This window comes from Pteropus medius, unplaced genomic scaffold, assembly GCF_902729225.1.
Source record: "Pteropus medius unplaced genomic scaffold, Ma_sr-lr_union100, whole genome shotgun sequence".
Lineage (NCBI taxonomy): Eukaryota > Metazoa > Chordata > Mammalia > Chiroptera > Pteropodidae > Pteropus > Pteropus medius.
The window spans coordinates 4,158,895-4,230,983 of NW_024351729.1; positions in this window are offsets into that span (position 1 = coordinate 4,158,895).

Genomic DNA, 72,089 nt, shown 5'->3' on the forward strand with positions numbered 1-72,089 from the left:
CAGTTCTAATATTGAAGGAAGTTTATCAGTTAAGTAAGTCATCACTTCCTTGGGTTGAAAGAGGGTCATTGATGATGTTAGACAGGATTAATTCAGGATGATCATTGAAATGTAATTACTTGAGAAGTAAATAGTATACGGGAATTAGAGATTATGAATGGAAATAATAATATAGGTAAGTAGATAGAGGAATATATCATTCAATTATTATAATTATTTTAATTTGAGAAATATGTTCAGGGCATTTAGAGAGAGAAAACAAAGTAAAAGTGAATCCCATTTCCATTAAGATAAGCATAAATAAGAAAGTAGGAGTATTCAAATGGAGCAGGAGACATGGAGCTAACTAAAGGAATATCTTGTCAGATGGCCTCAATTTTCAGTGAAGACAGACACAAAGAAAGTTCTAAATATGATAGGTGAAGATTATGAAGGTATATCATATTATAAATTTAATAAGAGTTTAATTTAATTACTGAGAAAACAGGGGGAAAAAATGACTAGAGTCCTCTGGAAAGATTGCTTGGTATAAGAAAGTCACATGAATATTTAATTGTATTTGAAGACCATGGATCAATATTGTCGGAAACCAGCCGACCAAGTCAAACCGGGTACCTGAATGGGGGAACGGGGACTGAGAAAAAAGAGAAGACAGACAGGGTGCAGGAGGGAGAACAGATCTCACAACTGTCTCTCCGAGTTTATTTCTTATGCTTCTTTTTATACATAATCTGTTCCTTTGTGTATCCCAAGATAACATAATTAAAGTAACATCCTGAAGATCGAGGTACAATCGACACTCCCTTTGACACTCCTTTTGACACTCCCTTTCCTTTTTCTATACTTAATCTTCTTCCTCCTGGAATTCCACAGAACCAGCCTTTTCCTTTTTTTATGCAAGCAGGCCTCCCCGAGATAATCCATGCACTCTTTTGAATTTTGGGAGCTTTAGCTCCCTACACAATATTGCCTATGTGGTATCTAGCTTTTGTTATTTTTCTTTTATTTGTGATCATCCTTCAGGTTAATTATTTTAGCCAATTTTCCTGTGTGTGAATGGTTTAATTGATGTAGAATGAGTGTTCGGTAAAGGCTTGTCTAGAATGAAAAAAAAAAAAAGGCAGGAGGATGAAGAGTAATAGCTAACATGGAATCTTGGATGCATAGAGATGCCTGTGGAATAATAAACTGGTTGTTCCTACTGCATCTTAAGGTTCTGTTTGAAAAATAAGAAGATGAAGAAGAAAAACAAAGAAGAAAAGCAGGAGATTGTAACCAGAAAACAGAGCACAAAATATTAAATTTCAGCGTATATATAGTTCCAGGTTATAACAATCTAGCATGTAAGTAACATTGGATGAGAGTTACAAAAAAGAAATAAAGGTGAATTCTTCATCTGTAAATTTGGATATTATTATTGACTTCATAAAATTATGGAAATGATCAAATAATAAGACAGTTCATGTAAAAAGTTAGAAATAGTGACTGGCATGTAGTATGGATGCCAAATATATTAATATTTTGATATCTGTAATTACTTTTATGGTTTCTGTTACCATTTACATATTTAGTAATTGCTAGTCTTGATGGATATCTACCATCTCCAAAGGTAACTCCAAGTAAAATACAGAAAGATAATTTGTGATACAAGACTGTTCACTCAGATTTCTGGAAAGGAGAAAATGATGGAAAAGAAATATGCTTCTGTAAAACTTATTCCCAGAAGGAGATGATGGCAATGTTTTACCTGAGTCAGCAGGAAAGCTACTATTCTTCTGGGAAGTCAGAGTCACAGAAGAAATCATGTGGTCATGGAAAAAATAAATGCAGCACATACAGTACGTGATTAATGTTAAAAGCAAATTACTATATCTTCCAAATATTTATTGAGCATATTGTGCAAATCAATATGGAAGTGCCTAGTGGGTGCTGAATAAATACCAGAGAGAGAGAGAGAGGGAGGGAAGGAAGGGGGGTGGGGAAGATGGAAATAGGTATGAGGAAATTACTAATGGAGTAAATGAACAAATCAAACACACATATAAAAACCAGAGAGATGTATTCCACTGATTTTAAGCTAACAAATACTTATACCTCTCTTTTGTTTTATATAAGACCACCTTTGTTTTATGGATCTAGGAGGGCACAACAGGTTAGGCAACCTATCTTAATGACTCGACCATTTCAAATGCTAATCTGATCTAGAAACACCCTCACAAAACCACTCAGAAACGTTTAATCCTGGCACCCTCTGGCCCACTCTGGTAGACACATAAAACTAATCATCACAACCAGCAACATAAAAAGTCAGAGTATGATTAGAAATGTTGTTTTTAATAAAGTTTAAAAAAAAAACACCATGGAAGATTCTAGATTATCCATCTTAAAATAAGTTTTAGATTTAAGGTTCTGCTACTTTAAAAACAAATTACTAAGTGAATAAACAAGGATCCCAAAACAAGACAAAAGTAGCCATTTTTCTGGAACAGTATCAAATATTACATGCTTGACTTTAATTATATGATAGGCTATATGGTAATGGCATACATTATCTTCCTATGTATTTTAAGTGACTAAGATATTGATTGCAGTTGTGCATGTATATATAGAATAGTTATATGTATACATATACATATTAGAATAGTTTTAAATTTACAGAAAAAAAATTGTGAGAATAACATAGTGTTGCCACAGTTTCTCTTGTTATTAACATGTTTCATTAATATGGCACCTTTGTCACAATTAATGAACCAATATTAATACATTATTAGAAACTAAATTTCATTCTTTATTTGTATTTTATTTTTTCATTTCAAGATTCCATCCAGTATAGTGCATTACATTTAGTTGTATTGTCTCTTCAGGCTCTTCTAGACTGTGATAGTTTCTCAGAATTTGTTTTGGATGACTTTGACTGTTTTGAGGAATGCTGATCAGGTATGTTATAAAGTGTCCTTCAATATTAGTTTGATGTTTTTCTTGGGGTTAGACAGGGGTTATGGTTTTTTGAGAGATAGGCAAGAAGGTTCCATTCTCATTACATCATATCAAGGGTACATGCTATCAATATGGTATCACTATTGATTAACCCTGATCACCAGGTTAAAGGTAGTATTTGTCAGCTTTCTCCACTATAAAGTTCTTTTCCCTCCCTACTCCCCTTGGATTACTCTACTCTTTGGAAAGAAGTCACTCTGCATAGCTAAAATTTAAATTATGAGAAATTATGTTCCATCTCCTTGGAGGGGAAGTATTTGTGTAAACTATTTTGGAATTCTTCTCCATAGGAGGATTGTCTATTGTTCCTCATTTATGTATTCAATAATTTATCTCTGAATGGATTTATGGATATTTATTTTATACTTTGTGATATAATCCAAGAATATATTATTTATTTTGTTACTGAAACTTTTTCCCTTTTTAGCAATTCCTGTGCCCCTTGACATATGTCAGCTATTGTTGGGTTTGTATTATTATTTTTAATATCTTTTAAATTCTGGCACTACTAGACGCTAAGATGCTCCAGGCTTATTCTGTGTGTTCCCTGTCCAAGTCCTGGTGTCAGTTTTTCTCTAAGGAGCTCTTGGTTCCTCTTGTTGGAGAATGGTATCTGAAACTAAGTTTGGTCAGAATGTGCTCCTTGCTACTAAGGATGTGATTGCTTCTAGGCTCTCTTAGCTGGCAGAACAAGGAAACACACATGTGCACACTAACTTATGAATATATACATAGCTTTAAATATATTTGTTATGTCCATCTGTATCTATGTTAAGCTAAATATAAGTTCATATTGATGACTCCAACTCTAGCCCATTACCACATGAATCATTCTAGCCTCCTCCCTTGATTATAACCTCCCACTCTAGCAGTGAGTAACCTGGCCCTCACCATTCACCCACTATCAGTTGTTTTATTTTAATATAGAACAATTATATGTATAATAGTTTCAGAATTGTTAACTTGTACCCTGTGGCAAAAAAGAAAAAAATAACGTTACCAAGTACCCCATAGTTCTTATGTAAAATAACTTTTGCCTTTAGTCTTACATTCTCTACTGGCTATAAAAGTCACATAAGTCAACATCTTCCACTCTCACCCCATCCCCAGCACCTTCTTCTATGAGAAAATTTCATAAATTTGTAATACAGATAGTCTTTTGTCACATTCTGAATTCCACCAGGGATCCCTTTGCCAACTAATTTTTTTTTGCTTACATTGTTTCAAAGAGAGATTACATAATTTGGCCAAAGGTATACAGTCAGAAAACAGCAGAGTATGTGTGAATGTTAGAGATATCTTAACACACACACACACACACATGCACACATACACACACACAGATAGGCTTCATGACAAGTTATTCAAGAAAATAGGGGATATAAACTTAGAAACAAGAAAGAGATTAAGCTACGAATATAGAAATAATTAAAATAAAGGTAGAGTGTTGTTTCAACTCAACATTAAAATATTATGTTTATATAAAGATGTAGGTAAAAGCTTGGGAGATATAAATTACCAAATAAAAATCAAATAACCAATACCCATGGATCATCTTGGCTGTTTTTTCTATTTGAATGGAGAAATTTGGAAATTATTTAGATAAAAAACAAACGTGGAGGAATTCCATAAAACAAATAACTATTGGTTTCTATTAATATAGTAGTACTGTTTACTTATTTATCTTAACTTTAATGATGAGTCCTTACTCTCGAATTTAGTGATTGTTAGACTTGAAAATTCTAGATTACTTTCTGTACTACTTTATTAGGTTTGCCATAACAAAGTACCACAAACTGGTGGCATAAACAAACAAACAAAAACAGAAATTAATCCTCTCATGGTTTGTGAGGCTAGAATTCTGAAAGCTTAAGTATTGGCAGAATTGGTTGCTTCTGAGGAACTGTGAAGGAAAGATATGTCCTAGGTCTGTCTTCCTGGCTTTGTACCTTCCTGTGTCTCTTTACATCTTATTTCTTCTATGTATATCTGTCTGTGTCCAAATATCCCCCCCTTTTTATATAGACACCAGTTATGTTAGAATAGAGCCCACCCTAAGGACTCTATTTTAACTTTATTACCTCCACAAAGGTAATATTTCCAAATAAAGTCACATTTTGAAATACTAAAAGCTTAGGACTCCAACATTTCTTTTGGGAGTACATAATTCAACCCACAGGGATTTGAAACTTTATATACTGAAAAATAGAGTACAGATGCTTAGGATATTTATCTTTGAAATAGTTTAATGTTTTGCACCAAATCATAATGACATTTACGCAGATACAACTTATCCTATGCTTTTCAATCATTTATTTTTTTTTTTTAAGAAGGGGTGGGTGAGGTAGGATTATATATTCTTTTCAATTGTGGTAGTGAATTAACTATAATGTTATCAGTTTATATTTTAAATTTTGTGAATATGGAGTTACATGTAGAATATATTACCGTCAGAAAGGGTTGTTTCAGAGTCCCGGAATTACAGATTATTACTATGCGAAGTTTCTTCAGTTTTGCTTTTAATTGACTCTTGTAATCTGGTTATTATAGAGCTGGGCATTCACAAATTTTTATGGTCAACATTGAACTCATTGGGGGGATATTATTTCAATTACAGTTATCATAATTACTTCCCTATTTTTTTTTTTTTTTTTTTTTTTTTTTTTGCTTTATTTGGCTTGTTAAACTATGATCAGGTTTATTTTGAAAGATTTGATGATTTCAAACCAAATAGTATTTAATACACCCGGGGTCTACTCATGAAAAGAGAGACAAGAGAGAAAATAGCCCAGAGAAACTCAGTATTAGAAAAACATTATTTTTTTCACTAGTTTTACCTAAAATATTTGGCTCTCACAAACAATGATTAGAACAAAGCAGCTGTTTTGGTTTTGTTTTATTTCTGTTTTACATGTTGGAATTAAAAGAAATATACTTCTAGGGTATCTCTGTGCAATAAATTGAGAACTTTACAATATTTCTCATTAACAGGGCCCAGACTCCCTGAACAAAAGCCAATTCCTATTTCTGGGATAATGAACACAGAAACTAGAGAATGCAGATACTATTAATTGTACTCTAAGAGCTATTGAAAATGGCTTGTTGAAGGATTCAATAAGCCAAGTGTAAAGACCAAAAACAAAAGCAATTTAATTTAAGAAAAATGAACAAGCAAACACAAATCAAAATAATAAAAAAATATAATTCAGACTAAGTGAAAAACATTTTTTTGGTTCACTTAAAAAAAAAAAAAAAGGCTAAAAATTTTTACCACAGACAAGGCCGGATATTTTTTAACTTATTAGTTTGAATGACATGTTTGGGGATTCTCTGTATAAAACATATTTGATAATACTGTCAATTAGGTCTTCCTGCCCAGTAATATTTATATAGAATTGATCATAAATCCCAGGCCATCCTATATAAAGATCTACATAAGATTACAAAACATCCCCAAGTGTCCCAGGATCTCATGATCACCTATTACTTTCATTTCTTACTTGTACTGAGTTAATTTAAGTATTAAATTATTATACATTTTTCTACATCTGTCTGTTTTCTTCACTCTGTCAGCCTGAGTTTGTAAAATATCTGTTGGTTTCTCATTATTACATCCCTCCTCAGATACACACACTCGATTCACATACATACATATGTTGGGGTAGGGAAAGGATTCACTTTGCTAAAATGCAAAATAATTAAAATATAAAAAATAGACAAGACTTTGCTTAAATTCCTTTAGATCCTTTAATCATACTACTCTTTTATATTTATTCTTATCTCTTCCACACCCCAAATTCCTGTTCCTTTGAAGAACATTGTTTCTACCACTAGTATTATCAATCTTTAATATTCCATGCCATGTTTGTCCTAGCCATCAGCCATCAAATTTGTCAATATAATTTTGTATGCAAAGATTTTTGTTCCAAATGTAATTTCTATTCCAGAATATTAAGATGCAATCTACTCTTCCCAGCACTCAAGGATCTCGCTATATTATTTCTAAATTGTCACTCATCTATAATATTTGAAATTGCATAAAACCTGAATTAGGTGAATGTTGGAACCGATGTAATAGGATGCTCCAAGAATCAGTTCTTTCAACAAAACATCTATTGAATTGGTAAAAACTGTCAAAACTCAACTCCTATTGAAATCTAGATACTAGCCAAATTTTTGGAGCACCCCAGAGAGTGCCTGATAAAGGAAGAGGTGGGTACATTTTAGTGATTTTGGGTCTTTTGCATAGAAGCTATCACTCCCCAAACCCATCCTCAAGTCCAGTATCAGGCAGTGGTAGTACAGTGACCCATGTTCCTGGAGTGGCTTTCTAATACCAGAGTAAGTAATAAGGACACCTTTATTATTTTTTTTCTTGTTGGATCCAGCCATTCAAGGAAATCTCAGTGACATCACTGACTGACCGTAAAGATAACTAATAGAGGTTTCAGTGACTACACCTGACAAACAATATAGAATTTGCAAAAATAATCTTGTTAACTCACTGAACAGACAACTGAAGTAAAAGTAAAAACAACAAAAAAAATCCCGGGGAGGGTGTGAGAATCTGATTTCCAGAGTTACCACTTTATGATATTCAATATATCTAGTTCTCATTAAAAAATTACAAAGTGTGCAAAGAAGCAGGAAAGTGTGACCCATTCACAGGAGGGAAAAATGACAGACACCATCCCCAGGAAGCCCACATGCACACAAATGTGAATTAGACTCAGTCCTTCGATCTGAAGTTTTAGGCATTTTAAACTTCTGGGGAAAAAAAAATAGTGTGGTTGAAAAATATGCTTGCTTTTCTGAAATTACGAATTGAAAATATAAGGTTAATCCAGTTCTTGTTTTAGAATTTATAGAAGTAAAATATATATCCAGCACTAATATGCCTGTGACACATCTCTATATTATTTCCTTCAATTTTTCAACTAATTACTGATGAGAAATAGCTTCATTTAAAATTCGGTTAATAATCTAACTAATCCTAGGATTAGTTAATAAGATATTTTTGACCTTCCGTATTCAACTTCTGAAAATATGTATGTTTTCCTTGGGTACAGAGTGAAATAATTTATTTGTATCTTCTAATTTTGCCATTATCAATAATTCAACTAACAGCCTTAAACACAACTTGTCTTATTCTCTGATTTGCACACACCTATTTGAGGGTTGATGTAAATGATCTATTTAAGGCTATTTTCTGAAATAACTATCTTATGGTATCTTCAGCTTCTTCTCAGGAATGGTATGGCAGTTTAGGGAGTTGCTTGCAATGCAAAGTGAGCAAGAAGGTATTCTGTCTTCTTTGTCTTGTAAGCGGATAGGGAGCTTAAGAATGAACACCAGGTACATCTTGTGGTAGGTTTTTGAGTACTGCTTCCCTTTACTTGGAACAATATGACAAAGTCGAAATGCACTAAATACTTTATGATAGATACTGACAGAAATCAGAGATTTTTTTCTGAAGAAAAGAAAAATAGTGTAAGGAGAAAGAATTTACAATGAGTAGCTGAGACGGATTGCGAGAGAGAATGTTAACCATGATCTTGACTTTTTTCCATAGGATTTCTCACACTTACAAATACCTTTCCTTCAAGATTGTTTTAGAAGGCTGTGGTATTTGTGACATAACACATATCAGGGCAAGGTCACACATAACAGGATGCCTGAAGAAGTACCAATGGACTGGGGAATATAGATTTTATTATCAACAGGTTCAAGTTGTTGACAGATTGGACATACTTGCTAAGACATCTGATCCCACAGGAAAAGCACATTTCAGAAATTGATAGCTGATCTGACTGTTACAGTGTTCTGGGAAAAGGAAAGGAAAATGTGTTAAGGCTGGATGAACTTGTAGTTTTCTGATTAAATTTTGTGATATTGCTAGATTATAATCAAACATGTATTATAAACTAAGATAAAAATTAGAGCTAACTTTTTTTATGGAACCTGATTATATTTTATTTATGGAGCTGCTCACATAGAAAAAAGAGTATATAAATATATTAGTTCAGAATTTTTATTTAATTCTATGACAGAATTAAAATTCTATGCAGTCCCTTTAAAATATACATATATTTAATATATATAATGCTTAGATATATAGCAGAAAAAATTAGATATTGTCATATTTATATCCAAGAATAGTGTCACCATTACGAGGAACAGGTAATGAAAAAATATATTAATAATGTTCTCTCGAATGTAGTAAAACAAATTAGATATCGTGTCTTTAATAGAATTTCCAGTATGTGCCTGAAGATGTTTCTAATAGCAAGAGAGACTCCATATAAAACAGCAAAGATGAGAGCTGTCCGTCACTGGGAATTAGTACTAATACAAGGTTTCAAGTGAGATATTGATTAAGATACAAGAGGAAGGAAACTACTTTTAGATCATATGACAGGATATTAAGAGATTTTCTTTGAGTCTTTATATTCAAGAGCTAATTATTTTTCTCTTCTTTCTCTAGAATTTGTAAAAATCCAAAAATAAAAGCACATAATAACATCAGTAGATTTTTATAAATTCGAATGACAGAATATTAAACATTTACATTACAGTTATAGAGTTTGTCCTGTTTCCTTTATAATTAGATACAGATATGGATGTAAATGTGTGTATGTATACCACACATACATGTATACATAATTAGATACAGATATGGATGTAAATGTGTGTATGTATACACACATACATGTATACATATATTTCTATGTATACACGTATACATATATAGAAAAATTTAAATATATGGTAAATTTTATTTAAAATAAATAAAAGCAGTCTTTTTAAGCTAAAATATAAAAACACCTCATATCAATGTTTTAGATCTAAATGCTTCGTTAAGACAATATTTAAAACAATGCAATGTTTAAGGCTAAAAGTAAAAAAAAAAGAAAGAAAAGGTTGGCCATTTTTGTTATATGGTGGAACACATAGAAAACCATATTATAAAATCAATCATTTTAGTAATCTCCATGATTCAGAGACAATTGCCTGGACCGCACTTCTGTACTTCTTACAGTGAGCAAATCAGAATAAACCTTAAGATCTTGTTTCAACTTTACTGATTCTGTCTATATGTCTTATATAAAGAAGGTCATCATTTTTATTTAACTCACAAATTTTATAAGGGTAAATATTACCTTAACCTTCCAGAGAAGTACTCTCTATTTCAAAAGTCTTCCCTACCCCCTGCTCCACTTCAATTGTTTTGATTTTTCCATACTTATATAGGATACTTATATGAACCTAGTTATAGCACAGGAAACTGTGTAGTGTGGAAATGTGGATATGTGGATAGCTAATGTAGACAGTTGTGTCTTAATTCTCCCTCAAAATTACACAAATAAGTTTGGAGGGAAAAAGGAAAGGAATTTTAATCAATTTAATTATTTGCAGACTGTTCTCAGAACTTCTTTTGGGAACCTCTAAATCTGGACCACAGTAAACATTTACCTCTCTGTAGCTATCAGCTACTCCAATTATTTCTCACATTATTTAGAAAAGATATATAATTGGAGAGAAGAGACCATTTTCAATTTCCAAATAATGAGGGCAAAAATAAAGTATTTCCTTTCTTAACCTATAACCAAATTTTAAACTTCACCTGGGAGCTATTTATAAAAACTCGTTTTAAAATATTACAAAAGACTTTTAAAAGAGTTTTTAAAAATAAATGCATTTTTATTTCTATTTTTTCACTTTGCCCCTTGCTCCTCCCTATTTAATGTGATGTGACTTTCTTATCTGCTTTTTTCTTTTCTCTGGCTTTCATGAAAAATATTTTACATGGTGAGAGGAGTTTAAATATTTAGTAAAATATAAAGGTTAATATATGTAATTTATATACATATATACATATTATTTCATATAGTTTATGAGTAAATCTAGAAAAAAAAAACACCTTATAAAACAAGTAGTTGGGTTTTGTATCTTAGATAATAAAAACAAATGTCAATAGAAGGAATTAACTAACATATTTTTGTTTTTTACCCTATCATCTTCCTCCTAAATACCAACCAAAAATAACAATAAATCAGTAAATCAGAATAGCCTTACTGCGAATGCTGACTTCCAAAAATAAGTTTCTTAACACTTTTACCATGTTTCCTAATCTACTAATTTATTTGTGTAACCATTTTTTTTCTTAATTTTTCAGATTTTTAATGACATCTCTTATCTACTTTCATTCTCTTCAATTTCCTGTCACTATGGAGGGAGGAGCAGGAGAAAGATGAACTCAAGGATCAAATCTACCATATTTTAAATAACTTTTTAATTAGTGTCTCAGTTCTTGATACTCATAAGCAGATTTTATATGTTTTGTAGTACATATCCAGTTGTTGAATGAATGCATCTAACATTAGGGTCAACATAAGTATGTATAGTTTATTTTACTTTTATTTTTTATATGTAATGTGTTACTTTATTATTTTAAAGGCACAATAAGAAGTTCAATACTATATTTTATCTAATATAGTAAATATTATCCCCCCTCCCCCAAAAAAATCTCATAAAAAAAACAAAAATGATCAAAAATATATTTGGAAATACATAAGTTGTTTAAAGTTTTTGAAAAACTCAATTTCTTTCTAAAAGTTTAATGTGTATAGCTAATTAAAAGTAATGATCATTTTTACAACAAATTGTTTTAGTTTTAGACAAAGAACCGTGATATTTGTTCATTATTTTCCCCTCAAGATTATTTCCGTTCCTTTTCAATTACCGTGAAGAAAGCATCCTTTAACAATAACAAATCATCTGAATGTCCAGGTTATATTTTCACACATTTAATAATTGTACCTCTAGCTCAAGGAAAAGAATGCCCAAAACTTCTTCTTAACCATAGAGATACACATATTTATTTTATTTTTATGTTAGTAATTATTAAAATGTATGCAATAATCTTTTGTTTCAGAAGAGATTTTGGGATATATATGTTATGAAATTAAAAAATATCATATGCAGATTTACGAAACATATTCATATACAAAACATTAGCAAAAAATTAACCATTATCATGTTTAAAATATCTGATAATTTAAAAGAGCATCTTGTTCTCTGAAATTGGTTATAGATCATTCATGAGATGTTGATTCCAGCATCTCCTTATAAAGGCCTTCTTTTATTTAAGTATAGACAGATATTTAGCACAAATAGAATGAGATCTGTAAATACTGACAGTAGCTGTAGTGGACAAATTCACATGTTACTAGTCTCAGTCTTAAGGGTAGATTTTTTTTTTTTAATGGTAAGACTTAAGAACTATGGGAATTTACAGGGCTCAAAAGAGTACAACAAATATGAATGAGGAATTCAGACATTTGTTTTTATTTTGGTGACAAATTATGAATTGAAGTTCTAAGATGTTGTGAGAAGAATTTAGGGAAAATAAATTATTTGACCTGGGAAGTTCATCGAGAGTTGCTTGATGGTTGATGTGTCTTATTGGCAAGCTCAGGCATGAGCCTCAGAGTTTTACTTGTTTGTGAAAAAGCATTAATACCATTGCTGTTTTATTCAGTGAGACATAATTTAATTAACTAAAGTGTTAATCTAATTATTTGAGAAAAATTTAAAAAGTTTCGAGTTTATTAAAACAAAAGTGTAAAAAAGCATACATTATATTTTGCACCAAGAGGAAATATCACATAAAAACTGAGAAATATGTTTTCATTTAGACACTTACCAAATAATGCCGTGTAGTGAATCTACCTTCTGTACTATCGCTAAGTCTCATTTGTCATTTTTCTAAGATAAAGACTAGTTTCTTTTTAGAAAAAAAATTATATTTATGTATCTCCTGTTTATAGATGCCAAATAATATTTAGAGGACAATTTTCACTCATTTCAATTTTAAAAATAGCTATTAAATCTCTAGTCATACTTTTTCAAAGTAATGCCTAAAGAAGCATATATATGATGCTATTATTTATTAATAGAACTAATGCAATCTAAATATCAAGATCAATAGAAGTATAAGACAGACAAAAACCAATCAACCACAAAAGCATGTGGAGCTAGTTGAGGATACTTATTCCACATATGTTGTTTAGCAGCAACTCCTTCCTGAGGCTGATGTTAACTCTAGGAAGCAATTAACGTTGAAATGACTAGAAAAAATGCATAAGAAGGCAATGAATCATGTTCAGAAAAAAAGCCTCATTTTTAAAGATGCTTAGTAGGATATACAGTTTACTGTATAGCTGGAGTAATTTCAAAACAATCGTTGGTTCCATTAACAGAAGTTTCCAGTTATTTACAAAAAGCTTCAAATATGATTTTTAAAAAAATGCATAGCAGATCTGTGTCATTCTTCACAATATGATTATAAGGATATAACATTCTATCACCCTATGACAAAGGTAGTGTTGCTTTAATCTGAAAATAATGTGTTTCAAAATACAATCATGAGTAATATGTAAGCTTATATTACATTTTATCAACAGCACCATCTTTCATTTTAATTATTAATTCAAGAATAGTTCATAAAATTTAATTAATATTATAAACAATATTTCCTCATAGAAACATAAACATAATAATAAAAATGACAATATTAAGCTTCCTCTTTTTATAAGAGAAGAAAATGGTGAAAAATGGTGCATAATGAGAAAGGAATTTATAGATTCTCCAGTTCAGAGTAACAATATCCAGAGTCAATAACTGAAGCAGTATATTCTGAGAAGAAGCATGATCTGAACTTCCTAGAGTGAATAAGACATTAGTATTGTTCACTAATGTCATAACAATGTTGTTATGAGTGAATACTAAAGAGCAAATTGAACTAAATTATTTTCTAATAATTTCATATCAAAAATATTAATAATTTCCTCCCTACCCACAAACTATCTGAACAGTTTAATGCTTTTTAATAAAAATTGTGTCTGTGAAAATAGAGATAAACCAGTCATCTGCAATCTAAAAGCTATCTCATTGGATTAGGGACTATTTTTTAAACTGTGCTACGTAGCACAAGAAATGTTCCTATTAGTAAAGCTGGGAGAAAAAAAGGAATTATAAATGCAAAAAAAAAAAAAAAAGAATGATGAGGAATGTGAGTCATTGCTAGATGGACAGGGAAAAGAGAGGGCAAGCCATATGTATTTTTAACAAACCAGCTCTATTTCAATTTGTTTCATATATATATAACATGCAGATAGTTTTATTTGAATGAAAGGTTTTATGTGGAGAAATAACCTACTAAAAAATATCAGGTGGTTTCTATGATAAATCACAAAGCAAATCTAAGGAGATATATTATTAATTACTAACATCATTTGCCAAGATAATCAATTTTTGGAATATGTTTGTTTTTGGACTATTCTGAAATATAAGTCAGTCATTCAAAATAAAACATCCAAAATTTAGTTAACATTTTGAAATAACATATAACAAATATTTAGGTAAGAAAATTCATATGGAAATGAAAATTTCTTATATCACTATAATGAATTTTCATATTTCTACTATATCCAGGTGTCTGAAGGGAAGAAAGCATTGCTTTAATGTATTTAATGAGGTTTCAGTTGCAGATTTGAATGCAATCATTTCGATCCTTGTGTTCTTAATACATAAGTCACACATTATTATTCTATACTAAGAAGAAAAGTTAACATCAACTATTCCTTTTTCTCTATAAACAATGCTATCATATTCTGGCTGTCACCATCTTCTTTTCATTTATTACTGTCTGAAATGATCTTGCTCTAGTTATTTGTTTTGTCTTTCTCCCTTCGAACTCCTTGCTTATCTTGATCACTTCTGTATCTGTATCACCTAGAAGGGTGCCTAGTGCCAGGCCACCCAGCCACAGCCTGCTGCAGATGTGTTGTGTGGGTAGGGCTCTTTTCAGGGCATGCTCACTGGTCTAACAGGCTAAGATTCCAAAATGGTGCCCACCAACAATGGCACCAGCCTAGCAGCAAGAAATCACAAAAATGGCTGCCACCAAAGTCTCAGTCCCCAGGAAGAGTCCCAGCTGTCTCTTGCCTCTCTAGTGGTACTTTAAGATTAGTAAGTAGGTCTTCTTCATTTATGGTTTATGTGCTTTTCTGACTGGTATTTTTCCACTGGTTTCTGGGTTGAGTGAGTCTGTGTGCGAGCAGGATTTAGTTTCCCTGCAGTTGCATAGTTTTTCACGATGTATTCCCTGTTGGTTTTCAAACCCAGGGTGTTTTGTTTTGTTTTGTTTTGTTTTGTTTTGGTTTTGTTTTTTCTTGGCAGGGGGATGGGGGGGCAGCTCGTCTCTCCTGTGTAGAATCTAAGAGTTATGGTATCTGATATGGAGATCAGGTCCTTCACTCCTCAGGGAAATGTTTTGAACATTTGAGATCCCTCTCATCCATGAAACATCAGCTGGAATATGTTTTCTCTTTTGGGGGCCATACCTCTGCCTCTCTTATCTTTCTTAGTGCTGTAGCTTGTTGTGGGGGACTGTGTTCATTCAGTTTCTGTGTCCCCTTTAGAGGGAATTATTCCATATGTAGTTGTACATTTATTGTATCTATGGAAGGAAGTGAGCTCAGGCTCTTTTTATGCTGCCATCTTGAACCTAGTCCATTTTTTCATTTTTGATAAAAACAATATATTTTTTAGAAAATGTCCAGAAATAATCTATTTCTCAAATTTTCCTTGAATATTTTTTGGCTATAGCATCCACTGGTTGCAATTGTCAGTTTTGTTTTTGATATAAGCTTACATGAAGTCCTTTATCTAAATTCAGTAATGACATTCATTGACAGAACTGTAATGAAGATAATATACTCCATTAAATGAAGAGCATGTCCAAAGCATAAATATGTGAACAATAAACTTAACAATGAAAAGAGAAGTAAAATAGAGAAGCTTTTCAAAACAAACTTTTTTTTTTTCCTCTAAGCATATCTTTTCTCTGGTCCCTAAAAATATTTTAAAGTACTGATAAGCCATTAGTAATGAACAGTCTTAGTACCCAGATTGTGGTCTCTAAATACCATTCTCCACTAAAACAAAGTAAAGATTGATTTCAGATTTGGGACAGGAAATATGAAAGATAAAGCTGGGAAGTTATCAAAAGCTGCCTATACCATGTAAAGGAAAAAGGAGCCAATTTAAAGGAAATTTCACTCTATAAGATGGAGGAAAAAATGTTTATAAAGAATAATTGCTGTGCTGAATTGAAATATCTTAAATACATTAAAAATTCATGACTTTATTGAAATCTCACTGGTTACCTTTGGATTGCTAGAACACTAGATGCTTATTCTGAATATTAAAAAATAAAAGGAAAAAATTGAGAATTTATCTTGCCATTTCTCTAATTATTTTATTTCAGGGAATTTAAATAAATAACAAATGAGGGCTAATAAATATAGGGAATGATTATATTAGATTGTCACCCTTTTAAACCTGTCATGAAATTATTGATCTTGGCAAAGATCATCAATGGAAACCAACAATATTAAGTAAATTCTGTTGTAGAACTTTATGAATCATGTTAATGCTGGTGGAATCCCTTGGTCAGTCTTGACAAAAGGTGAAGCAGTCTGATTAAATGCCACCTAAGGTGATGAATGAGAAATATGCAGCCTCGTTTATGAAGTAATCATGGCCAAAAGAAAAGCATTCTAATAAATCATCAGTTCAAGAATATAAGGGAACTGGAGAATGCGTTAAATAAATTTAGGAATCCACCAAACCCTGAAAGTGAGAAAATCTATTAGACAAATATCTTGCTTTAGATCCCCCAGAAGCTGATCCTTGGACAAAAATTATAGCACAGGGACCTTGAATAGGGTGTGACAAAGTGGGGCAAGAAAGGGAAGACAACCATAAAGCCTGCAGTATGAGCTATCTACCACGTGGGGGAACCAAAGCCTAATCCCATCGCTCTGGAAACTGCTAAGAAAAGGTTTACACAATACCCATCTGAGGCATGCCATCCATGGAGGTGGAGTGTTTTTGCACCAACAGCCTTCATTTCTTGGTTATAATTTGATTTCAGGGACAATAATTCTAGTATTCCATTCAGGATTAAAATGGCTTTCTGAAGCTTTAAGGGAAACCCCCAGGCAAAGAAATCAGATACTGGCTACATTAAAAGATAATGCTCAGAGATAAGGGAATTGACTTCACAAGTGTGTACTGAAGGCAACTCAATGTATTCAACAAATACATGGCATGGGGATGGAAAGAGGAAGGAAATGAAAAGGTTAGAGATTAGAAGAAACTTCATAGATTAAGGAGAACTATATATATTCCTTGTCTTGATTGTGACTTCATAGGTGTCAAGTAGCATAAAATTGTACAGTTTAAATATGTATAGCTTATTATATGTCAGTTATAGCTCAATAAAAAAAAACAGTGGAGGAAAATAAACTTAAGAAATCAAATCAACCAAGTTAAAAGAGAAGATTGATTTGACTCTTGATTGGAACAAAGTAACTTTAAAATAAACAATTTTATATGATTTTAAAAATTACAGATGACAGAGATAGCAATCTTAAAACCAAAATAAACTATTAGAGATTTTTGCAAGTAGATAAGTAAAATACATACTTAATTACTATTACTTTGAATACAGCACAACTTTTGTTTTGATTTTTATAGATGGTTGAGTTTTGAAAACATTACTCTGTACCATGATTTACACCATGGTCCTTCCATTCCTAAATATTACAAAATAACTCATCAAAGTTATTAGAAGTATAAGTCTATATACAAAATTTATTCATTTTTAATTTATCAAATGACATCTATTGTTAATAGATTAACCAATTAAATATATTTTTTGGAAGATGAGGTAAATCTGATGAGGCATTCCAAGTTATATTTAGCTGGGTTAATGGCATACCATGAGTTTTTTGCCATGTGAATATATAACTACCATTAATTACTTTGGATAATTTTGGTTTGCTCTTTTGTCTTTTCACTGAACTCTCTTCACTGAGTAGATGAGTAGAGTTAACTTTATTAAATTCTTCACAATACATTTTTATTATTATGTATTTCATTCTAAAGGAAAAATCCATCTATATTCTGCTCTATGCAAACTGAATTTTCATCAGTGTATATAAAAATAAAATATGATGGTTATTTTACTACTACCTTTGTTCTGCATAGAATTTGTTTTACTATGCAGCTTCATTTTAAGATATCTGCCATGTTCATTCACATAATAAAGAAATATAATTCTTGAATTATAGTAATTTGAAAATTATATTTACTGGGTCCAGATCCCGGTTTAATAGAACCTAAAATAAGGCAGAACTTTGAAAATGCAAATAGAATGGCACATATTCTCCGTATATTCTAAAGTTAAAGAGAAAAAAAAAAAAACAGGATGAGGGAAAAGATAACTTGGAAAACTCAGTTAATTTAATATGCAGTCAGTTCAATGTAGTATGTTGAAAATCCATTCAGACATTGGCATTTTCTGTAAGAAATGTACTTTTAACACAATTTAATAAGTAGAGAGGAAGACAGTCTGTTAAAAAAATAATTTTATTTTTTACTCAAAGTAACTGCTACATCATAATGATGAAAGATTTCTTGTATGTGTAAGACAAAGCTGAGCTATAATGAGGTTATTCTTTTTTGCTAGACTAGCAAATAAATGAACTGTAAGTAATGGGTTCCAATTTAGAGTTCTTTTTTCATGCTGGAAATAAGGACTTTGCAGAACTCTGATATATCTTTGAGTGCTTCTGCATGTTCTTCAGTCATTAGAAATGAATTTATAGGGGTTGAGAGAGAAAGGCAGAGTAGAATTCTATTAATATTCTATAATATAGTAGTATTGTCATGAAACCCTGAAGCTAAACTTTCTAAGGATAATAAATAATGTCTACAATGAATGAACTAGAAAAGAAACTAATCTCACAAAAACCTAATTGACACTAAACCCAATAAAGCAACTTTACTAAAGAAAGACTTGTGTAGATTTTGAAAAAGTAATGAGATAGAATCAAGGCACAGTAAAAATATATTTGATAATCAAAAGAAAATTTAAATGAGTTACCAATTAGTTATTCTAAAGGATGAAAAATATTAACTTGGGCCATCTATATCCTGTTTGGCCATTCTGAAGTCTTTAGACATATATTTTCAATGCCTGGAATTTTTCTACTATCTTTAATGCAGATAATATGTGTACTCTCTAAATCAGTTGCTTAATATGGTCTTATAAATAAAGAAATCTATGTTTAAAAATAATTCAAAAGTGAGTGGTTTTAAAGATATATTTATGGAAGACTAATTTTAGAGATATTAAAATAGAATGTTATCTATTTATATTCTTGTTAGAGGTTTTTTTGGTGTGTTCTAATAAAAGTGATTTGAGATAAAGGAATGTAAGGAAGTATTGTAGGAAGGTTTTTTGTAAGTGACACTTCGATTTATTTCTAATATTCACATAATTGCAAACAAACTGAATGCTCTTCTGACATTTCTAAAATCTGATACTAGGCAGTAATGGTTATGGACTTGATTACTTGGGAAAACAAGTATTTATGAAACGATGTCCATATTTTTGAGAAGCATCCAAATGTGCAGACAAGAAAACTCAACACTACATTTAACTTCCTTTTTTAATAAAAAAACATCAACTTTTTTTTTTTTTTGCTATTTTCAGCTTACCTATTCTCCTGAAAATCCAAGAGACCAAATAATATTAAATTTGACTTCATATCTCTTATTTATCTGCATGCTAGTCAATGGAAATTGGTTAAAAAAGTCATATTAAGCAAAACATGTTTTATTGTAAACCATCAATTATAGAAAGTGCTCCTTACTTTTCTTATATATGCTTATTTTATGATCACAGTTGCTTTTGTTTCTATGTTGAGTAAACTTATACTATTTTAAAGTTTTATAGATTGTCTTTATCCATTGCAAGTATTAATTCTATATTTTTATGATCAATATACTTTTTCCATAGAAATGTCTACATAAATAAAAATGTGTTTAATAAAAATTTATTGTATACTTATTGTTTTAGATATTATACCATGTGCTAATAATTAAAAGATTCATTTAAATATGTAAATAATTAAAGCACATCTTATGAAAATATGCATTAATAAAATATAAAGATAATAAGATCCTGCTAAATACACAGGGATTAACTGGAAGAAGGAGAAGAAAAAGTCTTGCAAATTTTCAGAGAGGAAGCAGCATTTACACAGTGCTGAAGTTGGCAGGATGTACAAGGCTCTTTTATAGTATTCACGGTGGTTTTCTAGCCTACTTTCTAAGGGAATGGTAAAGTGTAATTACTCAGAGCTCAACCTCTGTCTAGAAAGCCAGCCTATAAAGTTTCAATTCCCACACTTAATACCAATTTGGTATTGTGCTCAGTCTTCTTATCTGTAAAAGGGAGAAAAAAGTAATATCTATCTCAGGTTACTATAAAGCCTATTTAAATATGGCACATACTAAACATTCAGTAAAGGCTAACTCTTCTAGCTCTTATTACTGTTTCTCAAATTCTCCATACACAGCACCATGTGTATGGAGCCCTCTTGGTGGTCTATTGGGAAGCTATGCTCTTACTTCTACTGCATTTAATCCCGTGTTTGTTCTTGGCCTGCAATTTCCTCCATTCCCTTTTCTCTATCAAATTGTACTCATTGGTTCTCATCTTTCAGAGATCCCTAAACCATTTGCTTACTAAAAATGCCTACTTTCTCTTTCAAATCATAATGTTACTATTTTTCATACTTATTTACTAAGATTTAAATGATAAATTAAAGGGTAGTAGGGCAAATACATTTGTTCACTACGGTAAATTACCAGCTGTGTGAAGGTGCCATCTTTTGAGAAATTATTTTCAAGCATGAGTAGTACTAGGCAGGAAGGAAATAAGGAAAGAAGGAAGGAAGGAAGGAAGGAAGGAAGGAAGGAAGGAAGGAAGGAAGGAGAAAAAGAGAGAGACAGGAGACAGAGACAGAGAAAGAAAAAGAGAAGGAGAAAGAGACAGAGAGCAGAAAAAGAGATAGAGACAGAAAAGAAAGAGAAAAGAACATAGAGATATACCACCTGGGGAGTTTCCTCAAACCATGTTTTTATTTGTTTTGTTTCATTTGGTTTCGGTGTTTGTTTAATTTTACTGTACCATATTTACTACTTCAAAATATTGGTCATATTAGTTCTTAACAGTTTTCAAAGGCAGATTTAATTGAGAAATGTATGTAGTAAGCTCTTTCCATTTTGTCATCATGGGAGAAAAGATTTATGTGGTTTGTTTGTTGGCCTGAGACTGTATATGGATCTTGACACAGACTGTAAGACAACATTGCCTATACCATAACTAAGAGAAAACCACAAAGAGATTTATAAAAAAAAGTAAAAATATTTTCTGCAACTGAGTTGAGGGTAATTGATTATTTGTAATCTAAGAGGTGAATTATTTCTAACCAAAAAGTACCTTAAACCCAGAGAGCAATATTCTTGCAAAGAATGAATGCCTCCTCTTTGTCATCCCCCACTCCACATCACTTTCCATCGATGGCCTGTCATTTGTATATTATCTATATGTTTTAATATAATTCTTTCAGCAATTCTAAAAATCAGAGTCTGTAATGGTTTTATTTTATTTAAATGTTATAAATGCTTATTTCTGGTTTGGAAAAAAGTCTTTAAATTGTTTTCTTAAAAGATGTATTATCATATATATTCATATTATTTCTTTTATCTGACATCCTTTTGTAATTATGTCCAAATGAAAATGTGCTTAAAATCTTTAAAAATACTCATGGCACCTTCTTCCTTTGGGGTAATACAAAGCCTTAATCTCATAGCATATGACCCTATGTTGTATGACAGCCAAGTCAACTATCCTGTTACATAGAGGAATGTTCTTAGGAAACTATTTAAAAGAAACCATATTATACCTTTAAAGCCTTGGCGCTAAAAGATAGTACATTCAACTTGGGTAATTTCAGAATTTTAACAAAGAAACTACTTGAAAGGTGTAGGCAAAGATTACAAGCAACAAGTAATGGTCCAGAAGCTTATCATTAGAATGAGTAGGAAGCCTTTACTACCAACTTTGAAAGAGTTTAGTGTGTCAGTATTTTTCTCTAGTTTTACATACATATATGTTCTGACTTTTCTAAACATATATGAAATCATACTGATCAAGATATTCTGCAATTTGTTTTTTTTTTTTTTACTGGATATCCCATTTTGGAACTCTTACCTTCTACATATTTTTCCTGAATATGGATTTACCAAAATGTAAAATAATAAAGAAAAATAAAAATGAGTATATGTGAAATTAATAAATAAATAAGCATAAATAACTAAATAAAATGAATGAAATAACAATAAAGAGAAAAATGCTTTAAAGTTGTGAAGTTTTATTATCCTAACCTTATATATTCCCAAATCATATTAACTAAAATGATCTATATCTACAAAATCTATTGATAAATATACTACATATTTTATTATATTATGTGATTGACAAATGATTTGATTGCACTATAACAATAACAGGTTTAATAACAAATCTTTCAAATACTTATTAAAACAGCCGAAAAATTAAATATTGATTTTTACACATGAAGCTTACATTCTTTCAAATAAATAAGAGAACAATTACCATCCCAATTAATCTTTTTTTTTAATTCCCAGCAAACACATTTCAAAAATATTTCTAGTTTCAAAAATATTTCATTGATGAATTGGTAATCTTTACCTAGAAAAGTATGCAGTAATGAGTGAAGCTTGTTTCTGATCTCCCTGTCAGTGCTTACTGTAACAAATTCCTGATTATGCTTTTCTTCTAGAACATTCTGTTAATTGCTCTATGAATTTCTCTGAATTAAAGAAAAACCTGTATCTCATTTTTTGTTTGTATTTCACCATCTACTTGTTTAATTTCATTGTATTTTTTACTCATACGAATAACATGAATCTCTTTTTTTGCATTAGAGAGCATTTGCAGATAGTGGAAAATGGGAAGGGGAGGTGGCCCAGCAAGGATAGCAGGTAACTCATGGTGGACATTAGTTTCTGGGAGAATAAAACTAGTGGAATTATCCAACTCTCCCCTTACACCCTCTACCACCATTAGTAATAGACAACAAAAAATATTTGAATTAGTGATTTGGGTAAAACTAATGTTTAAGTACCTCAAGGAAATTAGAACAAATAAAAGTCTGAAGAACCTATTGTAGCACTGAATTCACACTTGTGAAGCCTGGCTTTGAAATCACTCTCATGAGTATCAAATTAAGAGTAAGTAATGAGGCAAAATTAAAAATAAACAGAAACAAAGACAAACAAAAGCAGTATACTTTCAGGATACTACTCATCTACTGTGGCTAACCTTATCAGTATGTGAGTATGATCAGTTTAGGTGTGCTGGGTAGATTTATAAACTCTGATGAAAACTACAACCTCACTTCATATTCTTACTTTTTTTATAATGTGAAAATGTACACCCCTTTGAGGTTGAATTTTTACTAACTAAATTAGAAGCATATATCTATGTTTTTAGAACTAAACAGGTTTATTATTTGGCTTTTCTGTTTACATGTAGTTCAATGATGACTTATTTTCTTCCTTAGATGACTGGAAATGACTTAAAATTATGCTAAAATAATAATTTGTATCAAGATGTCAGTTTATTGTTTCTTGGCTCTAAATGCATCTTTTTAATATATGCTCTATGATAACGGAATTTCTTTGTTCAGAATTTCTCTTTTAAAGTGAGCATGATAAACTTTCTCATTAGAGATGCTGGAGAAACATTGCAGGAAGAGGCTTGAATTGTATACCCGATATCAGCAATGCGGGTGTGAGGACATCTGGATGAACCCCAACTACCTTTCCAGAACATGGTCCTTTTAACTTTGTGGCTTCAGTCTGATGACCTTTCCGCAGCTCTCCCCACAGAAATGAGAGCCCCCATGGGCTATGTGCTCTGAAGGCCTCCTGTCCTGCCAATTAATTGCCCGGAATCTACCAATGATTGCTAATCTTCTCCCCCAACTGCACCCTGTAACCTATTGCTTACCATGTAACTCAGGTCAGCTCCTCTCCAGGCAAACCAGCAAACTCCATTGCTTTCCAGTGAGTTGACCCATGAGGTCTGGACCCCTTCCAAGTTCATCCCTTAGGTACACTCACTCAACTCTAGAGAACCATATACAATTTCCTGATATCTAATAGTTTCTCTTTTATTATAGTTAATAATGCTTTTATTAAATATCCCATTTAACCTACTGTGTGGTTTTTATTTCCCGATTAGACTCAGACTGCCACATCATTTTAATTTAGTCTTGTCATTCACAAAATATGAAAATTCACATGCTTTTTAAGGACAATTTACGAAATACTCCTTGTCATCATAAGCAAATCAAATCATGGAAAATGCATTGAAATATTTTAAAAGAGCATTATTTACTAGCAGTTATGGATGATTTTAAAAATATACAGAATTAATATGTATTTTCAGGAAAGTAACATCCTAATTAGAATATTTGAGATGGGTTCCTGAAATAGAAGATTATATTGAACTTAATGGAGATTTTTGAATATCCAGTTGATGTCAAAGGTTTGTGAATTCTAAATTTCTATTAATTTACTGATATCTTTGACTTTATTCTGTACTTAAAATTGGTGGTGGGATATAATCACACCTGACAAGAAAAATGAGGAAAAAATACATATCAGAAAAAAATATTAAAAACATGTACATTTTCTTGAGACATTGTAAAAGAAAAATTTTAGTAAGCATTTTTTTCTCTCATTTTCATAAATACATTTGATGAATAGAAGAAAATAAGTTTCTAAGATTTGGTCAGTAATGCATTTAATACATTCAAAGATGGAGTGTAGAAGGTTTGAGAGCATGTGTATTATTCAGATTACATAAAAAGTACTAAAGATTTAAGCCAAAAATTCATTAATTCAGAAAAATCTAATTTATAGATGCCTAAGCTAGGAAATTCTTAAACAATATTATAAGACTATGAAATATGTTTGAGGCTTACAAAGTTTAGATCTATTTGAATTTATTTTAATTAACGATATGCCCAGATAGTCCATATGCTAGAAAACAGGGATAAATATGATCCCTATATAAGTTAATCACTTAGCATTCCTTCATTTTGAAAACTTTTGATCTGGGCTGATGGAAAATTTTTGGTTTTGTTGTCATTATAGTCTTATTTTTTTCATTGAAGAACACACTTTATGATTACTCTTTTAGATTCCTATGTGAAAGAAATTAATTTAATTAGGCTTATGTGAAATATATAGTTTGCCAGTTTTGTGAAGAGACAGTTTTGTAGATACCAAAGGTAACTGACACTGTGGATCTACCTTATTTTAGTGATTATTATAGACTGAAGTTCTGGATTCTTTCTCCTAGTCTGTTTCTTTGTTTTGGCTCGGCTTAGGATATTTAGTGTCCCGTGAAAACAAAAAATTTATTTAAGATTAATACCTAATAATATCGCAGTACTTTAAGATTTGTAAAATGCATTCACACATATGATTCCAATAAATCCTACAAAATAAAACACCTAAAACAATGATCTTTTTATAATATAAAATTCTTCTCAGAGACAGGGATGTTAATGTCTATCTTTCCTTGAACACATTAGATGTAGTATTGAAATAAGAATTTTACATGCAATGTATTATTTAACTCTTCTAAGAATTATGACAATTTTATTCAGATTTTAAAGATTACAAGCCAAGTTTAGAAAATTAATAGTTTCCCTTGGCTCCAAAAATATGTAAATAATTTAGCAAGGATCCAAATCCAGGACTTTGGTTCTCAAATTTATGTATATTGTGCTACACCTTAATAGCTTTCCTTCCTTTCAACAATGATATATAGAATGACTGATAAATGAGATAGTATGCTCAGTACTGTCCATGAACATATAGGTAAGATTCAGTTCTTGCGTTGAGGGAGACGTTCCATGGACAGATTCCAACTAAATAATTTCTATACAAACTCCAGTCTTTTCAAATAGACCCAGTTCTGTTTCCACTTTACCTTGGTATAGACTCTCAGTATTGAACACATATACTTATATATGTGGAGAGCAGACCTGTCTCAATAAAACTAGAGGGTAGAAAATGTTATCTGCAGAAAACACAATTCTAGCTCAGAAGCTTTATGTTAAACCTTGGTTTTGAAGGTGACATCAACAAGATGGCGGGCTAAGAGGTCCCAACACTGTCCCTCCCACAAAAACAAACAAAAAAAATAAGTAACTACAAACTGGTGAAAACAGCTCTGGGGAAACTCTGGACTGTAAGGAACAAGCAGCAGAAACCCTGCAGAGCTCAAAACCGAGTATGGCTGGAAAAAAAGTATAGGAAGCATTTAATCTGTGCCACCCCATCCCCCAGTCCAGAGCAGCTTGGCGCCAAGAAGGATTTCACCCCATAGAGAAAAGGAGAACAAGACCCCAACAAGACTTGTCACCATGGACATTTAGTCCTCTTTACTGGGAACTCCCACCATCTTCACCAAATCTGAGCCCAACTGTGACAGAGCTGCCTAGAGTCCCTGCTGCTGTTTCTTTCCCAGTGCTGCAGCTGTCGCTATGGTGAAGACTGATCTAGGAACCCCATTCACTGCTGTGCATTGCTCTCTAGGATCAAGATGCCATAATACCTTACTATCTGGGAGACTAGAGCTGCTGCTGCTCAATGCCCCACCTCTAGGTCCTGAGTTGTAGCTTTGACCTGCCATTGCCACACTGCTGCTGCTCTGTATCACTCTCTCTGGATCCTAATTTGGGATTTGACCAGCTAGGGACCAAGATACTACTGTTCTGTGACTGCTCCCTGTGTCCTAAGTAGTTTTGGTTTTGACCTACCATCACCGGGCTGCGCCATGCCACTGCAGCTCTGTGCCTCACCCCTGGGGTTCTAAGTCACTGCTTTGATCTGCTATCACCAGGCTGAGCTGCTGCTGTTCTGTGACTGCTCCCTGGTGCCAAAGTTGGGACTTTAACCCACTATTTGAAGTATGTGCAATTTTTTTCTTTAATAATTAATACATTCTATGTACTTCCCCAACTGCAAAATCTTCTCTTAACATGGAATTTCTTATGTCTTTCTTTTGATTGTGTAGATATACCAATACATATAAAAATGAAGAATATTGTTTAACCTAGTGATTTTGATTTAACTATAAATTTTCTGATATAACTTGACATTTATACCCAGATATGAGAAATGTAAAAGTAGGTAAAAAAATCTAAGTCCTTTAGATGGTATAGTAGATTGTGTCATTGATCGCTATATTTAATTCCTTCATTTATCCATGTCCTTTGCCATATCATTTTGATTTGCCCACTGCTTAAGCAACTCTGGGCTTGCTCATGTAATTTGCTTTGACAAATTAGATGTTATCAGATATGATGAAAGCTTGAAATATACCTGCACAATTGGATTTGTTTTCTTTCTCTCTAGTACTTCTGTCAACACTGTGAGAATATGCCCAAGCTTGTCCACTTCAGTATAAGAGACATGTGAAGTATAACTGGGTTGTTCTACTCATCCACATGTGGAGCAACCTGGATGAGCAAAGAAACTAGTTGATCTCAAGACAAATAAGTAAGCCCAGCGAAGAATAACAATGAGCAACTGACCCAAAGACAGTTGATGAGATGATTGAAGATAGATATTGTGTATATGTTTTTATATGTTTTTCTAGCGTTAACTTTCTAGAGTTAACTTTCTAAAGCATGTTTTATGAAACACTAACAGAAATAAGAATTAATTTTTTTAATAGAAATTTTGGTTATATTTTTCATCTTATTAAGGTTATTACCATTCTGCATCTATTTAGAACGATACTTTTAAAAATTAATTTAAAATAAAAAGCAATTACTCTTTGAGTTTTTTTCACTGCTATTTAATATGAACACTTTCATATAAAATAGAACTACAACGTGAACCTGATTATAGCAGCAGCTGCTTATTGATGCGTTTTGAATCTTGAGCTATTTTGGAGGCTAAACCTCAGTGGGAACTTCGTCGCTGTCAATACCTATTAATAATTGCTGACAAATTATCAACAGTCCAGGAGCAAGTTTTCTGTTGATGATTTGTGAAAAAACAAACATGCTAACTTTGACATTGTCTTAATTTTCTGGCAATAGATATTTCACTTTAATACAAAAAGACCTACTTGATTTCAATAAAGTTTATCTGATATTGTTAGAGAGCATGAAGAGTTTTTCTCAATGTGTTTTTTTGTTGTTGTAGTTTTAATATGACTTCCTGAGATGAAGAAAGTATATCTGGGAAAGCACTAGATAAACTTAATATGATAATGGATGGAGTAAAGAAATATCCGTTAGCAAAACAGATTTTAGGAACTTAAATAATGGCATTTTCAAGTGTTTGTTTTCAGTAGTAGGAGTCTTAGCTGTAGTTTTCTTTTCAAAGGTAGCAACCTTTGAAAATGTAGCAATGTGAGTGACCAGATAGAAGACACACAAAAGATTAAACATGGGAGGTTTTTTCTATTTTATTTTTCCCCAAAAGATGCTAGCTATTACATGGTGTAGTCAAGATAGTAAATCATTTTTTAAAATTTTATTTTATTTTAATTAGTTTCAAATATATAGTACATTGGTTAGACATTTATATAGTTTATAAAACAATCCCCCTAATTGCTCCTTCTCTCTTCTGCTTTTCCACCTAGCCAATATATTAATGCTAACTACAGTCTCAATGCCACTGTCCCCATTCCCGTAACCATCTATCAACTACTAATTTGTATTTCTTTAACCCTTAACCTCATTTTCCCACTCCCCTAATCTCCTCTCCCCTCTGTCTGTCACCAGATTGTCCATGATATTTGTGAATCTGTTTTTGATTAGTTTGTTCTTTTTGTTCCTTTGATTCCACATATAAGTGAAATTGTGGTATTTATCATTCTTTGACTTACCTCACTCACCATAATAACCTCTAGGTCCATCTATGTCATTGCAAATGATAGGATTTCATTTTTTTTTTTAATGGTTGAGTAATATTTCATTTGTATATATGAACCATAACTTCTTCATCCAATCGTCTGTTGATAGGCATTTAGGTTGCTTCCATATCTTGGCTATTGTAAATTGTGCCTCCATGAATATTAGGGTGCATAGATCTTTACAAATTATTGTTTTGGTTTTCTTTGGATAAATACCCAGAAATGCAATTGCCAGGTCAAAAGAAAGATCCATTTTTAATTTTTTGAGAAACTTCCAAACTGTTTTCCATAGCGGCTGTACCAATTTGCAATGCCACCAACATTGTATAAGGATTCCCTTTTATCAGCATCTTCGCCAACACTCGATGTTCTTTGATTTATTGATGATAGCCACTCTGACAGGTGTGAAGTGATATCTCATTGTGGTTTTAATTTGCATTTCTCTGATGATTAGTGACCTCAAGTAACTTTTCATGTGTCTATTAGTCATCTGTATTTCCTGTTTGGAGAAGTATCTGTTCAAGTCTTCTGCCCATTTCTTAATTGTTTGTTGTTGTTGTTGTTGTTGTTGTTTTGTATGAGTTCTTTATATATTTTTGGATATTAACCTCTTATCAATGTATCATTAGCAAATAACTTCTCCCAAACAGTTGGTTGTATTTTTGATTTCTTTATGGTTTTCTTTGCTTTACAATAACTTTTTAGTTTGATGTAGTCCCATTTGTTTTTCTTTTGTTTCCCGTGCCCGGGAGATATATCCGAAAAGAAATTACCGTTAGTAATATCAGAGAGTTTAATGCCTATGTTTCCTTCTAGAAGTTTTATGGTTTCAGATCTTACATTTAAGTCTTTAAACCATTTTGAGTCTATTCTTGTATACGATATAAGAAAGTGGTCCAGTTTCTTTCTTTCTTTCTTTTTTTTTTTTTTTTTTGACATATATCTGTACAATTTTCCCAACATCATTTATTGAAGAGACTGTCTTTACCCCAAAGTATATCCTTGGTCATATATTAAGTGAGTGTATAGGTGTAGATTTACTTCTGGGCTCTCTACTCTGTTCCATTGATCAATGTATCTGTTTTTATGCCAGCACCATGCTATTTTGATTACTGTAGCCTTGTAGTATAGTTTGATATCAAGTAGTGTGATACTTCCAACTTAGTTCTTTCTCAAGATTGCCATGGCTATTTGGAGTCTTTTATGGTTCCATATAAATTTTAGGATTATTTTTTCTAGTTCTCTGAAAAATGCCATTGATATTTTGATAGGAATTACATTGAATCTATAGATTGCTTTGGGTAGTATGGCCATTTTAATGATGCTGATTCTTCCTACCCATGAGCATGGTGTATGCTTCCATTTATTTGTATCTTCTTCGATTTCTTTTTTCGATGACTTATCATTTTCTGAGAACAGGTCTTTTATCTCCTTGATTAATTTGATTCCCAGGTATTTTATAGTTTTCGATGCCATTGTAAATGGAATTGTTTTCTTAACTTCTCTTTCTGAAAGTTCATCATTAGTGTATAAAAATGCCACTGACTTCTGAATATTTATTTTGTAACCTGCTACTTTACTGAATTCATTGATTAGTTCTAACCATTTTTTTGGGTGGAATCTTTAGGATTCTATGTATATAGTATCATGCCATCGGCAAATAATGAGTTTTACTTCTTCCTTTCCAATTTGGATGCCTTTTATTTCTCTTTATTGTATTATTGCTGTGGCCAATACTATATTGAAGAGGAGTGGTGAAAGTGGGCATCCTTGTTTTGTTCCTTATCTTAAGGAAAATGCTTTTAGCCTTTTCCCATTGAGTATGATGTTAGCTGTAGATTTGTCATCTATGGCCTTTATTATGTTGAGGTATGTTCCCTCTGTTCCCACTTTGCTGAAAGTTTTTATCATAAATCGATGCTGGATTTTGTCAAATGCTTTTTCTGCATCTATCGATATGATCATATGGTTTTCATCTTTAGATTTGGTAATGTAGTGTATCACATTAATTGATTTCTGAATATTGTACCAACCTTGCATCCCAGGAATAAATCCAACTTGATCATGGTGTATGATATTTTGAATGTATTGCTGAATTCGGTTTGCTAGTATTTTGTTGAGGATTTTGCATCAATGTTCATAAGAGATATTGGCCTATAGTTTTTCTATGTTGTTGTTGTTGTTGTTGTTGTTGTTTTTGAAATGTCTTTGTCTGATTTTGGAATCAAGGTAATGGTGGTCTCATAAAAGGTATTAGGGAGCCTTCCCTCTTTTTGAATTTTTTGGAATAGTTGAGAAGAATAAGTGTTAATTCTTCTTTGAATATTTGGTAAAATTCACCTATGAAGCCATCTGGTTCAGGACTTTTGTTTTTTGGGAAGTTTTTGATTATTGATTCTATTTTATTGGTGGTGGTTGGTCAGTTCAGATTTTCTGTTTCTTCTTGACTCAGTTTTGAGAGATTCTACGTTTCTAGGAATGTGTCAGTTTCTTCCAATTTTTTTGTATGTAATTGCTCATAGTATTTTCTTTATGATCCTTTTTATTTCTGTGGAGTCTGTAGTTATTTCTTCTCTTTCATTTATGATTTTATTTATTTTAGTCCTCTTTTTTTTTTTTTATTAATGAGTATAGCTAAGGGTCTGTCAATTTTGTTTATCCTTTCAGAGAACTAGCTCTTGGTTTCATTAATCTTTTGTATTGTTTTTCTAGACTCTATTTCATTTATTTCTTCTCTGATATTTATTATTTCCTTCCTTCTAGTCACTTTGGGTTTTGTTTGCTGTTCTTTTTCTAGTTCTTTTAAGTGTAAGGTTAGATTGTGTATTTGAGCTTTTTCTTGTTTCTTGAGGTAGGCCTGTATTGCTATGAATTTCTCTCTTAGAACTGCTTTTGCTGTGTTCCATGGATTTGAGTTGTTGTGTTTTCATTTTCATTTGTCCCAAGGTATCTTTTGATTTCTTCCTTGATCTCATCAATAACTCATTCATTGTTTAGTAACATGTTATTTAGCCTCCATAAGTTTGTGTATTTTCCAGTTTTATTCTTGTATTTGATTTCTACTATTATGCTATTGTATTCAGAGAAGATGGTTGATATGATTTCAATCTTCTTAAGTTTTTTGAGGCTTGTTTTGTGTCCTAACTTGTGGTCTATTCTAGAAAATGTTCCTTGTGTACTTGAGAAGAATGTATATTTTGCCGCTTTGGGATAAAATGCTCTGAAAATATCTATTAAATCCATCTGGTCTAGTGTACCTTTTAGGCCCATTGTTTCCTTGTTGATTCTTTGCCGGGAAGATCTGTCCATTGGTGTCAATGGGGTGTTAAAGTCTCCTACTATGAATGTATTGCTATTGATCTCTCCTTTTATGTCAAGTGCTCCTATGTTGGGTGTGTATATGTTTACCAGGGTTATGTCCTCTTGATTTATCAATCCCTTTATCATCACGTAATGCCCTTTTTGTCTCTTATTATAAACTTTGTTTTAAAGTCTATTTTATCTGATATAAATATCAGTACCTCGGCTTTTTTTTTTTTTTTTTCATTTCTGTTTGTATGAAACATCTTTTTCCATCCCTTTACTTTCAATTTGTGATCGTCATTTGATCTGAAGTGAATCTCTTGTAGACAGCATATGCATGAGTCTTGTTTTCTTATCCATTCGGTTACCCTATGTCTTTTGATTAGAGCATTTAATCCATTTACATTTAAAGTGATAACCGATAGGTACATAGTTACTGCCATTTTATTTTTTGTATTTGTTATTTCTACTTTCTTATTGCCCCTTCTCTTTTTACAGAAGTCTCTTTAATATTTCTTATAATACTGGCCTGTTGGCCATGAATTCCTTAAGCTTTTCTCTGTCTAGGAAACTCTTTATCTCACTTCCATCTTAATTGAAAGCCTTGCTGGGTAGAGTATTTGTGGTTGTAGATTCTTGTTTACATAACTTTGAATATTTCTTGCCAGTCCCTTCTGGCCTGCAAAATTTCCTTTGAAAAATCAACAGATATTCTTATGGGGGTACCCTTGTAAGTAACTAGCTGCCTTTCTCGTGCTGATTTTAAGATTCTCTCTTTGTCTTTGACCTTTAGCATTTTAATTATAATGTGTCTTGGTGTATGTCTATGAATTCCTCTTGTTTGAGACTGTGCTTCCTGAGCTTGTATGTCTAATTCTTTTGCCAGGTTAGGGAAGTTTTCTGTCATTATTTCTTCAAATAGATTCTCAATCCCTTGCTCTCTCTCTTCGTCTTTAGGTATTCTTATGATCTGGATATTGTTACATGTCATGTTATCCCAGAGGTCTCTTAAACTATCCTCATTTAAAATTTTTTTTTTTTCTTTTTGTTGTTCTAATTGGGTATATTCTGCTACCTTGTCTTTCAGTTTGCTAATTCAATCTTCTACTTCGTCCAATCTACTGTTGAATCCTTCTAGTGTATTCTTCATTTCAGTTATTGTATTCTTCATTTCTATCTGGTTCTTTTTTATGGTTTCTATGTCCTTTTTAATGCTTACTGTCTCTCTGTTGAGGTTCTCATTGTGCTCATTCATTTTCCCCATAAGTTCGTTATTCTGAACTCTGTCTCTGGTAGGTTGCTTCTCTCTATTTCATTTAGCTTATTTTCTGGAGTTTTTTCCTGTTATTTCGTTTGTGGCATGTTTCTTTGTTTTCTCACTTTATTAGCTTCTCTGTGTTCGTTTTGATGTGTCAGGAATATTTGTTTCATCTCTTGGCATTGGCCAGATGGCCTAATGTAGAAGATGTCCTATGTGGCCCAGTGGCACAATCTTCCTCATCTCCTATGCTGGGGGCTCTGGATGTGATCTTTGTGTGGGTTGTGTGTGACCTTCTATTGTCACTGAGCCTTTATTGTTGTTAGTAGATCAGTGGATGGGATTAACGCTCAGGCTGACTAATTGTGGGAATTGGCTGCACCCATAGGTGAGTTCCTGTGTGGGATTTGCCCTAGCAGGCTTGTGTGCTTGTTGCAACCACCCTTTGTGTGTACCACTAATACGACTAGTCAGAGTCGCTTTGTTGTGATCTGGTGTCAGCCTCTGGATGTGTTGGTTTTGTGGCCCCTTGAGAGGGGCTCCCCTGTAGGCCAAGGTCAGCTGCTGCTTTTGATTGCTCAGATCTACCCGGTTGGAACTACTAAGTAACCCTCAGAGGGTTGTGCCTATGCTGGATCTATAGGTAAGTGGAAGAGACAACGCTATAGGCAGTGGTTGGTTATCCCTCATCCCTGACCTAGGGCAGTTTAGCAGAGGGACCAGTGCTCCTCCAGGTTTGACACTGCCTGTCAGTTTCCCATAAGTCTCTGAAACTGGAAGAGCCTCTGGGTGATATGCATGTTGGGTAGTGCAGGGACCCCAGGAGTCTCCTGGATCTATTGAGTAAATTTCCCCCTGCCACACTGTAGTGTCAGTTTACATGCCAATACTGTCTCTGTGGCTCCCGTACAAGTTTCCAATCATTGCAAGATCAGCTGCTGTCCACCTTGGGCCTTAATGACCCACCCCAGGGCAGGGGCAGCTTCCTATCAACATTCAGCGGGTACTTTGTGTACTGGATGGGGCAGGAGCTCAGGGAGTTAAGGGCCTTCAGGTCAGTACAGACCCTTGCAATCCCCTCAAGAGATACTGCAGCTCATACAGGCAGCAGTGGTCTGCCCACAACTGTTTTTTCTGAAATACACTCACTGTGCTAGCCAAGGTCTGTTGCCTGCGCAGACTGTACAACCCCAGAGCCAAGCAGGGTATGGGATGCTGCTTGTCAATAGGCTGCAGTCACTTTGTGGCTTGAGTGAAGCAGGGAGACAAGGGACATCAGGCCAACAGAGCCTCTGTTTTGCTGAAACTTCTGTGCCTGGGCATTCCTGCTATAGTCACAGTGAGACCAGCTGCTGTCAGGGGCAGTCCCACAGACTTTTGTGCTCCCTGGACACACTATTGCAACTCTTACAGGCAGCAGAGGTCTTCTTGCCACTGATTTCCATGCAGTGCCCGTCTTGTGCTAGCCAAAGTTTGTTGCCTTTGTGGATTGAGAGATCTGGGGGCGAGGGACGGGACTGTGGCAGTTCACTGTCAATGAGCTGCCTAGAGCAATTTGTGAGTAAGGTGGAGCAGGGTCTCAGAGAGGCAATGGCAGTCATATCAATACATCCTCAGTCTTGCTGCAACTTTAGTAACCATTCACACATTCCGGCAGAAGTCCCAGATCGCAGCAAGACCAGCTACTGTCTGGGACTGGCCCACAGATCTCCGAGATCTGCCCAAGTTCCTGTTGGCAGCAGTGATCTGCCTGACCCTATTTTGGAAATACGGCTCATAGAGCTGACTGCTAGCTGACAATGCTTGGCCCTGAATGAGCACAGGGCATGGCAGCCATCCAGCAAGAAAAGCCCCGGGCAATCCGCGGTTGGGTGGGGCAGACTGATCCCCTCAGGCCTTACATTCACTTATTTTATTTTTAAATTATGTTTTTAAATTCTGCTTATGTTTTCATTTCTAATATTTCAATATTAATAGCTAATTAGTGCCTTTATATTGTTGAATATTATCAACATATTACTAAGAAATATTTTCCCCCTTCTACTCTCAATGAAAAGCATCTATGGTGATTTGGAACAGATAACGTCCTAATTGTGCAAATGTACAATTAATTGGGAAGAAAAGATTTAGAAAGACATATAGAATGCAGGCTTGGAAAGTGTGTCTCTAGCCTAGACGTTGAAGGATATTCATGCTATTGCCAGATATCTGAAAATAGGAAGGAGTTTCGGTGCACTGAGGCAAAAGGAATAAAATAGAGTAGAGAATGTCAAACTCAGGCCAATCTGTTCTAAATGTTAACTTACGCATAAATATAATAGCAATTCTATTAATATGAAAGTAGATACTGTGTAACAGGAAAAATAGTACTATCCAAACAATATTAAATTTGATGTAATGAAAATAATTTTTAAAATTACTTGAAGGAGTGGGAAATATATAAATAAGCTAAAAAAATATTAAATTTGAATAAAATATTGTTGAAGAATGCATTGTCTAATTGTGCATGAGTCCCAATGCTATGGGAGCTTGGTATTTAAAATCAATAAAGGAAAATAATTACCTTTTTTTTTGTTCTAGACTTTACATTCTACTGTAATGTAATTTTGTATCTAGACTTTCATTCAACTGCAAATCCTACCCTCAATATTAGTGGCATCTGTACTGCAGTTAGAGAATGTCTCATGGGTTTTCATAACTACATTTTGCCAAATACATTTTCTTTTCATTATGTTTTACATCCCTCTTTTCTCGGTGTTATTATTTGCACACAACTTGAGAGCAGGGGCAATACATATACTATATACTGTATTCTGTCTTCGCATTTCAAGTCCTGTATAGTGACAAGTCTTTCTTTAATAAATGTTGAAAAAATGAGCCTGTGAGTTATTAAGTTGAACATTTGAGAACTGTTTATAAACATTATATGTTGGTATAAATGAGAATGAGTAAACTAATTAATATAAGACAAAATCATGTAATTGGAAAGAATATGATCACCAACAAGTTTGGAAAATAGATGAATTCAAGGCTCAGTAAGCAAGACATGATTATGAGACCACACAGAGTGAACCTAGTAAGAAGGTTTGTATTTCAAGATCATTACTCATGAGCTAAATAATCAGAGTAAAAATAAAATTAGAACTACGTTTTAAATAAAATCATGTTTGTATAATAAAACACACATTATCAATTAAGACAAATACTACTGTTCAAAATGTAGTGAAAAATTCAGATATAGAAATTTATAAAATTCTAGAAGTAGATAAAGCCAGTTGCTCAAATAAGTAGTATGAATAAAATCTTAAGAGAAAGAGTTTGAAGAAATTTTTATTGTAAAAAAGAGGTGATATATTTCTAAGCATTGATTTATCACCAATAGTGTATAGTTTGATCTAAAAATATAGCAATAACTTTTTCCTGGGAACTGCATGAAAAGATACAAAATTCTAGTCTTTTACTGATCAATAAAAAATAGACATTTATGTTTATCTCAGGACTTATTTTTGAGACATTGCATTATTCAAAAATCTGTATTTTTCTTTCTTGTTTGTTTGCTTCTTAATTTTTATTCGATAATGTAATACTTAAAAATCTTAGAAACACTGTCTTAGACTGAGGCTATTAATAAATTACTAATTAGAAAGCAACAAAAACATCAGTTAAGCAGCCACATACTTTGTCTAGGAAAATAACTGGTCCTTTTTAAATGGTAAATTAGATTATTATGTTAATGTACGATGTTATGTTAAAAAGACTTAAGTGAGTTCCTACAATATATAATTTTCAGATTAAGATGAAAAACATAATTTGTAAATATTATCTCATTAAATTTAACATCTTTACAAATATTTAATTATCCATGTTTTTTATTTTCGTTTTTTGAAATATATAAATATTATTTTTATAAATTATAAATTACAGAGTTGAACAATGCTAAGTTATTTCTCCCTTTTTATAGTGCCCATTAACCAAATTTAAATTGTAGAATAGCTGGATGATTTTAAGTATAAGCATTTAAAAGATTCTTTATAAAATCTGCCCCCCCGAAATTAGCATTTCTTACATGCTTGTGCTATTATAATTTTTTGTTGATAAACTGTATCCTATTCAAGAGAGCTCATGCTTGATATAGTACTGAATAGAATCTTGTTGATTTTCAAAGGATCACAGCTGGGGAGCCATTCACAAGTAAGCTGAAAAATAATACTACTAGTCAACATTATGCTGCATTTTCAGATTCACATGTAGATTTTAAGTAATTATTACTCATAATAATCATGGAAGTGCTATTTTCTCTTTCTAGATGAATGATTTCAGATTCTAATTTGAGAAATAATTTAAAATGAATAACATAAAATGCATTTTCATTTATCACTGCTCCCTCAAAACATCTTACAGATACATTTTCCTTTAACAGGTAAGCAATCGCATGCCTAATTTTTTAAAAATATAAATAAATCACATATCAGAATCTTTGATATCGACTTAAATATATCATTGTAATAGTACTAAATTTGTCCAGTTAATTATAACATATATTAGAGAAAAAATTCATGTTCTAATTTTGATAGTCTTGTAGAGCCAGAAGATATCCTACCCACCACTCCACAATCTGATATATATTTCTAGTATTATTTTTTTCTAGGTTAAAAAGACACAGGAAAATAATTAATTGTACTTAACTATTTCTCAAATGTATCGCACTCATCTCTGTATGTACATTTCTCATTATAATAAATATTATTTTACTTCAACAAATGTAATGTGAAATGCTTGCAGTTCTCTGTTTAAAACATTTTTCCCAGCTTTCTATATGTTATATTAAATGGGATGTCTATGCGTTGAAGGCTTTTCAAATGAGATACTGAAATTATAATTGATATTAACATTGTCAATCTATTCTGCCTCAGAATTTTATTAAAACAGAACTTCTCCCTGCTTTGAAGTGGATACATGTTATGGGGTCAGGGGGAATATACCCCTCCAAAAAAAAGGAAATCCATTTCTTCAAAGTCATATGAAAAATGAGGCAAAAATCTCACAAGGTTGGAGTATCGTATAATATTATTTTGCAGAGAGAATAATGGAAAAATCAATGACCTCTTTTTTGTATTAAATTTATTGGAGTAATACTGGATAATAAGATTATATAGGTTTCAAGTGTGCAGTTCAATAATGTCTTATGTATACTGCATTGTATATTCACTACCCAAAGTCAAATCTCCTTTAGCCACCATATATTTGATCCTCTTTACCCTTATTTACCTCCCCGCTCCTCCCTTTCCCTCTGGTAACCACTAAACTGTTGTCTGTGTCTGAGTTTTTGTGTCTAAGTTTTTGTTTGTGTTGTTCATTTGTTGCTTTCAGTTTTATATCCCACAAATGAGTAAAATCATAAGGTTCTCAACTTTTTCTGTTTAACTTATTTCACTTAGCATGATAATCTTAAGATCCATCCATGTTGTCACAAATGGCAGTATTTCATCTTTACTTATGGCTGAGTAATATTCCATTGTATATATGTATCACATCTTCTTTATCCAATCATCTATCGAAGGACACTTCAGTTGTTTCCATGTCATGACCCCCATGAATAATTTTTCAATGAAATGTATGTATGTGTCTTTACGGACAAATGTTTTAAAATTTTTTGGATAGATATTCAGAAGAAGGATTGCTGAGTAACATGGTAATTCTATTCTTAATTTTTTGAGGAACTTACATACTGTTTTCTGTAGTGGCTATACCAATTTATATTCCCACCAACAGTGTATGAGGGTTCCTTTTCCTCCACAACCTCTCCAAAACTTGTTACTACTTGCCTTGTTGATCATAGCCATTCTCACAGGTATAAGGTGGTATCTCATTGTAGTTTTGATTTGCATTTCCCTAATAGCTAGTGAAGTTGAGTACCATTTCATACGTCTGTTGACCTTTTGTATGTCTCCTTGGGAGAACTGTCTGTTCATGTCCTCTGCCCATTTTTTAATTGGATTGTCTTGTTGTTTTGTTGAGTTGTATGATATGAGTTCTTCATATGTTTTGTATATCAGCCCCATTTTAAAAGGTATTGTTTACAAATATCTTCTCCCATTTAGTTGGTTTCCTTTTTGTTTTATTGATGGTTTCTTTTGCTGTACAGAAGCTTTTTAGTTTGATATAGTTCCATTCATCTATTTTTGCTTTTACTTTGTTTGCCTTTGAGGTCAAATACATAAAATCCTCTCTAAATCCAAGGTCTATGAATTTAGTGCCTATGTTTTCTTCTATGCAATTTCTTGTTTCAGGTTTTATATTCAGGTCTTTGATTCATTTTGAGTTAATTTTGGTGTATGGTGACAGATAGCAGTCTATTTCATTCTTTTGAGTGTAGCTTTCCAATTTTTCCAGCACCATTTATTGAAGAGGCTTTCTTTTCTCCATTGTAAGTTTTTGACTCCTTTGTCTAACATTATTCACCCATATGTATGTGCATTTACTTCTGGGCTCTCAATTCTGTTCTATTGATCTATATGTCTGTTTTTCTGTCAATGTCATGTTGTTTTGATTATTGTTTATAATCAAAACTTTGTAGTATAATTTGAAGTCAGGAAGTCTGATATCGCCTATCATTTTCTTTTTTTTTAGGACCACTTTGGCTATTTGGGGTCTTTTGTGATTCCATACAAATTTGATGTTTTTTGTTCTACTTTTTTAAAAGTGCTGTTGAGATTTTGATGAGGATTGCATTAAATCTGTATATTGTTTTGAATAATGTGGCCATTTTAACCATGTTGATTCTTCCAATTCATGAACATGGAATATCTTTCCATTTCTTTGTATCTTCTTTAATTTCTTTTAATAATATCTTATAGTTTAGAATGTATAGGTCCTTCACATCTTTTTTTAAATTTATTCCTAGGTATTTTATTCTTTTTGTTGCGATTGTAAAAAGAATTTTTTTAATTTCTTTTTCTGAAATTTCACTGTTAGTGTATAGGAATGCAATAGGTTTTTGTACATCGATTTTGTATCCTGAAACTTTACTCTATTTGTTTATTGTTTCTAGTAGTATTTTGGTGGAGTCTTTACGATTTTCTATGTAAAGAATTATGTTGCAAAATGAAAAACAAATTATGTCATCTGCAAAAGGTGACAGTTTGACTTCATTCCCAATTTGGATGCCTTTTATTTCCTTCTCTGACCTGATTGCCTTAGCTAGGACTTCCAACCCTATATTGAATAAGAGTGGTGAGAGCAAACATCCTTGTCTTTTTCCTGATCTTAAAGGAAAAAAGCTTTTAGTTTTTCACCATTAATTATGATATTAGGTGAAGGTTTGTCATATATAACCTTTATTATGTTGAGGTATTTTTTTTCTATACCCAGTTTGTTGTTTTAATTATAAATGGATGCTACATCTTAAATGCTTTTTCTGCATCTATTGATATGATCATATAATTTTTATCCTTTGTTTATGTAGTGTATCTCATTGATCAATTTGCATGTGTTAAACTGTCCTTGCACCCTGGAATGAACCCAATTGATTGTGATATATAATCATTTTAATGTATTGTTGTATTCGATTTGCTAGTATTTTGTTTAGGATTTTTGCATCTGTATTCAAAAGAATTCAGAGATACTGGTCTGTAGCTTTCATTTTTTTGTGTTATTCTTACCAGATTTGGTATCAAGGTAATGTTGGCTTCATTAAATGAATTAAGAAGTATTGCCTCTTCTTCAATTTTTTGGAAGAGTTTGAGAAAGACAGGTATTAAATCATCTCTGAATATTTGGTATAATTCACTAGTGAAGCCATCTGACCCTGGACTTTTTTTTTTTTATTAGATTTTTAATGGTTGTTTCAGTTTCCTTACTGTTGATCAGTCAGTTGAGAATATGCTTGACATGATTTCAATCTTCTTAAATTCGTTGGGGCTTGTTTTGTGTCCTAACACATAGTCTTTCTCTGAGAATGTTCCATGTGCACAAGAAGAATGCATAATCTTGTGTTTGAGATGGAAGTCTCTATAAATGATGATTCTGTCTATTTGGTCTAACGTGTCATTTAAGGTTGATATTTCCTTATTGATTTTCTGTTTGGATGATCTACCAATGACCTCTTTTTGACTGGTCTCTAAGTCTTTTGGTGTCTTAAAAGTTTGCCTTTATTATAATCATTTAAAAATAATAATAAACCAACTTTGAAAGAGGACTCACCCCTAACATTCAAAAACACCTAAAAACATCTATTTTCAGTAAAAAGTCCCCATTTGCTATATAATTCACACAACAGTAGGAAAAGCTCAAAAATTAAATGTAGAGCTGACTCAGCCTTCTCTAGCCTGTGGATCCTATAATCTTCTGCTTGTTTTGTTTCTTGGAACATCTTTTCAACTCTCTCTTGATGAGTAAGATTAAAGACTGGTCAGTTTAACCGCCAGTATATAAGAATCATAGAATAAGAGTTTTCAAACCTTGGGTACTTCCTCTGATGTTATCAGGGTTCAGGGGTAGGAGTCACTAGGCCCTAAGAAGAAAAAATGTTGCCCTTGAATATCAGCACTTTTCCCCTGGGTCTTACTATTATGGATCCTAATGTCTTGGTATAAATATTAAAACAGGAGTGTTTGCAAATGAATTAATATATTTTAGACGAGAGCACATGAGACTTCTTAAATGAGTTCTCAAATTTTATTTTCCTTGACTCTGAAAATTTTCTATCTTAATACATATATAGATGTATATGAACTTCTATGACAATATATGTAAACCCAGTTTAATTTTCTGTTTTATGCCTTCTTTTGTTTGTTTCTTTATTTCTCTAACTAATTACATTTTGTGTTATTCTCTATTATGCTTCACTGGGGAAAAATAAACACCTGAATTTAATCTAAATTCATCAAGAAGAAAAACTGGATTTTAATAAAAGATGTATTTTTCTGTATATATGTGTTTGTAGGGGAAAGTGTGTGTGTGCATGTATACGTGTGTATGTGTGTGTGTGTGTGCATGTGTGTGTGTGTTTGCATACAGGGATGATTCTAGACCTCTTCCTTTCTAACCATAAATAAATGTTCAGGTAGTTAGAGTGGCATTTCCAGCAAATTGTTCTTGGAAATAGTTCTATGGGCTATTATTAATGTTTTACTTAAAAAAGAGAGAATTACTGATCAAAGTACAAAACAAAGATTGTTTTTTGAAATATACAGGTTTCATTATTATAAGAGTTATCAAGGTGTCAAATGAATTCTAACTCCCTGAATGGGATGTTGTAAGACATGTCAAATAAATACCACTTCTTAAGTTTTTCTGACCATGGACTCTTTTTCCATAGGGTCAGTGTTCTGAAAATTACAGTTTGAAAAACAAGGAAATTCAGGATCAGAAATATTAATTATCTTACAATTCATGATACCCGATATTCTAGTTCAGAATTCTGAGTTGGCTCATATGGTCTATTAGCCAAATCATTGTGACTTACAAAATCTATGAACATCAGGAAGTAGCTTGCTAGGCACTTTGTATCACATAAAAATAATTTGGATTTTTGTCATTTAAGTAAAAACGATAAACCTATCTTAATAAGAAGCATAGTGCTTCTGTTTCTAGTAATGACACAGAATAGGAAGTATTTACAAATAGTAATCATACAGAGATTTTAGTCCCTGTAGTGGTAAACAAGTAAGGTCAAAATGGTTTAAGATGATGCAAACAGGACTTTTAGAAGTTAGAAAATATTTTGATTCTATTTTTAGGTACATGATTTTGTTTTATTTAGCCTAATGTAGAGAATTATGAACAAGTGATAGTTTGTATATTATTGTCCAGCTTTAAATACATACTCATCACTATCTCTTTTATGTTTTTTTTTTTTTTGAACAATGTTATTTAGATGTTCAGTATAGCCTTAGTTAATAAAATGCAAATTTTGGAAAGGAACAGATTTTAGTGCTCTAGTAGCAGAGTAATAAAAAAAATCAGTCTTAGTGCATATTCTTTTTTATATTTTAAAGACATTCATCTGTGTTATGAGTTTTTAAATGGCCAATCATTTTATGTGTAATGTCACAATATTTTTCATCCAGGAAATATATATAACTTTACTTGACTATTTAAATACCTTCTGAGTAGTTCATAAAAGTACTTCAAGAAAAATTATAATTTTATTTCAACATGTATTAGGCTGTCATTCATGTTCTGGAAAAGGAGTTTTACCCCCTGTTACTCTATGTAAAGCACATAGATATTCATCTTAGCTTATAAAGGCAGTTAAAGTAAATGACAGGTATTCACATTTACTGACTACAGTATTAGACAGGAGTTATCTAAAAGTTGTTTGTAAAGAGCTTAAAGAATGTTAATGGAGAAAATCATATTTATTAACCTGATGTATGGACCATATTAGTAAGGCCATTTTTATTTCTTGTCAAGTTTATTTTATGTTTATTCTTTTACACAATGAGAAATTATAATAGCAATACTTTAATTAGCACTTCAGTTTTACCCAAGGAGAAAGAGCAGGAATACATGATAAGACCCTACAGTGGAAGAAAGGTGACTGCCACATCTTTAGGACATGTGTTCCCCATGCTGGTCTAAGCCTGGACTTAATTAAAATACAAGAGAATGTTGTCCTCCCATGCCCCACCACCATGGTAACAAAACACAGGTAAAAAACTAACTATGAAATACAACAAAGAGAACCACAACAGACATATACTCTGTGGTGAGCAGCCACACAATCGGATGAATTGGAGAGAAGCTAGGAGCAGAATTTTTGAGAAAAAAACCTCTGACAAACTAACTCACACTCTAAAAACAAGATACTAGTATAAGAATTTCAAGCCTCAGGTACACTACAGATAAACATGTTTCAAATCCAGTTAAACTTCTAACTCCATTAATAAAACCATCACCATACAAGCCTAGCAGAAAAAGAGGCACGCTCATCTCCAAGAAGAATATGTATTTATCTCAGTTTCTATCTCTGAAACACCATGTTTGATTTCTGACAAAATATACACGCCGTACGAGACATAATTTACGTCTTCGAGACAAACACAGTCTGATGATGCAAACCAGACTCAAATATGATAGAGGTTGGTATTATCAGACAGGGAATTTTTGACAAAAGTCACTAAAATATTAAAGACTCTAATAGAAAATTAGACAACATACAAGATCACGTAGGTTATTTAAACAGAAAGAAAAAATATAACTAAGATTCAAATGGAACTACTAGGAAAAAAAGAGATCAAAATGAAGAATGTCTTCACTGGGTTTGTTATTAGACTTGACATAACTGAGCAAAGATTTAGTGAATTTGAAGAAAGGCTGAGAGAAATTATTGGTATTAAAATACAGAGAGAAAGAACAAAATTCAAGTGTCATGAGTCAATATCAAACAATTTTAAAATATATGCAATTATAATCTCAGAAAGTGAAGAAAGAATGAGGCCAAAGATATATTTGAAAAAATGTCTAAATTTTCAGTAATAGTTGAACCGTTTCAAACACATTTGAAAGAAGCACAGAGAAGAGAACAATGAACATGGTAAAGACCAAAAAAGACCATACATAGACATTATTCAAACTGCTGAAAACCCAAAGCAAAAATAAAATCTTGAAGGCATTTAGATTTTTTGTAAATGCGTATAGTGGAAGAAGGGTAAGAAGTATAATAGACTTACCATCAACATCCTTGCAAGCAAAAAGATGGAGAGAATTCTTTAAAGTCCTAGAAGCAGAAAAAATAAAGTCAACCAAGATATTTACACCCATGTAAATATTCTGCAAAATGAAGATGATGTAAAGACTCACCCAAAACAACTAAAATAGGAAATACTTTGCTAGCAGGCTTGATTTAAAAGAAATGTTAAAGAAAAATCTTTAGTTAAAATGAATATGATATAAGGCAGAAACTTGGATCTACCAAAAAAAAAAAAAGCATTAGATATGGAATAGATGAATATTTCTTTCTTTTAATTGTTCTGAAAAAACTTTTAATCAAAAATAGTAACAATCTAGTTTATCTTTTGAGCATATTTAAAGCCAGAAAAAGATCATATATTAATTCATTTTAAAAATGAATTAGCGTTTATGATTTACTAAGTCATTAGAGGAAATTGCATAAAGTATTTTTGAATAAATAGAGCAAGATACAGAAATATGTAATTACTTATATTTAGGAATTTCTAATAACCAGTTTGTAAATGAGTTAAATGAAACAATAGCTAAAATTTATTTGCTCCATTTGATGCATCATATATATTTGACCTCTGAGAGAGAAGCAGTAAAAATAAAGGTAAAAATGTTTGCAGTTATTTTAGTAAATGGGGTACTGATATATAAGACACTTCAAAAAGCATATATAAGTATATATCATTTTATTTAAATGCTTATAATACAGCGTATATATCTTAACCCCTTATTGTTTCTACTCAATCTCCCTTTCATCCTCTATCCATATCATTTTGCGTTACTAATTAACCACATTTTCAACTTAATTTACACTTTCCCATGTTTTTTTTCATACCTACATCATCATAGATAGAGACATAGACACCCACACAAACAATAATAGCAAATACTTTATGCGAATTGTAGCAGACCCTTTACTATGTATTTTAAAAATGTTACCTCATTAATGTTTAGGATAAGTCTGTTAGGCAGTTATTATCATTACTGTTTTCCAGGTGGGAAAGCTGAGATACAAAGAAGTGAAGCAGTTTACGCACAGGCACACAGCTTGTAAATTACAGATTTGGAATTCAAGTCTAGGTTGTCCATATCCAGAATTTCCTATTCTTAACTGCCATGCTATCTTACCTTTCACTACCTCCTAATCAGTGGAAACTTGTATTCAACCTTCTGCCATAATCCATTCACAGATATGATATAACTTGATATCATATGATATCACTTTTCATATGATAATGTAGAATACATAACTAGAGGAATCTTTTAATCAAATAATAGATTGTATTAGGTTAATTAAATTTAACAAGTAGGAAAGGAGATTTTTTTTGAATAGAAGATGGGGAAGTCACTAATGGCCTAAATAAAATATTTATGAAGTTTTTATCAAGTTGTCTTATTTAACTGTCTTCACTGACATGACTAATTTTGTCTTTGGTAAATTACAATCTAAATTGTTATTTTCGGAGCTCTTAAGTCATTCTAATGAATGAAATTTGGCAACCAGCAAGAATAAATAAGCACACGTATCTCCATATATTTAAACTGTGTTGATGGGTTTCTCAGATATGATTTTAACAGTACATTTTCAGTAAATAACACAGAGAGACTTTTCTCTTAATCAAAAAGTATATACACAGAGATACACACACTATATGGTATGGGGTCAAGAGAAATTCTGGGAATGTTAAGGGAATTAAATGATTTTAAATTAGACGTTTTTAGCAACTATGCCACAGACTCTTGGATTAGAAATGGGTATTAAATGATGTTCTAATTAATCTAGATTTTATATTTGTAAATTACTGTGATTTTATTCAAAAGTCTCAAGATATTCAGGGAAATCAATTTATATGTATTCACACTTAAAAAAACTTAATTTAAATTCAATCGCATATTCATGAGACTTCTTTATTAAAAATAACTTTCAGTATTAAGACTAATTCAAACAATAAGGTGGAGATTTTTAAATAATTACAAAATTTTATTAAAATACAAAATTTTATAAATATAAATTAGCATTATTAATTTATTCCTCAAAATTTGGCTTGGAATTTGGTTCTAATGGAAGACTTTTTTTTGCCTTAGTCAAGAACATCTTAGATGTAAGAAACAGAAATTAATCCAAGCTATTCTAAAAGGAGAAAACAAATGAGATGTACGCATGCACTCACACACACACACACACACACACACACTTGCACACAATTGGAGCAAGTGGAGGGAAAAGTTATATAAAGATGTACTGCCACCTCACAGAAAGCAAAACCGAATGGGTGGGGGAAATGCAATGGGCCACCTGAGATCGTACAGGTAGAAAGCCACTGGAACCTGGCATCTAATTATGAGGCATCCTCTGTGAAGTGTCTCATCTCATCTACATCATTCTCTCAGCAAACTGGGTTTCTCTTCTCCATAATCTCATCAGGAAATGTCTATTGCAATAAAATTTACAATTGCATTTTCTCTCAAGTTTAATACTGTTAGAAATTGACTACATTATTAATCAGCAAACCAAATTCTCAGAAAGGAACATCTGCCTGGTCAGGTTGATATATTTATCTAGGATGGTGAAAAAACTATATATGGGTTATTTCTTAACAGTTAAACATATTTAAAATAGCTTTTTCACATTTTTTGCTTTATACAGTGTGATATATTAAGGGAAACTAAATAAAGAATGAATTTAAATCAAATTTTAGACTAAAGGAAGAACAATTATTTGGTAGAGAGTAATTTAAAATTTTCAGTGAAAATTCTTCAGAGAAGTTGGAAAAAATTGAAATCTAAATACTAATAAACAAAGTAAATGTGTAGTAGTCACTAATATCTAACTCAATTCATTGTACATAGAGGGTGCTAGAATAAATATTTCTTGATGAATAGAAATTTTATTAAATTTTATTCCGCAGGAATTTATGGGCTCTTATATTGGCATTTAAATAAGAAATAATTGAAGTTAAAAGGAACTTAAAGGTATTATAAAATGATGACCTCTAATTAGTCCATATTGTCTTTGTTATACCCTTGGCAAGAAATCAAATTAATGTAAATAAAATATCTACTGTGTGTCAATTAGTAAAATATCAGAAAGTTTCTGATTCATGTTTTCTTTATGTTTAATTACTATTTATTTCATTTTATGAATTTCAGCATGAAATTGAGGATAAATTTTAAATTTGGAAATTATAAGAATTCATTAATATAAAAATTTTTGGTCAGTGAATGGAAAATTTGAATTTGCTTAGCTTTGTTTATACCTTACATGGTTTTAATTGTTATTTTAATTGAATACCTCCCAAAATTTGCTTTTAAAACTGTTTATTTTCTGTCTATAAATTACTCCTACTGGTAAATAATGTTTCAAATTTGTACTTACCCCCCAGACTTTTCTTGTAAAATATTAATGAATTTCACTTTAAAGGGGAAAATAAAGTGGGATTAAAATCATACTGAATGGGAATTGTCTTGCAGATATAGGCACACATTCAGTATGTCAACTCAAATTATCTTTAAAATGGTCTTTTAAGTGCAATTGCAATATAAATAGATAAGCATACACACAAATAAACGCAGTCTTATTTCAGACATGTAAACTGCATTTTAAAAAATAGGTACTTTTATTTGCTATGCTTGAGATATTTTTGTTTTGTTTTGTTTTATTGCAGATTGCTTAAAAGCAAATAGAACTTTTATTACCCATGCCGATAAATCTTTTCTTTACAGGATTTACCATGTGATTTATTTCAAATATATTCTATTAATATTTTTTCTTTCTTTAATTCTATAAAAATCTAGTCTGAATGTAAGAGTCTTAATCCATTATTAGGACAAATGTATTAATTTTTGTTGTTTAAAAAAATAACGTATTATACCAGTATAAAAAAGATAACAATAGCTATGATATTTTACTTGCTAAATCTAAACCTTTCAGTTATACCCACTTCAATGTTAGTTTAATGCTAGTGTAAATTGTCAGATCATCTAATCTCTTTAATGCTCTTAAATTATAGTCTGTATTCACTTTTATATATGACACAATTGTAGTAGTTCTCTAATTTGGCTACATAATACAATCATTGCTGAGCTTTAAGAAACGCTCATGCCTGGTTTATATTCCCAGAATTTCTCCTTAGTTGGTCTTGCATGTTCCATTAGAATTTATGAACACTCCTTTGGTGATTCTAATATGCAGCCAACTATGTGAATCACTTCAATATGGGGTTCGCCGCTGAGTAAATGATTATATTTTAAATATGAACTTTTAGAATTTAATCTTTTTAAATCTATTACTCTAATTTTCTAACTAATCGTGTCCTTCTCGTGTTAAAGAGAAACATTTTCATTAAGTGGTTTTTGATAAATCCACTTTCTGTTTCAGTGGATTTGCCTATTCTGGATATTTCATATAAATTAAACCATACAATATGTAGCTTTTCGTTATTAGGTTGTTTCATTTAGGGTAATCCATAATTTATGATTAATCCATATTTTAGAACTTATCAGTACTTAACTCATTTTTATTGTTAAATAATATTTAATTGTATAGATATACCACATTTTGTTTATTAATTGGTTGATGGCATTTTGGTTATTTTCACTTTTGCTATTATGAATAATACTACTATGATCATTAGTATATAGGCTTTTTGTGTGAATGTTATGTCTTCATTTATCTTGAGTATATATCTAGAATTATAATTGGTGAATTATATGGCAATTCTATGTTCACTTATTTGAGGGAGCTCCAAGCTGTCTTTCACAACAGTTAAACCATTTTATATTCTCAATAGCAGTGTATGAAATAGCATTATCTCCACATCCTAACACTTGGTATTATCTGTCATTTTTGTTTTAATTATTCTAGTAGTATATTATGGGTTTGCTTTGCATTTCTTTAATGACTAATGATATTGACCATCTTTTCATGTGTATATTGGTTATTTCTATGTCTTCTTTGGAAAAATGGCTACTCAATTCCTTTGCCCATTTTTAGAATTGGGATATTTCTCTTTATTTTTAGTTGTAAGAGTTCTTTATGTGATCTTGATAATATCCTTATCGGATATAGCATTTGCAAATATTTCCTCTTATTCTATGAGTGATCTTGTTTTTAGTTCATGATATCCACCTTTATGATGAAACTTACAAGGTTTCCCCTTTCTCCTAATCCTAACCAACATTTGTTATCTCTTATCTTTTTGGTGTTAGACATTTTAGCAGATATCATGTAATATTTCATTGTGCTTTTTATTTACATTTTCCTAATATTTTTAATTTTGATGAAGTCCAATTTATCTATATATTTTTGTCATTTGTGCTTTTTGTATTATATCTGAGAAAGCAATGTCCAATCTAAAGTAATGAAACTTTACTCCTGTGTTTTCTAATTTTACTTTTCTTTCTCCATCAGCTTTATTGAGATATAATTGACATATAATATTGTGATAAATTTAAGGTGTACAAAGTAATGATTATAATTTATATGTCTATTGCAATATAACTTCTACAATAAGGTTAGTAAACATGTATATTCTTGATAGTTACAATTTTTTTTGTGTGTATGGTGAGAACTTTTAAAATCTACTTCCTTAGAAACTTTTAAATATACAGTAAAGTATTCTTAAGTATAGCTACTGTGCTGTACATTATATCACTCGAATTTATTCATGTTATAGCTAGAATTTGTACCTTTTGACCACTTTCACCATTCTTCCATTGCCCACCCCAAGCACCTGTTTCTATGAGTTAGTTACTATATTTTTTAAATTTCACATATATGCGAGATCATTTAGTTTTTGTCTTTCTCAATATACTACATCATCTTTATCCATTCATTTATCGATTGACACTTATGTTGTTTCCATGTCTTGGCTATTATAAATAATGCTGCAATGAACATAAAGATGCAGATACCTTTTTGAGACAGTGATTTCATTTCCTTTGTACATGTACTCAGAAGTGAAATTGCTGGGTCATATGGTAGTTTTATTTTAAATTTTTTGAGAGACCACCATACTATTTTCCATAACAGCTGTACCAGTTTACAGTGCACAAAAAGTTCCCTTTTCTCCTAATCCTCACCAGCATTTGTTATCTAGTGCTTTTTCGATATTAGACAGCCTAACAGATGTGAGATGATATCTCATTGTGGTTTGGATTTGCATTTTCCTAATGATTAGTGATTCCGAATAACTTTTCATGTACTTTTTGCTATCTGTATGCATTCTTGAAAATATTCAGATCATTTGCCCATTTTTAATTAGAGTATTTATTTTTTTACTGTTGAGTTCTATGAGTTCCTTATATATTTTGGATATTAATCACTTTTGAGATATATGATTTGAAAGTATTTTCTTCCATGACATAGATTGCCTTTTCATTTTGTTGATTGTTTCTTTTGCTGTGCAGAAACTTTTCAGTTTCATGTAGTCCTACTTATTTATTTTTGCTTTTGTTATTTATGCCTTCATTGTCACACTCATAAAATCATGCTAAGAACAATATCGAAGAGATTTTTCTTCCAGTTTTATGGTATCTGGTTTTAGATTTAGGTCTTTAATTCATTTTGGATTAATTTTTATTAGTGGTATAAGGTATAGGTACAGTTTCATGTGGAATGAACTTTATATCTGCATGTGAATATCTAATGTGCATGTGAATGTCTAGTTTTCCCACAACATTAATTTAAGACTATTTTCTCCATTGAATATTCTTGGCTCACTTGTCAAATATTAGTTGACCATATATTCATGAGTTTAGTTCTGGGCTCTTAATTTGGTTCCATTGGTGTATGTGTCTATTTTTATGCCAAAGTACCATAGGGTTTTGAATACTATGGCTTTGTAATATAGTTTGGAATCAAAAAGCATGATGCCTCCAGGTTTGTTCTTTCTTCTCAGGAATGCTTAGGCTATTCAAGGTCTTTTGTGGTTCCCTATGAATTTTAGGATTTTTTTTCTAGATGCCATTGGAATTATTATATGGATTTCATTGAATGTATAGATTGCTATAGGTAAGGTAGACATTTTAATAATATTCATTCTTCTAATTCAAGAATATGAGATACCTCAGTTTATTTGCAGCATCAATTTCTTTTATCATAGTTTTCTTTTATATAATTTCTTCAGTTTTCTTTTATCATAGTAATACAGTTTCCAGTTTACAAACCTTTTACCTTCTTGGTTAAATTTATTATTTTTAATGATAATGGAAATAGGATTGCTTTTTTAATTTCTCTTTCAGTTATTTCATTATTCATGTATAGATATGCAACTGATTTTTGTATATTGATTTTATATCTTGCAAATTTACCAAATTCATTTATTAGTGCAGTCTTTGAAGGCATTTTTAGGACTTTATCTATATGTAAAATCATGTCTGGTACAGAAACAATTTTTCTTCCTTTCAATTTGGATGTCTTTTATTCCTTTTTCTTGCCTGATTTCATTGCTTAGGACCCTAGTACTATATTTAACAGGAATGGTGAGAGTATGCACTCTTGTCTTATTCCTGACCTTAAAAAAAAGTATCAATTTCTTACCATTCGGTATAAAGTGGTCGCTGTGAGATTATCAAATATGGCCTTTATTATGTTAAAGTACGTATTCAATTTATTGAGAGTTTTTATCATGTGAATGGATGTTGAATTTTGTTGAATGCTTTTTTATCTATTGAGACGATCATGTGCTTTTTATATTTCATTCTAATATTATGATTTATCGATTTACATGTATGAAACCATCCTTGCATCTAAGAGATGAATAAATCCCACTGAACATGGTGTATGATCCTTTCAATATGCTGTTGAATTCAGTTTCTAATAATCGTTGAAAATTTTTGCACTATATCATGAGGGATACTGGCCTATAGCTTTTTTTCTTATAGTATCCTGTCTGGAGTTGGTATAAAGGTAATGCTAGCCTTGTAAAATGAGTTTGAGAGTGTTCCTTCTTCAATTTTCTGGAAGAGTTTTAGAAGTACTGATAATAATTCTTCTTTAAACATTTGGTAGAATTCACCAGTGAAACTATCTGATCCTGGGCTTTTATTTGGTGGGAGGTTTTTGATTACTGATTCAATCTCTTTACTTGTTATTAGTCTGTTCAGATTTTCTGATTTTTCATGATTCAGTCTTGGGAGGTTGTATGTTTCTAGGAATTTATCCATTTCTTCTAGGTTATCCAAATTTGTTGATATATAATTATTTACAGTAGTTTCTATCATACAATCTTGATTTTTTTAATTTACCTCTGTGATCCTGGCAGCTCTAGATAATTTTTTAGTTTTTCTTCTCTTTCTACATTTTTTCCTACAATGAAGTTCTCTTTCCTTACTCTTACTTCTTTATGTCTATTTAGCTTATTTAAAATGTTTGCTTTAATTATTTTATTTCACTCTTGTGACTACCATTGATTTTTACTACTCAAAACATGCCAAGTTACTTTTTCCCAAACACCTATGAAAAATCTTATGATCAACCTTAAATATTCCAGTATCATTACTGCTTCTATTTCCAATTTGGTTTTGTTTTTTGTTTTAATTTATGTAGAAACAGAATTTTGCCTAATATTAAAGTATCTCTATTCAGATTTACTGATTGCACTGATGGTGAGTATATATCATCACCACTTTTTTACACCTCCCTCTATAGGCTGGACTAAGTGAATCACTTCCAAATAATAGAGTATTAAAAGAGAAAAATAACAACTTTGAAGTAGAAAAAACTGGCAGACACTTAACCAAGTGATCAGGTTAACATCACCAGTGATAAGTCCTGTCAAAATAGAGACACACTGCCTCTGTAGTAATTTTTCCCAGACTCTATAACTTTAATGTATTCATGAGAAAAAAAATGGCAAACCAAAAATTGAGACATTCTTCAAAATACCAGGCCAAAATGCCTGACCTTTAAAAGTATCAGGGCCATAAAAGATAAGAAAAGACTGAGAAACTGTCACAAATTGAAAGAGACTAAGGAAACATGATGACTAAATGGAACATGATGTCTTAGTTTGAATCCTGAAACAGAATAAAGCTGTTAATAAAAAACTGGTGAAATATAAAAAAAATCTATAAATAATAGTAGCATACCAATGACAATTTCTTAGTTTCGATAAATGTAATATGCATTCGTTGATAAAAACATTAAAGAAAGCTAAATGAAAAGTGAAAAGGAATGCTTTATACTATCTTTGTAATATTTCGGTAAACCTAAAATGATTTAAACATAAAACTAAAAAGGTACATAATACCATATCACAAATGGTTATTCTCAGAATTGTAAAGATTTAACTTTTTACCCAAATATCCTGTTAGTGTAAAGAAATATAATTAAAATATATATGTGTAGCTATAAGTATATCTATCTATCTATCTATCTATCTATCTATCTATCAATCATCTATCTATCTATCTATATAATAGGATTTGTGGCAGAATTTGAAAAACTGCCTATGAAAATTATGTGGAATAATAAATCCCAGGCTTTATTAAAAAATAATGCTTAAATAGGTAGATACTTATATATATAGATAGATTTATACATCTATATGCATATATTAATTGTCATATAATATATATTTTATAATATATACAATTATTATATCATTAGTAATGATATAATAATATATGAATTATATATACAATAATTAAGACACTATAGTGTTGTTTTAGGAAGGATTATTTGTATGTGATTTGACCTCAGCTGACTAATATAACTTTAGTTTCTGCATTGTCCTCTTTATTTCCTAATCTTCTGGCCCACTTATTTTAGAATTGGCCAATGTCCTTCCCATCAATTTTGTTTCATATTCCTGGGATAATCTCTACTTCACCTCATTAAATTTAATTCACTCTCCTGGTTTAAAATAAATACCAATTTCTTAGGTCTTTTTGTAATAACTAGCTGGATAAATTTTGAAAATCTATTTGATAAACCCAACACTCCTAAGAAATCCTAAAATGGCAATTTTATATTTATCTCTATAAGTAATTGATAAATGACTCCTGTGTTAGTTTGCTAGCACTGCCACAACATAATAGTATAAACTGAGTGATTTAAACAAGAGAAATTTGCTTTCCCACAGTTCTGGAGGCTAGAAGCCCAAAATCAAGGCATCTCCATGTTTGGTTTCTCCTGAGGCCTTGCTCCTCAGCTTGCAGACAGCTGCCTTCTCACGGTTTCCTCACATTACCTTTCCTCAGCACACACATCTTTGGTATTCCTTTTTCTAATAAGTGCACCAGTTATATTCGATTAAGGCCTCAGCCTAATGACCTCATTTTAACTTAATCACCTCTTTAAAGATTTTTATTTTCAAATATGGTTACATTCTGAAGTATTAGGATTGGGACTTAAACATATGAATTGGGTGAGGGACACATTTTAGCCCATAACATTCTCCATTTGATTTAGCTTCATGAGGACTTGGCACATGTCTGTCTTATCTATGTCTTTATGTAGGTTTTTTTTAAAATAAATTAATGAAAAATGTATAAATGACCGTTGCCTTGCATGTGGAAGTAAGTCATAACTTTATTTTTATTTACAATATAGTCTAAATTAAGCTTACTGCCTCGATCCATAAGCAATAGAACAGTTTAAGTTGGGTAGAGCTATATTCACAATCTAAGACAATGATAATCATTTCAAAACTAACTATAATATTAATATCACTACGGAGACAGTTTTCTCCATAATTTTCCATTTTCTCTACTTATAAATTTTAAAAAGGAATGCCATGAAAACAGAAAAAATTCAATGTGATTAGATTATGCTAACCCATATGTTCTTGAACTAGGTTCCTGAAGCTGATTCCTTAAGAGATTTAAGTTTATGCTCTTCTTGAGCTGTCTTCTTGTTAACAGGCAATCATTTTCCTGACTGAATTTTTTATAACAGCTCTTATGTAAAAATTGGCTCTTTCAAAGTTCTTATATTTGTATCTTGTTTTAAAAATACAGAAAAGGAAGTGTATAATTTCATTTTAATAGCACATAGGCATGCATTTAAAAGAATCCCAATGCACCATATAGTTAAGGAATATACAAATTACATGAAATGTTCATCTTTACATGCATTCAGTAAACTTTTTAATAAAGTATAATATTTTAAGAAGAGTTTAATTGCTAAGGACACAGTTCAATGCATTTTCATTTTCATTAAGTTAAATGACCAATATAACTTGCACCCATATAAGAAATAGATCCATCTCTCCCTAATGCCTCCCTCAAGTTGATAGCTTCCTACTTCCTTCCAAGGTCACACCTATCATGACTTCTATCTCCATATGCTTTCTTCACATGTTTTAAACTTTATACAAATTAAATTATACATTATATATTTCTTTTAAGTCTAGCTTTATTTATAAGCATTCACTCAAGAATATGCTTATGAATCTATCAATTTGTTGTACATAGCAATAGTTTGTATAGTATTCCATTCAGTAAACATATTTTAATTTGTTCATCCCATTGTCGATGAATTTTGGGTTGTTTTCATTGTTTGTTTTTTCTTTATTTGACATAAATGGTACTATTAGATTTTTTGTACATGTGTGGTATAAATATATGTACCTATGTTGGTCTTATACTTATGGAAGCTAACTATAATATTAATATAACTATTAGAATATCTGGGTCATAGTATATACACATTTTCATTGTTAGTAAATTCTGCCAATTGTTTATCCAAGCAGCACTACAACTTCCATTTGGCTCTCTTTTCTTGGGTGACTTACCCCTGAATCTCAGCCACCATATTTTGAAGAAGTTAAGAAGCTACAACTTTAGTTGAGATTTTACCTTATAGCATGCATCATCCACTCAACATGTGAGTGAGAAAACTCTCAGATGAATCCAACTTCCAGCCTACATGGCCACCCTGATGAGTGCCAAGTGGAGAAGAGAAGAGCAGACCCTATCGAACTTGCTCGAATTATAGTTTTGCAAACAAATATTTATGTTGCCATCATTTTGATCCACTAAGTTTTGGACTGGTTTGTTATGCAGCAGTTGATAAAAAGGAGAAAATTTCATTGACTAGCTTATAGATGATGATAAGTAAAGAATTATGACATCATTATTATTTAGGACATGTTTAGATAGTCGTATATTTGATCAATATGTAACTATAACATTTCTATGAATATCTATTTTAGACTATTCTGATGTTACATATGATGTCATATAATTTCTCAAAGTAGATTACCTGTATCGATCAATGATTTTTATGAATAAATTGATGGGAACTATAAAATTTGTAATTTTTACCATATAAATTAAGAAAAAATGGAGTATATATACATATATACACATATATATACACATATAACTTATATTTATATTTTTAAATATATTAAAAGCAGGAATTAATTCCACTAAGGAGTCATATGTGAAAACTAGCAATTGTCTTAGTCAGATATTTTATTGATTTGTAAAAGTGTTTTTCCCCTTTTTGAACAAACTGACCTTAATATTTCTAAAAAATATTTTAATCTTGGAATTTATGTGATTGAGCCATCATCAGTATATCTTATAGAATAAAATATTATGAAAATTTTTCAAAATATATTACAGGAATATACTTTTTATGGAGAAACAAATCTTCAAACAAATCTGTAAAATTTTATCCCCAAACTCACTCTCTCTTTCTCTTTCTGTGTCTCTCTCAAAAAGATACTAAAAAAACAAACAAAAAAATCTATGTTAAAAGAAAGTCACAATCCAGACTTTTTATACTAAACTTTATTGAGGTATAATTGAAGAAATAAAATGTATTCATTTTAGGTGTGTTTTGACAAATGTATATGCTTATGTAACCAGCACTACAACCAAGGTATAGAATGCTTCCATAACAATGAAAAGTTCCTTTGGTGACCTTTCTGTTTTACTTTCCCTCTCAATACACCTAGGCCTCAGCAATCAATGACCTGCTTTCTGTCTTACCTGGAGTTACATATAAATGGAATCACACAGCATGTACTCTATTATGTTTGGTTCTTTGCTCATTATAAACTTGTTGAGATTTAGTCATAATGTATTTGATATTCATATATTTAGGAGTGTAATTGTTGGATCATTTATAAAAGATACAGAAAACTTTGTAAGAAACTGCCATAATGATTTTCCAAAGTGATTTTAACCCTATGAATTTCCACTGAGAGCCTTCCTCCTGCTCCACATCTTTGCCAACACTTGGTACTCTTAGTCATTTTAATATCAGTCATTATATTATCAGTGGGTATATAGTGCTATCTGTGATTTTAGTTAACATTTGCTTGATGACTAATGTTATTGTGCATTTTTCATGTCCTTATTGGCCATTTGCTATTTCATGAAGTATCTGTTCAGATATCTTACACATTTTTATTGGGTTGGTTATCTTTTTATTAATGAGTTCTAGGAGTTTGATGTATTTTAGGTACTACTAGTTTGTGTCAGATAGATGTATTATAAATGTTTTTTCACCTGCTCTATAGCTTCATTTTTTTTTTTTATTAAATTTTTTTAGAGCAGAATGTGTTAGTATTGAACTGCAATTTATATATATGTGTGTGTATATATAAATTTTTATGGTTTGGGCTTTTTTGGATTTTTTAAAAATTATTTTGCTTGCTCTGTGGTTTTGAAGATTTATTTGTATGTTTTTTTCCTAGAAAGATAATAGTTTTGTTTTTACCCTTCATTCTGTGTTTCACTTTTAGTTTTTGTTGGCTCATCTGGGGGGTTCGGCACTATTTGTTAAAAAATACTTTTAGCCATTGAGTTGCCTGGACCTCTTTGCAAAAAATCAGTTCACTTTATGCATGTATTTCTGACTATTGTGTTCAATTACTTTATATTTCTATTCTTAATCCAACCAAACTGTATTAATTATGATAGCCCAATAATAAATTTTAAAATCATTAAATAAAAAATGATTTTAAAATTTATTATTGGGCTATCATAATTAATACAGTTTTTACATAAATTTTACTATTGATTTGTTTTTTTCTACATTAAATCCTGGAGTGGTTTTGATTGTGATTGCATTGAATCTATACTTCAATTTGGGGAGAATTTTTATCTTTGTGATATCAAATTTTTTAATATATTTCTTTACATCTTCATTAATTTCAGCAGTTTTATAACTTCGGAATTTGAATCTTGCACCTGTTTTGTTAAGCATTTCTGTATTTGAATTTTGATTACATTATTAACGACATTTTTTAAATCTCTATTCCTGATTATTGCTAACATATCAAAATATAATTGAGATTATATTCTCTTATGTCTTCTGACCTTTCTCACTGATTAGCTCACTGAATAAACTCTCTGATTAATTCTAGTAGGATTTTTTGTTTTTGTTTTATAGTTTTCTTGAGTTTCTACATACACATTTCTGCCTCTTGGTATGTCTAAAATTTTTTATTTGATACCAAAAATGATAAATATTATGTTTTTAAATATTTAAAAGTTTAAATATTATGTTTTACATTATAAAAGAAAACATGGGCTTTTATTTTAAGAAAATTAAATTATTTGCAGATTAATTGGACTTATTTGAGATCTGTTTTTAAACTTTGCTAACACAGGACTAAAATAAATGTGACTCCAGGGATATTTCAGCCTTGTACTTAAGCATGCCTCCTGGAGGTGTGTTATTGAATGTTCCAGCCGATTCTCAAGGACTCTCCATCCTGGCTGGTCAGAGCTTGAAAGTCTCTCCAACCTGTGTAAGTTCTGAAAATAGTTCAGCTTTCAACTTTTCATTGTGCCTGTAAGGGGGTGTAGAATTTCATTTTATGCATGTGCAATCCATTATGCAAGAAAGATTCTTTGCATATCTCTGAGACTCTTTTTTCATGTATCTCCTTGCAGGAACTCTGTCTTGTAAATGTCAGCTGCCTCAGCCTCCCCAAATGCCAGTTATATCTTTAAAATTAGTGAGACTGCCAGGCTCTTCTTAAATACTTGCTCCTTGTCCTTGAATTTCTGAAATTACCTTCAGGCTTAAAGCCAGGCTATTGGATGGCTTACATCCTTTGTTTCCATCTCTCAGGGATCACAATCTGGTGCTTCCTCTTGAATACGGTCTGCCAACAGTGGTTTCATATAGCTTTTTAATTGTGTATAATGAGAGTTCAAGTTGTGAACATCCCATATCAGACCAACATCACTTTTAAAAAGATGATGTCTGAAATTTAAAAATTGGTTGACTATGGTATATATCTATAGATACATAGATAGATAGATCTACATGTTCTTGTAGTTGGAGGAGAATTTGTCATTTTTTTTCAATAATAATCACTTATATTGCATTTGGAGAAGAGATTAAAAGCTCATATTGTGTCTAAGTGATTGTAAAATAAACCATGATAAATGCAGCAATAATTTTTGCAAAAAAAAAAAAATAGCCTGTCTTTTAGTGGTGTGTGTTAATTTATTTGCTGATTTTTCACATTATTTTCCTGTGATGATCCTTAATTTTACTTTTATAATCATTCATTGCTTAACTCTCATTTCTAACTATGAACATATATTAGTTGTTCTCCAATTTAAAGTGGGATTGTATAGAGTAGGAAAAAAGTGAGGGGTAACACAAGCTATTTTCTATATATATTATAATTATATATAAAATATATATAAAATAATAAAATATATAAAATATATGTTTTTCATGATAGATAAATTTGAATTAAACAGGTCAATATAAGAAAAGCTATATTTGTTTATTCAGAATAAAATTGGAAAAAATGTCCTTTTGTTTATGGATACAATCATCAGCTGCAGAAATTGTCCCTAAATTAATCCTCTCCTTTCTACAGACTTTACAATATTTTATTCAATAGAATCATCTATTTTCAATAATTTCTTTTGTTGCAATGCCAGGGAATATTATTTATTGCACTCATAGTAGCAGTTAAACCATTTTCCAGGAACAAAACAATGTATATTTCAGTAGACATTGTGACAAAGTATAATATTAGAGATTTGATCTGACACTGAGCATTTAAATACACATCATTTAGTCCTGTACTTACAGTAATGTTAAGAAATTATGAAATGAAGGTCGTGACAGGTGTGAGAAACAAAATTATAAATACAAATAAGAAAAACCATGAATGGTTTTAAATATCTGGAGTTTATTCATGACATCATTTTCTACTTTTCTGATACATATGCCACATCTTAATTCATTCCCTATCATTCTATTTGAGAACCAATGTTTTTTGAGAAGTTGGATGCCATAAATGAAATGTGTGTGTGTGTGTGTGTGTATGTGTGTGCGCGCATGTATGCATGTACACTTACAACATTAATACAATATCCAAAAGAGACAACAGTAATGTAAGTAATAGTGAGCAAATGATGTTGCTCATTCCAAAGTTTCTTTTATGAAAGTATTTTGATATTCCCTCACATATGTTAGATTTTTTTTCTCAAAAATATCTCTCTATTCATATTTTTATTACACAAAAAGAACAATGTAGGTAGATGTAAAATATGCTAATATAGGTTGTTATTGGCTAAATTGTGTCCTCCCAAATTCATATATTGAAGCCCTAACATCCAGTGTGATCTTTATTTGGAGATAGGGTATTCAAGAAGGTAACCTTATTTAAGTTTAGTTAAATGAGCTCATTAGGGTGGAGCCTTAATCAGATAGAGCTTATAAGAAGGGAAGAGACACTAAAGTTCACTCCTCTGCACCCTCTCACACTGCCTTCTCTGTTCCTGCACTTGCACAGAGGAAAAATCATGTGAGGACACAGCAAGAAGGCCTTGGTCTACAAACCAGAAAGAGAGATCTCACCAGAAACCTACCATGATGACACCTTGATCTTTGTCTTCTAGAATTCAGAACTGCATAAAAATACATTTTGTTTAAGCCACTCAGTCTGTGATACTTTGTTTTGGCAGCCTGAGCAGACATACATAAGTTGATGTTATTTTTATGTTAAAAGCTTTGGTAAATCAATTATCAAGATTCTTAAACTTAATGTCAAGTTATTCTAATCAATGCAAAAAGAAGTTTATGATATTTTAAGATGTAAACTACAATAATTTATGTGACATTTAACTATAATATTTAAGCACTTTCTCATTCACTTCTATCCCTTATGTCCCAAAGATTATTTTTTTATAGGAAATTGCATATAGAACCAGACTTTGCCATCGACGATAGTCAAATTTTTAATTAAATTTATTCAGGTGACATTGGTTAATAAAATTATGTAGGTTTCTAGTGTACAATTTAATAATACATCATTTGTGTATTGCATTGTGTTTACCACCCAAAGTCAAATCTTCCGTTACAACGTCAGTTTTTTGAGGCTAGAATTGGTCACAGTAATTGTCAGGTGATCATAGGTTTCCTATATTAGCTCAAGCAGGTTTTATTCCAGAAACAAAATGGACCATGTTTCATGAGATGCTAGGCCACTTTTTATTATAGTTCTTATATGTATACATACCCTTTTAAGACCATTAGTTTAAATATGAATGACTTATATTACTATGCATGGTGGGGATTGATAGTTAACTACATTTCATGATAGCTATATTAAAAATCACAAAGTATTAAAACAGATGAATGGGCTTATTTTAAAACACCATATTAAGTATGGCTTGTAAATGGTGGCAAATTAATAATATTTTGAAATAGCCTTATTGGGCATTTAAGATTTATCTTAAAATAGTAAGTTTTATGAAAGTTCCTCATATTGTGCAAAAGTATGTCATTTGAAAGAAAAAAGAAAAGCATTAAAATAGCACATGAAACTGTTTGCATAAAGCACTTATCCCAAAGAAATTCTTAAAGCTGCATTAGGATTAATCTAGACTAAAACTTGACACTACTGTTGACCACTCAGGCATTCAAGATCCCTTGACACTCGTTGAAATAGCAGAGGTATTAACCCTCCAGTTCTGGCCTTATTCCAAACCTATTAATTAAAACTTCTCTACCTTATATTCCCCACATATTTCCAATTAGGAAAATTATTCTTCATTTCTTTTTGATATTGCTGCTGGGAAATGTTCTGGCACAAATCTCCTGTATCCGTTCTCCCTTGGACTTTAACTTCAACACAGCTTGGAATTTGGGATAAATGACATCTTTATATTTAAGGTGTTCTGCCCTCTAATAAACATGCACCACTGGACATTTTATTGAGCCTGCTGTTCAGATAAAACATGGCAACTTGCTTATATGTTTTAATTTCTTAATCATAAAACATCATAAGAGAATAAAAGTGAATGGCAACTTCCCGAATATTTTAATGTACAGGGAGGAATTTCCTGACAAGAAAGCAGAAGTTGTACTAATCAAAACAGAGCTACGAGTTGCCAAGCTTTTTCTTTTTTTCACTTTTAAACCTTTACAGCTGGCTATGTGTGTGTGTAGTGGGGGTGAGGTTGCAGAGAACAGATGGGATGAATTATATATTTAAACAGCCTTTGACATAATGTCAAACACCTTGGCTTTTACTCTGTAAATGGAACTTAACTATTTTCTCATTTATTGCAGCAATAACATTCTTTGCATTTTATTAAAATATTATAGACTAGACAAGCAATAAAACATATATTAAAATTTTAAGTTGTGTACTACAGTGACAAAGTGATATCTAAGAGAATACTAAACGATCTATTTTAAATTAATAAATGCCAAACAATTCATTTTTTATTCTCTGAAAAAATTGTTATTCTATTGCACAAGTTGAAAATTATCTCTTTTCATCTCCTAACATTAAGAATATTTCTAAGTCAATGTTTATTTCAGAAAGTTATTCGCTGTTTGAGAAGTGAGAATGGTATAGAGGCTGCTGCCAGCAAGAATCTTCTTGGCCTACATTTTTACAAATGGAGTCTGTGTATTGTGTAAAGGCAGAATTTAAGATGGATTAATTATTTTGTTCATTAATTCAACAAATATTATTTGAGTAACTACCACATAAAATATATGAGTCTAGGAATTAAAACAAAGTCCTTAACCTCAAGATGCTTACCTTTTATTGGGTAAGAGGCAGTAAACACCTAAACAAATATAGGATATTAGATAGTTATAAGAGCTGCGAAGAACAGATAATAAAGACACTTAAGTAAAGAGTACTATGTACCTAAGATGGTCAGAGATGGTCTATATGAGAAGGTGCTGTATGAACAGAAACATGACATAAGTGGTAGAGTGAGCAATGTAGAAGATATGTGAAAAAATATTTCCAAACAATGAAATAGAAAGTGCAAAATACCTGAAACTGAAGGATGCTTGCTGTGTTTGAGGAACTGTGTGGAGAGTGCCATGGTGCATTAAAGTGAGCAAAGAAAGAAAAGAAATGCTTGTGTTTTAAGAGTAGTGGCCTCATGGGCTGTTTTTAAAGACATTGGCTTTTCCCTGACTGTGTTTAGCATAGAGTGTAAGGTTAAGGTGGACAAGGAGTTTACCTATGAGGCTTTTGTAATAATCCAGGTTTGAAATGATAGTGGTTTAGATCAGAGTGTCAACCAATAGTAATAATAAGCATTGGTTAGATTCTGGAGGTAATTCGAAGGTAAAAACTGTAAGTGATCTAATGGATCAATGTGTATATAAGGGAAAGAACAGAATGAATGATTACTATGAGGATTTCATTCTTTGCAACTGAATAAATAAAATATAGTTTAATGAAAAAGGTAATAGCGAGGATATTTGGTTGAATATTTCCTCCCCTTGAATTCACACTGACCCAAAATCTCAATATGTGAACTTACTTGGAAGCACGGTCTTTGAAGATCCTTAGGATAAAAATTGCAATGAGATAGTACTAGGTTAGTGTGAGCCTAAATCCTATAACAACGTTCTTATAACACTAAGTACAGAAATACACAGAGAGCAGAAAATATAAAGACGGAGGCAGAGATTGGAGTGATGCATCTACAAGCCAAGAGTCACCGAAGATTGCTGGCAACAAGATAAAGTTAAGAGAAAGGCATAGAGAGGATTTACCTTCAGAGCCTCTGGAAAAAGCCAATCCTTCCATCACCTTGATTCCAGACTTCCAGCCTCCAAAACCGTGAGAGAATAAATTTCCATTGTTTTCAGCCACTAAGTTTGTGGTAGTTTGTTATGGCAGTCCTAAGAAACATGCGGAGGAGAAATGAGGAGTTAGTAGAAAATTAGTGGCTTGATTTTATGCATATAAATGTGAGATGTTCATTATACATTAAGGAGAGATGAAAAATGGGCAAAGTTGGCCATAAAAGTCTGGACTTCAGAGGTGAATTTGGGCTAACTATAATTATGTGTATATCATTAGAATGGTTGATATTTAAAGTTGTCAGCCAATGAAACCACCTACAGAATGAATATAATTGTGAAGAAAATTTATAGAAATACTGAGTTGTTGGATATTCTAACATTTAGAATTTAAAGAACTAAGGAACCAGCAAAGGAGAATGAGAAAGACTAGAAGCCAAGTGAAGAGAGTTTGAAGCAGAAAATCCTTTAACAAATGTTAACAGGTCAAGTAATATGGATGATGGGAATTGAATATTGAGTTTAACCATGTGGAAAAAACTGTTGACTTTTTCAAATAGTTGTTTAACGGAGCAGGGTCAGGCAACACCCTAACTGGTTTAAATTCCAAAACACATCAATTAGAGTGAATTCAAAGTGCAGGTTTGGGAGTTTGGCTGGAAATAGGAACAGAGAAATGGGACAGAAGCTTGAGGCAGATGTAGGTTCAAATATTTAAGGATTAAATTTCCTTGCTCGAATAATAAAAAATAAATATTTGTTCTATGGAAACTTTTAAGTCATGCTAGTGTGCAGAGTGTACCATAGAATTGGGAAATTTACATGTCGACCTAATTACAAAGAGATAAATCTGTCTCACAACAGATTTGGCTATGATATATAACAATTTAATTATGTATGGCAGTAGTATTTTGTCCATTCGCATCAATAAGTAAAAAAAATTGTATATAAAATACAAATGGAAATTGTAAGGGGAATATATTGAAATGTCTTCCATTATGGCTCTAAGGAATAAAAAAGTTCAAATGTCTCAAATTTAATATAGAACTGTATGATCTCTAATTTCTATAATAACAAGTCTATGGAATTTCCAGTGCTATCCAGAACATCAAAAAAATGTGAATATTCTCAATTATTATAGCCTTTATTTTTTTTCTAAATTCTTTGTAATGTTTAATAAATGTTTTCCTCATTTATCTATGCTATGATTAAAACCAAAGATTTATATAATTTAACTTTGATGTTAATAACCAAATTTTAAATTTATAAAAACTCAGTTCCTTTTACCATATTTGAAAAGTGTAACTATATATCATATTTTGGGGCATATAGCTACCTAGAAAGACAGACTTAATGTGGTTGTCATGATCTATCCATTCTAGCACTAATTATAGTTGATTTTTTATGCTCCTGACTCCTTCTATTCACATTTTTCTATTATCCTTTTATGTTTTATTTATTTCATTTATATTCAAATTATGTAAAGCCATGTTTATTAAGAAATTAAGTTACATACTTTCTAAAAAGATAATTGTGTTAACTTAAGCTCTTTATTATGTAAAGTTTGTAATGCAGTATTTTAATTATTTTTTCTGGCTTTATTGAAATATAATAGATAATGAGTTGCTCATATTTACATTGTACAATTCAATAAGATTTTTCAATTATATTTGGCATACCGTAATAATATATTAGGTTCAGTTGTACAGCATAATGATTAGAGATCTCTATAACTCACAGTGTTCACTAAATCTAGTACCCCTCTTCCCCGTTACATATTTATTACAACATCATTAACTATTTTCCTTATGCTACACTTTATATCTCCATGTCTATTTTGTAACTATCTATTTGTACTTCTTAATCCCTTTGCCCTTTTCCATTGTTTCCTCAAACCCCCTACCATTTAGTAACCCTCAAAATATTCTCTGTATCTACACTTTTGTTGTTATTGTTTATTTTTTTCTTTAGATTCCACATGTATGTGAAATCATATGATATTTGTCTTTATTTGACTTATTTCATTTAACACAGTACCCTCTAGGTCCATCAAGGCAATATCTTTTTCCATCCCCTTCCTTTTAGTCTGTGTGTGTCTTAATCTGAAGTGAGTCTCTTACAGGCAGCATATGTAGGAGTCTTGTTTTCTTATCCATTCAGCAACTTTATCTTTTGGTTGGAGCACTTAATTCTTTTCCATTTGAGGTACTTGTTGATTGGAATGTAGTTATTACCATTCTTTATTCCTGTTTTTGATATACGTTTTTTCTTCTTAAAGAAGTCCCTCCAACATTTCCTGTAATATTGGCTTGGTGGTGATAAATTCTTTTAGCTTATTTTTGTCTGGGGAGCTCTTTATCTGTCCAGCTCTAAATGATAGCTTTGCTGGATAAAGTATTCTTAGTTGTAGATCCTGGGTCTTCATCATATCAAATATTTTTTCCCAAGCCCTTATATCTTATAGTTTCTTTTGAGAAATCAGCTGCCAGTCTTATGGGTGTTCTCTTGTAGATAATTATCTGATTTTCTCTTGCTGCTTTTAAGGTTCTCTCTTTGTATTTAACTTTTGGCATTTTAATTATGATATGTATCAGTATGCACCTCTTTGGGTTCTTTTTAGGGACTCTATAAGCTTCCTGGGGTTGTATGTTCATTTCCTTCACCAGGCGAGGGAAGTTTTCCATTATTATTTCTTCAGTGTCTTGTTTTCAATAGCTCTTCAACATCTTATTTTCCTTCAGGTACTCCTATGACACGGATATTTTTACATTTAATTGTGTTCCATAGGCTCCTTAAATTACTATTATAGTCTTGGCTTCTTTTTTCTTGCCATTCTGATTGAGTGCTCCTGGTTTCCCCATCCTCTCTATCAATCCTCTTTATCTACTTTATTGATTCCTTCTAATATACTCTTCATCTCAGATAATGTATTATTCTTCATTTTCTGACTGGTTCCCTTTTATAATTTTCATTTCCATTTTTATGTTTTTTATCTCTTTGTTAAAGTTCTCATTGAATTCATTTACTCTTCCCCTAAGTTCATTGAGCATCTTTATATCCAATGTTTTGAACTCTGCATCTGTTAGATTTCTTGACTCCATTATTCCTGGGTCTCTGTTCTGTTCTCTCATATGGCTTCTGCTTCTTTGTCTTTCCATTTTGGCTGCCTTTCTCTGTCTGTTTCTATGTACTAAGCAAAGCTCCTAAGTTTCCTGGTCTTATTAGCATGACTTTGTGTATTAAGTGTCCAGTGGCACAGTCCTGAGAGGGGTTCGGCTTCAAGCTAAGTTTACCCCAGCCTGTGCCCCTCCAGAGCCACTTATTAAGATTCAACAAGCAATTCATTTATAGTTGCCTATAGTGCCTATAGTTGCCTCAAGAGGCCACACCAGAAACCGCAGTCAGCTGCCACCAGTGTGCGTCTTGGAGTTGGCTCAGCTAGGAGCACAGGACTCGCAGAGAACACAACTGGATCTGGCTTGTGTGGGGCTGAGAGTTGGGAGAAGCGGAGTTTCAGAGAACCCTCTGAGTGGAGTGACTTCTGTTATCTAGTTCGATGATGTCTCTGCTACAGTGGCACTGAGTCTGCATGCTGGGAAGCGGGTAGGGCTCAGCAGAGAAACAATGGATACCACCAGCACCTCTGCCTAGGAGAGAGCTTCGCCTTTGGTCCTCCCTCCAACAGTTCCATGTTCCCCTATAAGACCCTGGTGTCCTCTGAGCAGCCCACCCAGCACTGATGCTCAGAGTGAGCAGGTCCGTCACCATGAAGCCGCTTGCGGACAAGGCCCCTTTATGAGCTACCACAGCCTCTGTCTCATTTAGTCGCCTGGGACTAGGCAGCCTCACATCTTCACCTCCTCCTACCTTCAACTGTTGTGGGGTGATTTCTTATTTCTCTCCCTAGTTTAATTCTAGATCTCAGATGACTCTGCTTGCTGTTTGCTCCATGTTTCTGTCACAACCTTGATTTGGCCGCAGGAGGGACGAACAAAGCCTCTATAATCTATGCCATTTTTTTCCCAATCCTCCAAAGAATTTATTTTTTTATATTATCTTTCATAATTCTGCCTGGAATTCAGAGGACCTGGGTTTTTTTTCATTCTTCTGATAAGCCGATATCTGTGGAAAATTCCAGCATTCTTGTGTATTCTGTGCATTAGTTTCCCCTCTAACCAACGACTTTACCTGTGACTCAGTTGTTTTCCATTTCTTTGGAAAGAAATATCTAAACAAATTGGTAAGTATTATTTTATAATAAATTATATCTGACTTTAATGACTCCTAACAAAATACACTGATTAAAGCAAAAAGCATTAAAATGATGAGATAAATATTCTGAAGGAATCTGTTACATGCCTTAATAATACATAACAGCAAGAATGGGTATAGAATGAGCTATTGGCACCTCATGTAAATCTGTAATTTTTGTGAATGAATACAAACACTTGGATGATATTGTTAAATTTTGATAAAGTATTTCTTACTGAATCTCCATTAAAGTAATGTTTTTGATAAATTTTATAATACATTGTTATATACTTTCTATTTATTAAAATTGTCATGTATCTAATTGCATTTTATGCTGATTTTGTCATAAAAATTAGTATGTATGAAATAATAATAAAAAAAAACACAATGGAAATTTGTTCCCTGGAAAATATATCAGAAAACTATAGCATAACTTAGATATTTTCAGTATCACACTATTATTTAAGAGTAGATTAGTGTATTGCTAATCAATTGTTTCATATCTTTAGTATCATTATATGTACCATGCTTTTTCTGTCCTTTAACAAATCAAAGAATAAATGGAATACAACAATGAAATTTCTGGGTAAAAATGGAGAGTTAAAGGGGAAAATGGACTTTATCATTTTGGTTTTGGTAAAATAAACTTTGTTTAATTTTATACAATTACAGTGTATAAGAATTGAATCACTGGTATAACATGTATCATTGTCTACCAAGTTATTTTAGAAAACCATTGTTAATAATAAGAGAAATAATTTACATTACTTATGAAAAGGATAACTTCTATTTTTATTAAGGCTTTATTATTGAAATTCAGGTGTTACATTTGCTGGAAGAATTACATTTACTCTCATTCATTGCACTTAAGTAAAAGAGAACAAAACATAATAACCCCAAATAAGGAAGAGGCAAAATCTTTTTTGATGCAGGTCCCTCTTTCTAGTAATATGCCCCACACGTTCAATTAGCTAAACTTCCTCAGATTCTGTTATTTGTCTCAATAATCACTGATAGCCCCATATTGTGCTTGGGTTTCTCCTCCTCTGCCATAGCCAAAAGAGCCTCCAGGCTGAAAGTAGTCTATTGTAAGACTCATCTATTCTTCTTTCAAGCATCATTATTTTGTATGGACTGTTACACCATTTGCTATGCTTTAAGGGAGTAGAACAGATCTAATAATCAAAACTTCATCTTGATGAAAACAGAAATCCTTTGGATAGTTTCTACTCCTTCGGATAGTTTCTACTCCTAATAGGCTTTTCAATTGATCTAATGGTATTTTCACTTCAGATATGTTTTTCAACTCTAGATGTTCTGTTAATTTTTTTGTATCATCCATGCATTTTAACTTAAATTCGTCAGTATTTTATAACATCTTTCAAAGTCCTTGTCTACTAAATGATGATCTTTCTCATTTCCAGTTCGGTCTCTATTGTCTGATTTTTATCCTGAGTAGTGATGACATTTTTATGCTTTTCACATGTCTGGTAATATTTGGAAGGATGCTGGCCATTGTATTGTTTCTGAGTTTTGGAGTTTTTTAAGGAATATCAGGTTCTTTTCATTTGTTTGATTGATTTGGTTTGGTTAGGCAGATAAGTTGCTTGGGGATATGTTTGACCATTTCAAGGATACATTAAAGTGATATCACTTTGGTGTTTGTCAGGTTTTTTCACTGTAAAGTTACTCTTTTATCCTCTTTGTCAAACTGTACTCATTGAAAGAAAGTCACTATAACAGTTCGGAGAGTTATGCTATACCTCCTTGAAGGGAGATCATTAATATAAATTATTTGGACTGCATATACAAATAGAGGATTTGTTTCTTTTCCCCCAATTTATTCATTTATATAAGAATTTATTTATACAGTATGGACTTGTCAATATTTATTTTATATTTTTGGTTATAAGACAATACTACTTTATTTATTTTTTTGTTCAAATTATTACAGCTTTGGCCATTGGGAGTTCTTTCAGTTGAGCTCCCAATAAGGGTTTCTGTGCCTTTCGACCTAATCCCATAATTGTTTGTGTGTTTGTGTATGCATGTAGGTGTATATGTGTTTTTTGTTTTGTTTGTTTGTTTGTTTACCCTATCTCTACTTTCTGGCACCGCAAGATGCCAGATCTCGCATATGTTCCGCCCCAGTCCTAGAAGTAATTATTTCTCCCAAATCTCCTGGTTTACTTTATTGGAGAATAGTATCACAAACCAAGATCTGGGTGCTAGGTATATTGTATTTGTTGTTTGCTCTGGATTTATTATCTCATTTACAGCAATTATTTTAAGTACCTTATGCCAATTCCAATATTTAGGTCATCTGTGTGTTTTTCATATCATGCATTTTTTTCTCATTTTTTTACTTTATCATTTCTCCTTTATTCTTTATTCATATGATGCAGCAAGGAAATGATGAGTTGTATTGACTCTAGTTTGTGTTCTCTTCTTTTGATGAATAATACATTTTTAATAACATGCAAATTATTGGATAATCACTTTGATTTCTGGATACTTTAATTCAGAGAATATTAGGACAGTTGTATTTTGATTGTAACCTTAATCTGAGGGTATAGATATTCTTCCTGTGAGGTGATATGTACTCCTATGACATGCTTTTCTAGGGTTTTAATGAA